Source organism: Haliotis asinina, chromosome 10 (assembly GCF_037392515.1).
Source record: "Haliotis asinina isolate JCU_RB_2024 chromosome 10, JCU_Hal_asi_v2, whole genome shotgun sequence".
NCBI lineage: Eukaryota > Metazoa > Mollusca > Gastropoda > Lepetellida > Haliotidae > Haliotis > Haliotis asinina.
Genome location: NC_090289.1, coordinates 34,736,008 through 34,798,981, shown reverse-complemented (window position 1 = coordinate 34,798,981; position 62,974 = coordinate 34,736,008). Strand labels below are relative to the sequence as shown.

The 62,974-nt window shown below is 39.7% G+C and overlaps 6 protein-coding genes across 8 annotated transcripts in view; 3 read left to right on the top strand and 3 right to left on the bottom strand.

Annotated features, from left to right (window-relative positions):
* Window positions 1-3,401, bottom strand: part of LOC137298014 (UBX domain-containing protein 7-like) — a 13,496-nt gene extending 10,095 nt beyond the window's left edge. The window contains exons 1-2 of the mRNA XM_067830042.1: window positions 3,323-3,401; window positions 398-587 (exon numbers count right to left, since the gene is read on the bottom strand). Coding sequence (XP_067686143.1) covers window positions 398-587; window positions 3,323-3,398 — 266 coding nt within the window. The 5' untranslated portion in view covers window positions 3,399-3,401. The remainder of the gene's footprint in view (window positions 1-397; window positions 588-3,322) is intronic.
* Window positions 3,402-6,662: 3,261 nt separating this feature from the next.
* Window positions 6,663-15,117, top strand: LOC137297996 (1,25-dihydroxyvitamin D(3) 24-hydroxylase, mitochondrial-like). The gene is made up of 9 exons (XM_067830014.1): window positions 6,663-7,201; window positions 7,827-8,020; window positions 8,638-8,841; window positions 10,043-10,197; window positions 10,926-11,092; window positions 11,612-11,690; window positions 12,241-12,406; window positions 12,860-12,903; window positions 13,145-15,117. Exons 1-9 carry the CDS (start codon window positions 6,810-6,812, stop codon window positions 13,256-13,258), a joined length of 1,515 nt encoding a protein of 504 aa, XP_067686115.1. The 5' UTR covers window positions 6,663-6,809; the 3' UTR covers window positions 13,259-15,117.
* Window positions 15,118-22,233: 7,116 nt separating this feature from the next.
* On the top strand, window positions 22,234-25,003 carry LOC137298209 (death-associated protein kinase dapk-1-like). 3 transcript variants are annotated; one of them, XM_067830380.1, is made up of 2 exons: window positions 22,234-22,293; window positions 23,726-25,003. In XM_067830380.1, the coding sequence occupies exon 2, from the start codon at window positions 23,750-23,752 to the stop codon at window positions 24,968-24,970; it is 1,221 nt and encodes a 406-aa protein (XP_067686481.1). In that variant the 5' UTR covers window positions 22,234-22,293; window positions 23,726-23,749; the 3' UTR covers window positions 24,971-25,003. The 3 variants fall into 3 exon arrangements, with proteins under 3 accessions (XP_067686481.1, XP_067686480.1, XP_067686479.1); XM_067830379.1 differs by lacking the exon at window positions 22,234-22,293 and adding an exon at window positions 22,319-23,454 and having other exon boundaries at window positions 23,726-24,997; XM_067830378.1 differs by lacking the exon at window positions 22,234-22,293 and adding an exon at window positions 22,319-23,466 and having other exon boundaries at window positions 23,726-24,997.
* A 7,070-nt stretch (window positions 25,004-32,073) lies between these two features.
* Window positions 32,074-36,085, bottom strand: LOC137298277 (zinc finger protein 345-like). The gene is made up of 2 exons (XM_067830460.1): window positions 36,023-36,085; window positions 32,074-34,628 (listed from the first exon to the last, which is right to left on the bottom strand). Exon 2 carries the CDS (start codon window positions 34,486-34,488, stop codon window positions 32,923-32,925), a length of 1,566 nt encoding a protein of 521 aa, XP_067686561.1. The 5' UTR covers window positions 34,489-34,628; window positions 36,023-36,085; the 3' UTR covers window positions 32,074-32,922.
* Window positions 36,086-39,219: 3,134 nt separating this feature from the next.
* LOC137298217 (transient receptor potential cation channel subfamily A member 1-like) lies at window positions 39,220-51,751 on the bottom strand. The gene is made up of 3 exons (XM_067830388.1): window positions 51,649-51,751; window positions 43,763-43,861; window positions 39,220-42,945 (listed from the first exon to the last, which is right to left on the bottom strand). The coding sequence occupies exons 1-3, from the start codon at window positions 51,655-51,657 to the stop codon at window positions 39,298-39,300; spliced, it is 3,756 nt and encodes a 1,251-aa protein (XP_067686489.1). The 5' UTR covers window positions 51,658-51,751; the 3' UTR covers window positions 39,220-39,297.
* Window positions 51,752-53,658: 1,907 nt separating this feature from the next.
* On the top strand, window positions 53,659-60,537 carry LOC137298998 (hexosaminidase D-like). Its single transcript, XM_067831460.1, has 3 exons — window positions 53,659-53,738; window positions 55,173-56,235; window positions 57,060-60,537. The coding sequence occupies exons 2-3, from the start codon at window positions 55,349-55,351 to the stop codon at window positions 57,619-57,621; spliced, it is 1,449 nt and encodes a 482-aa protein (XP_067687561.1). The 5' UTR covers window positions 53,659-53,738; window positions 55,173-55,348; the 3' UTR covers window positions 57,622-60,537.
* Window positions 60,538-62,974: the final 2,437 nt, after the last annotated feature.

Below are 62,974 nucleotides of genomic sequence, written 5' to 3'. Positions count from 1 at the left end.
CATGAAAGGAATCGAACCAGTTGTCTTTCACATGATGAGAGAACACTTTAACCACTAGGCTACCACACGGCCCCTAGCTATCTGAACAAGTGTAAATATGTCCAATGATTTTTATAAAGTTGATGAAAAGTCTTTGAACACTCCTGAAAATGGCAGTCATGTGATCACAGCAAACTCATGAATTTCAAGGAATCAATTGTAATGTCTGACTTTGACCAGAGATACCTTGGGATATTACGATTACTACAATTATTACACAATTCTGATGCTTCCCTACAATGTTATAGATAGATGTAACACACATGAAAGCAGACATGGGCAAAACAGAAATGTCAGTAGTGCAGCTAATGTAAACAAAGTTTGTCCATGAGTTACCATGGTTACTATCTGAACACACCTGTCGCTGACATCAGCACTAGCCCCTGCGGTAGAACTGTGACTGAGACCATCATCAGGGTAGAGAGGGCAGGGGGCACCCGGGGCAGCAGGGGCCGCTTCACATGACCCATCCATGTGCATGCCTATCGCCATTTCCAGGTTCCCACAACATACTTGCAGCAACTCTTTGGCAGCCTCAGGCGACGACCCTGTGAACACATCAAAACACGTCAAATACCTAACATGAGTGAGTGAGTGAGTGAGTGAGTGAAATATTTTACACTCACACTGGCTGTAGTGTAGCCATATCACTATAAGATCAAGCTGACTATAGTTAAATGTCTGTAAACATAGGACTGTATGACAAACACAAGTCAGCTCTACAGTACGTACATGACGTATGAACCCATAACATTATTTACAGCTCTGTTAACTACAGCTGGGAACTTTATGCCAGTGTTACCTGCCTTTTGCACAGGGGACAAAAATCAGGCTCTCCTCTGCATCACTGTACTGTATGTCACAATCAAATTTTCTTTCCTCCTGCTCAACATGGTCACCTTATCAGTGTATCAGCTATATCTCACATCCCAAACGGTAGATATTGCTTGCGAGATCTCCTTGGCGATATTGTTTTGAGAATTGATTTTGTAGAAGACCCTGACAATGCTATGACATCATGAACTTGACGACATCACAATGCCATATTATCACTGCAAAATACCGAGTACCGTCTTCAGAGATGTGCATTTTGCATTGAAAACTAAAGAAGAGTGATTTTTTGTTATGATAAATAGAATCTCACCCTCCTGTCTTCTGATATCAAATATATCAACATTCAATGATATAAGTAAAAAATATGCTTGGCATGTATTGGTAACCTTATCAACCTGTGATGATATATTTGATATCAGAAGACACTCACATGAGATTCTCTATTTACCTTACTTACAGTCTTAAGTGCAGCAGCATTAAATATGGACACTTGGTCGGTCAGTGCCTATTTTAGCTGTCTATGCGACCAGTCGTGGCACTCAGTTTCAGATCAGGACTGAGAAAGATAACTCAAATACACACATCGTGACTAGATGATGACAGCTTATACTGTAGTTAGTCACAAGATGCTTTTTTTAAATAGCAATAAAACAAAAAAAGAGAACAGCTAAAAGTGTAAATGACCTTATTTCTTCGTTCACAGATGCATTTCTTCTGATTTCTGAATAACAATATATATGCAAACAAGTCAGATGCAATACATGATTAGAATGTTTTATATCTGTATGCATATAGTTTTTGTCACATGTCTAGTAAAATAATTCCCAGTTTTTATAGCAAACTCTCAGTAAGTGGCAACCAGTTACCTGGGTACACTTCAGCTCATCCCAACAGCTTGTACAGGAGATTGAAAAGACAGCTAAAGATTATCAGCGTAATTTTATTTTCTGGCATCTGTTTAGGGTCTGGCATTGTTATCTAACACTCTTGTCATTTTCACAATTTCCCATATGTAGCTGCCTGTTTTCCCTGGTTTCATTCACCAAATGAATCAGTAAGAATATACAGAAGTTGACCATACATTTTACCATTACTGTTTATCATGTCTAAATACCATACAGCTCTTTAGGAGGTTTGAAAATACAAAGATGATTATTTGACTGGAGAACTGGGGAGTACTGCACTTTAACGGGCACACTTTTTCAGATTAATTAGAGCTCCCTAAAGATCAGAAAGGGTGAGGTGTAAAGGGTGCCTAACCTTAAACCCAAAATCTAATCCTAAGGTTCGTAAAGGGTGCCAAACCCTAAACCCAAAATCTAATCCTAAGGATTGTAAAGGGTGCCTAACCCAAACCTTAACCCTATGGATTATAAAGGGAGCCTCACCCTAACCCTAAGGATTGTAAAGGGTGCTGCGCCCGGTAAACTGCATTCTAGCAGAGAACTGGTTAGAACATTGTATCTAGAGTCATATGTGAAAGATATTGGTTGAACAGTTATTATTTTCATTCAGTTTCACTTTCAAGGTAATGGTCATGTTAACAAGAAGTGAAACCATACCCTGTTTCACTACTAAGCATATTCTAACTTTTCATGTCAAGTTACACATATCCCAAAGATTAGACAAAATGCAATGGCCTCAAACCTGAAGTCACAATGCAGTGTATGAAACTCCTAATAAAACCAGGAAGTCAACCAGGCTGATAACTGAAAAATGTTGCTGGCCCTCTGAACATGTAACCAGTCCTGTATTAAAAACAGGAAACTGAGGTAAGGTGTTAAATTACTCTTGTCAAAGAATTACTTATAGTGAGGTAAACTAAAACATATACAAAAGCAAATTCTACAAAGCGAGACAAACAGTCAAAGTCAGAATGGTCAGTACCTTTGGCAAGAATGGTCTCTACATGTTCATCATGCAATTATTGAATTAGCACAGGGGACTTGTAACTCTCCCTGTGAAAAACATGCGCAACCACAAATTTAACAAAAACAACTTGGTCACTGGAAGCATTCTTTAGACCAATCAGGTTTAGTGTTAGATAAAAGGGTAGGGTGAACTGCAGAAGTTACGGTTTGACTGATCATGAACTATACATACAGACGTATATTTTCAAAATATTACCGGTAGTCAAAGACGTGGTAAAATATATGGCCAAATATATACCCATAGAAAATGGATTGGCTATAAAATAAAGTTTTAAGCCCGCCATGTAACTAGCAAGCAGCTTGTAGACGCTATTTCATACAATGCACAACGATAATACCATGATGATGTGTGATGACATCTCGCTAACTGAACAAGCATGATTTCTGTAGTGTACTTAGGAGACTAAACAATCAACGTTACCCAGAAAACTAAATGACAGTTTTGTGGTGTCAAGTGTCATGGTGAAGTATCAGTACGAAAGTTTATTTCAGTTGTGAAACATATATACGCTACACACCTGTCACTGCACAAAACTGTTCTATCTTCGAGTCGTCAACAATGTTTTCCTCCCTGGATTCCGCCATTTTGCTCATTCGGAGCTCTTCGGTGAGCTCCGACAGCCCGAGGCCTGCAATAGAAAGATTGCACACGTGTGTTCTAAATGCATACTTTACACAGAGTTAAATCCCTTAGTATCTTGCACGTGACATCCTGAGCGCAATGACAAGGCTATTAATTAGAGATAATTACAGTACAAAATTGCAATAAATATTATCTCTGTTGTGAATGTCACCTACAAGTGACAAGTACATTCTAATGAAAACATACAATGTTGATGACGAGGATGAAGGAAAGTCATAAATGTATAAAGAAGGAAAAATGGATAAGGATGAGTTCAAAGAATAAATTCTTGCCTCTTGAAGTGCAGAATCATATGTTTGTTGTTTGACGCCACACCCTTGTGATGTCTGTGTTTTTTGTGCGATGATTCAGGTACATGGAGAATAATCGAGTCTGAACCAGACAATCTAGAGATCCCCTTTATGAGTGTAAAACTATTCACATTAAACTGGCTCACTCGTGAGTAGTGATCTATATAGTTGTTATATATAAGATTAAATGCGTCAACCAAATTAGCTGTGTAGTTGCAGTGCCATTTGTAAAGCTGAGGTACCACTGATCAAGCATATCTATCATAACGAGATAGAGACACGGGGTACTCTTGATTGCTGCAGAGGAGTGAAAACGCGACCATCCCAAAATCTCGAGGAAAAAAAAAGGAAGAAAAAAAAGACTTTGAGCGAGTCTGTCTCTGGCGAAAAGCATTGTCTCTTCATTACAATCTACCTAATCAAGTCTTTGAACGTCATTTAGAAGTTAAAATACATAAGAATGAAGATTTTTATGGATATCAACTTCTTTATGAGAGAACACAACGTTTCGGAGTTAATGCTTACTCCTTCATCAGGTGATTGAGAAAGGGATACAGAGGTGTATTTATATGTACAGGTAAAACAATAACAAAGTAACAAGTGGAATGAGTTAACGAAAGCTAGTATAAACAAGCACTGATAGGAAGCCGATAGTTATGATAACAATGATGGAAGCCAATGGTAATGCATTACAGTTGATTGGATATGTTTACATAACACAGATACGGGGTAAGGACGATGTACATGATTGGGGATAAGGATGGGAGCCAATGGTGATCCATTACGCATGATAGGATGATGTACATAACACACGATAGGGGGTGAGCATGTTTACATGGGGGTTGGTGATGTACAAACACAAGTAGGTAAGGATGTACTCGGCCAACGGTAAAGGACCCAGCTGTGAACACCCTAACCCGAGAGGATGCATCTACCAGATCCCTTGCAACTGTGGCGACCTATACATTGGAGAAACGCTGAGACCAATCAACACCAGAATGAAGGAACATCAGACCTCAGTCAGCAAACTCGACCAGAAATCGGCCATCTCTGAACACATTCTCAAGAACCCTGAACACTCAATTCGATGGGAGGACACTAGGATACTATCTACCAACAACAACTGGCGCCAAAGGAAACTGCAAGAGGCCATCGAGATCCGGAGACAGAAACCAGCCATCAACCGCGACCAAGGAGTGTACCTACCAAGTGCCTGGGACTTATTGATAAATTAATCTCATCTATCTGTGTACATTCTATCTATGTAATTCATGTATAGCCAATCTACCCGAGTACATCCTTACTTACTTGTGTTTTACATCACCAACCCCCATGTAAACATGCTCACCCCCTATCGTGTGTTATGTACATCATCCTATCATGCGTAATGGATCACCATTGGCTCCCATCCTTATCCCCAATCATGTACATCGTCCTTACCCCGTATCTGTGTTATGTAAACATATCCAATCAACTGTAATGCATTACCATTGGCTTCCATCATTGTTATCATAACTATCGGCTTCCTATCAGTGCTTGTTTATACTAGCTTTCGTTAACTCATTCCACTTGTTACTTTGTTATTGTTTTACCTGTACATATAAATACACCTCTGTATCCCTTTCTCAATCACCTGATGAAGGAGTAAGCATTAACTCCGAAACGTTGTGTTCTCTCATAAAGAAGTTGATATCCATAAAAATCTTCATTCTTAATCTACCTAATGTCATTATAATTTGTCTCTTGTCGTATGGAGATTGGAATCCCAGATTCGCAATCACTCCGTTTGTAGGTCTGTCAAGCCGTTTTCACATTTATTAAGAAATTAGAGATATCTTCAAAAGTAAATCAAAGACGCTTTGAATGAAAATTGAATTGGAGGCATCTCAAACTGAACTGAAGATATCTCTAATAGATTTGTGGATATGTATAAATTCTTTCAAGATATCTTAAATTGAAATTAAGATATTTTGAATAAAATTCTAATCCATTTAAGTACACGGTGATGGTAGTTACTTTATTGATAACTTATATAAATATTTAGAGATACAGAGAAATATGTTCTGATATGTTAAAACATTTTGACATATCAGTAATTTGGGGGGGGGAGATATCACAAATTAAGTAAAGATATCGTCAATTATGTACCGATCTCTTGCTATTTTTGCAATTTCAAAACAGAATACAGATATCTTACATCAAACGCGAAAATGGTCTGCCATTCTCCTGGGATTTGTGAAAGTGTAAAAAGTCAAATAAATGCACCACGTCGGACTTACATTTTACGTGGTACGCGGTGTTATAAACACTCTTTGACTGGCGTCATTGAAAGAGCGGTGGTGTTGCAGCCTTGTGGTGAAAGCGTTCGGTCATCACGCCGAAATCCCGGGTTCTATTACCCACATGCGTACAATGTGTGAAGCACCTTTCTGGCGTCGCCCGCCATGATATTGCTTGAATACTGCTAAAGCGACATAAAACTGAACTCAACCACCCATTGCATGTATCGTATCCTTGCTATAATGATATGTGCTCACGACGTCAGTCACCGAATTTTCTGGTTCTGACTTTATTATTTACGAAACCGACGATATACTACCTGAATATTGCTTAGCTCGGCGTTAAAAGACATCAAAACAAATGCGAACTGTAACAAATACGAACTGTAACTGTATGTCTTCTTGATAATTTGCATTTGTGGATTTAAACAAACAAACAAACAAAAAAAAAAGAAATAGAAATAGTGCGAAAGAGTATCCTCTGTAATCAAGAGTATCATATTTCCATGTTATTTTATTTCCATCTTATTGTGAAAGTCACTTACATTCGGCTTGTCCTGAAATAACACCAGTGGTTCACGACTGGTTCCGTCCCGAAAAAACCCGAAGCTGTAGATTACGGAAAGATACGAGTATTGACGAATGGAATGTTTACTGCTCGCTTTGTCCCCGTTCAAACGCGAAAGTGTCAAAACTAGCTTTACAGTGAACATATTATCACGTTGGCAATCAAGTCGTTACAGGGTCTACGAAAGGTATTACAGTACCATAGATTTACAACGTCAAGCTTTAAATGGCTCGAAACTTGTTCCGCATCGCTCAATGTGCTGTGGCGAGACCGCTCTATTCCTTTCGAGGCCTATCAACAGCTGAAGTGAAAGAGAAGGGAGTCGAGCCGAAACCATTCAGCGCTATACCGAGGGTGAAGGGATGGCCCGTTATAGGAACTATGGTCCAGTTCGCGAGAAACTATCGCGTTGTGCATGACTTACTCCTTGAACGTCACAAAGAATTGGGGCCAATTTTTCTGGAGGATACAGGTGGATTTAAACAAATTTACATGATAGACCCAGTTGCACTGGAAGAATTCCGTCATCAAGAAGGAAAATATCCCGTAAGGATAGGGTTTCCAGCTTGGGACGAGTATAATAGGGATGCTGATCGGGCGGATGGGCTTTTTACAGCGTAAGTTAGAATCATACTTGACTAACAACTAGTCTCTGAAATGAACATATTGTACTGAAGAAAACGTTCATAGTGAGAAAAAAAATGATATAATGAAATGGAGCCCTGAGACTTTCATCATTGTTCCTGAAGCTATGGAAATCTAGACTTGCCACATTTTCTAGACTTGCGTGGGCTTTCTTGGATATATTTATTTCAGGGTCTGTACGGCAGACGTGAATCATACCTACAGCTACATAATTACGATATATTTATAGTGATGCGGTCCCCACTAGGTCTTTAGATAATCTCGGTGCTCATTCAAATTGTGATAAATTGACCAAAATTGAAAGGTTACTATAGCTGGCAATCATACAGTTTCTAAGATTCCCGGCATTTACGATTAATACGTGCTATTGATTTTGATCAAGGCTTATATAGTTTTATTGTACTTTTTTAATATATGAAATTTGTTAATTGTTAATTTGTTAACACTAGATTGTGTATTCCAGACTCGATTCTTTACAGACCGACGCCATATGGCTAGAGTATTGCTGCGGCGTAAAACTAAATTCACACACTAGGATTAACAGGATTATCATCCCGACTAGTGAGAGGTCACTATAAATATTTCATCTTTATGCAGACAGGGAAAGGAATGGCATCGACTACGGAGCGTGATTGACAAGCCGTTGATGAAGTTGAAGACAGTTGAGAGTTATGGCGACGGGTTCACCGCCGTCGCTGCCGATTTGGTCGACAGATTTGTAACTCTCAGAGGGACCAACGGGGGAGTCGTGGAGAATCTCGACGTCGAGCTCTTCAACTGGGCTTTAGAATGTAAACACGTTTGTCTCTTTGACGCAGACCTATTGATGATTTTTGCTGCTGTCGCATCCCCCTAATTAGCCCATCTTTCGGTTTTCTGGGTATGATATAAACTGCGTTTCCGCTTCTCTGTTGGCGCTGTTATAAGATAGCGCCAGCGCAGTATACCCAGGGAACCAGTATTTGCATATCGCTTACCCAAAGGGTGTTGCTTGTGGTTGCGGTACAACTATATGCTCTACTCACGTGCCTGCCTACATTCTCTTTTTAATTTTACCAATCCTCCATAATTATAAACCTTTAAACACACATACTTTTATCATCGATGGTCAATACCGAAAGAAGAATTCAGAAAAAAAATCACATACATGCAAATGAGGAGGAACGTATGGTGTAGAGTGCATAGTACGTTAGTTAAAGTTACATAGACGTGAAGCAACTGGCGTTTTCTATCTCCTATGATCGCAGGTTCTAATAGTTTCATGGTTTGTCAGCACCAAACCCGGATATGGTAAACCTGCATCATTTCGGGTTTTCCCCCCACATTAAGCAGACACGCTGTAATATAACTGGAATACTGGTCAGTGATGCCTAAAATCCATCTCTCACTGACTTACTCTCTCTTCCAGCTATATCGATGGTCCTGTACGAGAAGCGCATGGGCTGTTTGTCCGACAATCGAAGTGCCAAAATCACGGAGTTTATTCAAGCAACGCACGCAATGACTGACATGACCAACAAGCTTATATTCTTTCCTCCCAAGTTCTCTAAACTCTTCAGGCGTAAAGATTGGAAAACATTTACTGGAAGCATGGACACTTTATTTAGAATAGGTAAGTTCTGGAGCTCGGAAACTCATGGGTGCCATCCATTATTGGGTCCTTTGGTCCGCCTTTATGTTCTTAACAGAAGCAGTATAATTGCAGTATGTATGTAGTTCGTAATGAAATACAACATACATCTTCGTTAATTTATCTTTTACAGTAACGTTAAGTTGTACCCTTCCATTTTATATTTTTTTTTTATGTTTTTTTTTCTATTTCATTTTGTGTGTTTGCTAATGATGTCAATCAATGGATTATTTAGCCCAGTGGCGATCATGTACATACGACCGTCATATACCTGGAAAGCGCTTACAGCCGTGTTAAATTAACATAGACTACAAAACATTATCTGTATGCACCATCCCCTCAGACACCAAGTGACCAATATTGCGCTTTGGGGTAGCCTAGTGTTTCATTAAGGTATTCGTATACTCACTCCCTTGACCATTATGGATGACAGGTAAGGTTCGTGTTCCCACCAATATTAATGCATGAATTCCAGAAACCTGTTGTTTATCATCGAATGCAAATAGAAGAATGGCTTCTTTACACACTGATATATAGTTGGCACTTACTTGGCAGGCTGTGGCAGAACCCAACAAACAAACAAACCAAAAAGCCTTCACTGACAACACGTGTTCGATTGTTACGTCATGCTGTAATTTCACAACACAGTTGTAACACGTGATACCTTTCATTACTCTTCCTCACTTGGGGTCAGTATGAATCGGTACATAAAATCATGGTGAAGTTTCACGAAAGTTTATATGTGGTAATTTTACTTAAGGGGCAGTGGTGTAGCCCGATTGTTACCCGAGTTGTCAAGCTGACAACTCATGTTCAGGTCCGAAATTGTATTGATGGTGGGGTAGTCTAATGGCTAAAGTCGAAGACCAGCGTCGCCAAACATGGCGTAAAACTAAATTCACTCACTCACTCTGAATGGTAACGATTTGCACCGCTGTGGTTTGCCCCGAGCGAGAAATAGCGTAGATGCTACAGTGTCAGTTCGTCACGTGGAAGATGGGGTTCGATTCCCACATGGGTATAATGTGGAAGCCCAATTTCTAGTGTCCCCAGAGGCGTAAAACTAAATTCACTCCCCTGGCTTGTTTCACACATCTGTCCATATGTTGTCACATACCCGACATAATGTTCCAAGCAGCGAAGCCCTGTCCCTTAACTGACTCAAATGACGCCATTGTTCCAGCAAAGGAAAGTATTGACCAGAAGATACAGGAAATAGCGGACAAACCAGAAGGCGAGAGCGCAGGTGTTCTGGAACAGATGCTGGCCAAGGGGGTATTGACTCCGAAGGAAGTATACGCCAACATCACACAGCTCATGTCGGCGGCGGTTGACACCGTAAGCAGTTAGTCAGTAGCCTCGAACAAGTTGTGTTCTGAATAGACGTAAATGTCTTGAAAGCGGACTTCCTTACCCTTCAATAACTTTCTTTATACTATGTGTACAAGCTCATAGGAATATTCCAACCAAACTTGAAAGTCATACAATTAAAAGAATGGTTAAACGATACTCCATACATCTTATCAGATATGTTTTAGGCAATTAACAAAAGTTGCGGAAAGGAATGAATGTAAAACACAATCATAAATAGCGAATCACAGGCATACTGCATAATCTTTTGCAGGAATTCGAAAATTCACTGGAATATCCCTTTAAACAAGTCAAAAACATAATCTGATGTTTCTTTAATTGTAGCAGTTCAATGCAACTGTAAATTAATGCCGAGCACCAGGGAAGGAAGCAACAAGTACCTTTTGGTTTTTAATGTCTTGACGCGGCATGGGGTTCGAACTACCGATCTTCCTCTTCCCGGGAAACGCTCTATCCCGACGGAGACATCAACAATTCATCAATTCACGAGGGGCTTTAGTTCAAGAGACAAAAACCGCCCATGAATATAATATCTTTTGGAAAAGGAGCGAAAAGTAACGTTTTAAAAAAGCTGCGCAAGAAACAAGATAATAGCATGTAGCAGGATTTTTCTTTACCCCCTCCGGTCTATTTATTTTCATCTTTGGAGCCTCTGTGAATATTTAGAATTATGAGGTTGTCAATCATACTTTTAGACGTCACACACAGTGCAGTTCCTCTTGCATGAAGTATCCAGGCAACCAGACATCCAAGGGAGACTACTGGAAGAGGTGGAACGTGTTGTGCCCCCTGGGGTCAAACCAACCGCTATACACTTTCGCGACATGCCGTATCTGAAGGCCGTCATCAAAGAAACATTGCGGTGAGTAAGCGGTTGTAGAATTCTGTTCAACTTTGGGAATTGTAAACGGGACCGGGTAGTCTAGTCTGTCATACAGAGCCTGAAGCAAATATATCCAAGAAAGCCCACACAAGTCTAGAAAATGTGGCAAATCTAGATTTCCCTAGCTACTGAAAATGAAGGAAGTTTCAGGGCTCCATTTCATGATATTACTTTTTTACTGTGAACTTTTTTTTGAGTAAAATATATTCACTTCAGAGACTAGTTGTTAATTTATGGGTAATCAGACCCGCTCACTTGGTTGACAGTCATCGTTCGCCAAGCTGCATACATTCGATACTCATGCTGTTGATCACTAGATTGTCTTGTCCAGACTCGATAATTTACAGACCGCCGCCGTATAGCTTGAATATTGCAGAGTGCGACATTAAACAACAACAACAAAAATACTAATCAAGAATAATGTCCTAGAAAGCTGTTTTTGTGTTTAATTTTAATTTTATGTTGCGGACTGACGAGCCTCTCCATGTTGTGTTTCAGTTTGTATCCTATAGGTAGTGTCGTTTTGAGGAACATGCCCAAGGACGATGTCGTCATGGGGTACCACGTGCCAGCCGGGGTGATTATCCAGACATTATGAAGGGATAAGTTTGTCTGTTGAACGCCTCGATCAGATATGGTTGAACTAAAATGACGGAAGCCTGTAACCACTGAGTCTTTAAAAGATACCATAATATATTCTGAAGAAGTGTGTGGAAAAGTGTGTGCCGTTGTACAAAGCTATCTTAACGTTAAGATGACCGTAACTCCCATACCTTAAGAGACCTAGGCCACAGACTTAGAACCTTGGCGCTAAGGTATTGTGCAGTAATATTTGTGAGATTCTTTTTACAAATACGGCACCAGAACCCTGGTATGAGCGGTGTGGGCGTGTGTCGTTACAGAACATAAGACCCATCTACAACGACCCATACCCCCTGCTACAACTATCCACTTACCCCTGAAGTCTATGTACAGCGACATTTAATGATTTCCTTTCCTCACAGAAAAGCCCAAACGTGTCCTTGCATATCTACTTACCAAAGGGGGCATTATAGTAAATAAGAAACTTATGACAGCGAGCATATATATATTAGCGATATATGTAACTCAGTATTGTTTCTTGTCAGACAATGGTCAGCGTTTCGTCGTATGCCCTTGGACGACAAGAATCTTTGTACGATGACCCCTTGACCTTCAAACCTGAACGCTGGATGAGGGACAATTTGGAGGAGAGACAAAAGCGCAACCCCTACACATTCCTGTCGTTCGGGTTCGGGCCTAGGATGTGTGTTGGTGAGTTCATAACTAGACTGGATTGTAGCATAGGTAGTATGAAAACGACACTGTGGCCATTATCGGTTGTGATATCAGCAGGTCACAACAGGTGCTTACAGTTCAGCCCATTCTTTTGGTCATGGTAATTCTTTCAGTCATTCATTACGCATGAAGATTTGGGTTAGACTAGATCTACAGCAGCCCGTGCTTGTCGTAAGTGGCGACTAACGGGATCGTGTGGTCAGGGTCGCTGTCAAATGTTCATGCTTCTCAAACATGCTGTGCATCAAGATGTTTGTTCTTTATCAGTTTATGTAACTTGTTCTTTATCAGTTTATGTAACTTCGACTCATGTCCAATACTGAGACGTACACGTTCTTTATCTGTTCATGCTTTTAACACATGTCATGTGCTAAGATAGTCAAGTGGTTACCTGCCCAGGCACGATCTTAGGATGTTCGATTTTTCCAGGACGCCGTGTTGCTGAAATGGAAATCCAGACGCTCGTGTCACACGTGAGTTATATTAGGTGTTATTTAAAAATATTCATATTATATTAGCTGTTATTTAACTGAATGTTGATATTGTATTAGTTGTTATTTACTGAATGTTCAACTGACCTTATGGCGTTTTGAAATTAGAAGCGGATCGATGGCTGTAACAGTCTCATTTTCGAGGTTTTTAGGCATACGAAACGAAAATATGATATGTTTGGCATGACCTATTTTTTATGATTTACATTTCTCATTTATCCAGATCATCCGACGGTTTGAACTCAAACTAGATGAAGATAAACCAGTCGAGATCATTACGAAACTATTGCTTCTACCAAAAGACCCAGTGAGGATAAGATTTACAGACAGGAAGTGACGTCATAATGGCAGACGTGCTTGCCCTTTACCTGTTTTGCTGTCACATATTACATGTAGCAGATAGAACATTTTTAAATTTGCATAATTCAGTTGATTTACCTCGTAAGTATTTGTAGATATTTATGTGGAACTGATGTATTTTTATCGGTGCACGCGATATTTTGTTTATTAGTTGTTTATCGCGGCATACAGCAACATTACAGCTATATGGCGGGTTCTGTAAATGATCGAGTCCGGACCAGACATTCCAGTGATCGACATCATGAGTATCGATCTACGCAACTGGGATAGATAACGTGGCATCCAACGCAGCGAGCCAGACCATCCGAACCCGTTAGTCACCTCTTACGACAAGCACTGATTGCCGAAGACATTCTAACCCAGATATTCACGGATATAAACGACAATAAAAAATAACATTTGCACCACTTGCACCACCCACGTTTTGCGTTTGGTATGAGTAGTGTGAAATCAGTAATCTGTTTATGCTTTGCATTAATGCTGAGCCTGGTGCGCCTATCAGAATTAATGCAACCATAGAACAATTACAAAATGTTCGTTGTGAATATTTCTTACCAACCCCCATCTGAAATACTTGCATCACTGAACATGCAGGACTTATGAAGTTCATGCAGATTGTTGCAGATGATGCAGAAGTTTATCACTCGTAGAGTGGCAGGTGTATTGACGGACTTGAAACACAACGTGGATGGAGGGTGTAATCTATTTGTGTTGGAGAGCAAATGTTTGATAAATCTTTCTATATGTACTTTTCTTAGATCAACCTATAACAATATTACTGCATACAAGATACAGATGTATATGAGATATTTTCAACCTGATATTCATTAGGGTTTATGAACCATAGCCAAAAGTACAAGCGAGTACAACTTTTAAAGTGATGTATTATATACATGTAATAACATTTATTCACTAATTCTTAAATACACATGTCCATGTTCCTTCATTGAAACCCATACAATGACAAGTCAGTGAGTTTGGTTTTACGCTGCTTTTAGCAATATTCCAGCAGCAGCATGACTGACGAAACCAGAAATGGGCTTCACACATTGTTCCCTTTTGTAAGGAATCAAACCCGGGTGTGACCCGCAAACACTTTAACCACATGGCTACCCATTGTCCTAGCAATGACAAATGTTTCTTCCAGTTTTCATATCTTTTATTCAGAAGAAATGTATGCATAATTTATCGTGATGCTGTCATAATATGAATAGATATTTTTTTTTACGCCTATCTGCCATTTCCAGCCATTCATCTATCTTCCCTCCGTGCTATAATGGGTAGAGTGTATGACCGGACGACGTAAGGTTCGATCCAAAGGTTTGGTCATACTTAAAAATGTTTAACGATGGTACTTATTGTTACCTTGCCTGATGCACGGCGTTATAGGAATGGAGCAAAAACTGGTCTGAGTAGGGGACTCAGGGGATATTAAATCGCCGTATGATCTCAGTGGACTGGTACTAAATCACAGGCGTAAGTCTGAGCTAGTACAAGCAAACACACGTCCATGCACGTTGTGCAATACTGAAGGCGACTTGAAACACCATTTGTACATCTCATCCACCAATCCGTGTGTTCCTGGATGTACTTATTATTTGCTGAAATGTTTAGCATCGCTTTGTTGTTGTACTGAGGGTAAGTAAATATATTGTGAAGTATCACTTCGTTGTGTTGAGGGCCAGTGATGAAATATTTGATGCATTGTTCTGTTGTTGTGTTGAGGTCCTCGATATCTGAATTTTTCAGCATCGTTTTGTTTATTTGCTTGTTGAATGTCAATGTTCATCATAATATAAATAACCTGTTAGGAATAAACACTAATGGCAACAAAAACATTTGCTTTGTTCAACAATAACAAGAACACCTTACTTTCATGGACGCTTGTGGCTGTACGTGCCTGACTCAGTAACAGACCATGACACAGCACTCAGTTGACCTCAGTTACAGACCATGACACTATACTGTGCAGACCTCAATAACAGACCATGGCACTGTACTCTACAGACCTCAGTTACAGACCATGACACTGTACTCTGCAGACCTTGATAGCAGAACATGGCCCATTACCCATCTGGCATCAATATCTGTACTTGCGAAAGTACGCATCAAGCTCAACAACCGCATGACTCATTACGCATCGAACTCAATAACCGCTGACACATAACGCATAAGAGCCATTAACAGAACGTGACCCATTACCCAACTGGCACCAATATCTGTACAAAAAGTACGCATGAGGGTCAATGACTGCCCATTACACCTTAAGTACTGGGCCTCAGTAACTGACCATGACACAATGCGATCATCATACATTTGACCCACTGCAGATTACGGAGTAGTGCATTCACTCGCCACGACTGTGTGTACTTAATACCGCTGATTGTTCGGTCTACACAAAGTGGATGCCTACGTTGCCCAGGAGCACGCCGAGTTTTGTTTGAATTACGAAATGACTCAGCCACATCCATGAATACACGCTATGTATACAACAGAACGAGAGGCACTCGCCTGGGCGGATCAGGTTTCCATCACCCCACGGGCGAGTCTGTTTTGGTCGTCTGTATGATTCAGCAAATATGAATAATAGACACCACATAGTTAAATCCCAGAATTCGTCAACGTTTTAAATACCCCCCCCCCCCCCCCCACCAAAAAGAAAAAAATGTAGTTGGGAGGACACAGCCTCGCAGGTGGCTATAAGTCGACTGACTCGCCTCAGCTCGTGGTGGCTTGCCTGATGCCTCTTTTGGTCGCGCCTGAAACCCTTGGTCCTGAATCGAATCCCAGTTCGTCTCGATCATTTTGTTTTATTTTTGTCATATCCTTTAATTCTCTGTATCACTAAAGTGGCAAGGGTTGGAGAACAACGTTTTTTTGTTCCGGCTCTCCTACTACATTAAGTTATCACGCCGTGATATACCTGGGATTCAAAATTTAAATCACTCATTCTACAGAAATATGATCTGAAACTGGATTTTGTAAATTTGCCGGGTCACATCGAGGGTGAAATACGGACTACATACTCTGAGACTTGGTCAAGTATGTATCACACTGACTAATATATATGGTCCTAATCAAGATGTACCTGAATTTTATCATGCCTTATTTCACAATATGGAAGAATTTGAAAATGAATCTCTTGTGATATGTGGAGACTGGAACTTAGTTCTTAATCCTTCCATTGACTTAGAAAATTATAAACATATTAATAATCCAAAAGCAAGCAAGGTATGGTTAGATAATATAGAAAAGTATGATTTGATAGACATTTGGAGGGAGAGAAATTATGATGTAAAAAAGTACACATGGTGGAAAAAAACCCGAAACAACAGTCCAGACTTGATTTCTTTTTAGTTTCACAAGATTTAGCAAACATGACAAGTGACTGTTCCATACTTCCAGGATACAAATCTGATCATTCGGCAATTACTATGTTCTTTTCCAGTGTTCTTCATAAGGAACGGGGTGGCGGGTACTGGAAATTAAATACATCATTACTATATAATCAAGACTATGTAAATATGGTCAAGGACATGCTTTTTGAAACAAAATTAGAATACTGTAACTGCACTGTGGATGAACTAGGTCATACTGAGGACTCAAAATTACAACTTAAAATAAGTGACACATTGTTTTTAGAAACATTTTTGATGAAAGTGAGGGGGAAAACAATATCATTCTCTTCCTACCTAAAAAAAAATCAAAACTGAAAAAATGAAAAATTTAGAAAAAAAACAATCTCTGCAATGGAAGAAGAAATCAGAGAAAATTTCCAAACAGTGTGTGAAACTAAACTTGCTGAACTATCCAAATGTAAACTAGAATTTGAAAAATTAAAAGAAGCTGAAATAAGAGGTATACAAATAAGAAATAGAATTCAGTGGTACGAGGAAGGAGAAAAAACAACCAAATATTTCTGTCATCTCGAAAACAGAAATTATACCAGTAAGCTTATGAATAGTGTCATTAATGATAAAGGAGAAGTAATATCAGATGGTAAGGCTATTTTATATGAGCAGAGTAAATTTTATGAAAATTTATACGCATCAGGTGGTACAATAGCAAGTAAATATATTGAGATATTCAATGATATTATTACACCAAAAACTAACAACTGTTGAAGCTGAAACTCTTGAGGGTGACATTACAATAGATGAGATAACACAAGGTGTTAAATCAATGAAAAATAACAAAAGCCCAGGAATAGATTGTTTCCCAATAGAATTCTTTAAATTTTTCTGGAAAGATCTCCATATTTGGGTTTGTAGATATATATCAGAAACATTCAGCCAAAATATGTTAAGTCCAACAATCAAAAGAGGCGTCATCACATGCATTCCAAAAGCTAACAAAAATAGACAGTTGTTAAAAAACTGACGCCCAATTTCCTTACTAAATTCTGTGTATAAAATACTCAGTACATGTATAGCCAATAGAATTAAAAAAACTTAGAATACACTAATTCATGAAACTCAGACTGGGTTTATCCCTGGAAGATGTATTAGTGAGAACATTAGACTGTTATATGATATTATGTTTGAAGCAAAATTACAGGGTAAAAAGGGACTGTTGTTACTTATTGACTTTGAAAAAGCTTTTGACACTGTCTCTAAAGAATTTATAATTCTAACAATAGGAAAATTTGGCTTTGGACCTAGTATGGAAAAATGGATCAAAATATTAATCAATAATCCTACATCTTGTGTTATACAAAATGGTCATCTATCTCAGTTTTTTCACAATGAAAGGGGCTGTAGACAACATATTCCTTATAGTGACAGAAATTTTAGGAATAATGATCCGTAACAACAGCGCAATAAAAGGAATGACGTTGAATAATACTGAACATAAAATTGGACAAAATGCAGATGATACTGAATTATTTCTTGATTGATGTGAAGAAAGTTTAAGCATAGCAATTGGCACCCTATATAATTTCTACAAAATGTCTGGTTTAAGAATAAACGTAGAGAAGACTAAAGCAATATGGATAGGCTCAATGGCAGGTAGTAACATGATGTTATGTCAGGATCTTAAGCTTGATTGGCACAGTGGGGATTTTGATGTACTAGGAATAAAGCTTAATCCTAACTTGAATAACCTTTGGGTAATTAATACAAGAAAAAGACTAGAAATTATTAATAGAACTCTAGGGAATCGGAGAAAAAGAAATTTAATAGGGAAAATAACGGTTATTAAAACTTTAGCACTCTCATCATTAGTGCATATATTCACTTCACTCCCAAATCCTCCAAAGGAATTCATTGATAAATTAAACAATATATTTTATAAATTCATCTGGAATGATAAGCGCGATAAGATAAAGCGAACAACACTTATTAGAAAATATGAAGAAGGGGGACTAAGAATGGTTAATGTAGAGGTATTCATTAACTCATTAAAACTGTCAGTATTAAATAAATATCTCCAAAATAAAAACACTAGCCCTAGTACCTTTCCATTCAGGGGTATATTTCTGCTTGGAGCCAACACTGAAAATTATGTGAAAATAATTAATCCCTATTGGAAAGATGTGTTGGCAGCATGGGGAATATTTTATAGAACACATAAAACTGATTTTACAGATATTAATCAAATCTTATCTGAACCCCTTTGGTTCAACCATCAATTCCAAAATAGTAATTTTATTATAAGACGTTGGTATTGTAAGGGTATTCACTCTATAAGAGACTTGTGTAATGATCAAGGTATTTTGTAATTTAATGAACTTAAGAAAACTTACAAAATCAAAGGCACAGTTCTTGATTACTACCAGGTTCTTTCAAATATACCAAGAAAATGGAAAGATACTATTAGAAATAATCTATTGATTGTTCATAATCACTGTCTCAGCACACCACTGATATGTTTACTTTCAGCACCAAAGAGGTCAAGATATTTCTATGATAAGCTTATAGGTACTGAAAATTTCCCTTCTACATGTGAAAAATGGCAACAACACTTTGACACTGTAATCCCATGGGAATATATTTTTAAAGATTATAGAAGATGCACAAAAGGTACTAAATTGATTGACTTTCAATTTAAATTTATTCATAATATTATATACACAAAAAAAGAATTACTGAAAATGAAATTAGTTGATGATGAACTTTGCTCTTTTTGTAACTTAGTGTCTGAAAATTTGATACATATTTATTGGGAATGTGAATGTGTGAAAACATTCTGGTTGAAACTGAAAGAATATATTGACAATAAAACAACAGAAACATTTACCCTGACCAAATATACAGTCTTAATTGGTGGAAATAATACTGACTTAATGAACCATATACTTCTTGCTGGTAAAAAATACATTCATGTATCAAGTATTAAAAACACCAAGTTATCACTGGACGCATTTCTAAAAATACTGGGTGATATTTTCAAAACTGAAAAGTTTATTGCTACTAAGAATAATAAAATGTTACCATTTGACAGAAAATGGTCACCACTGCTGCCATATATCCAGTATGTATAACTTTTATCCATATGAACTTTTGTCTTATTGTGTACTTGTGCTGTTGCATCATTTATTTGTGTAACTGTCTACTGAGTTGAATGGATAATTAAAAACAAAAACAAAACAAAAAAAAACACAGGCGCTCACAAGCAGGCACACACAAACACACTAGCACGTTCAGTTTTGCATGACTATTAGAAACTACATGTATATCTACAACATCTACAGAAAAATAAACGCACACATAAGTCATTCCATCATGCCTGAATTAAACAATTGTTACCGAAAAGAAAAAAAAAAAAAAAGTATGTAGACTCCGATTGTTGGTTGTACTCGTAATGGCACAGCAGACATATTTTATCCATTTCTCACGCCTCCCACTGTTGTCTGTAGTGCTGAAATTTGAACGTGGTTTGAAAATAAATGTCCTTTGACGGAACGGAAAATAAGCCTTCCAGTTAGGTTTAGTTTACTTTTCAGTTTCCATCGGCAATTTATCTTACAAATTCGTACTTTTATCTGTCCTACGCTTGAAACATTAAACATTGTCCCGATGCATCACAGTGGCACAAGCCGTGAAACTGTGGGTTAGAACTGATCTACAGCTGCCCTGACTTGTCGTAAGAGGCGACTATCTGTGGAGATCTATGGTCAGACTCATAGATCGATGTTAATACTGAGGATTGTCAAATGCAAACTCAATTATTTATAACTGGAATATTGCTGAGTGGGGCGTTAAACTACACTCAATATCTTACATACTTTGCCTTTGTCACTTTCAGTATTGTTGTTCGCCTAAACAAAGTATACTGAAAGAAGCGGCTCATAAATATACAAATATATTTCACGGACCCCATTCCCATCGCAAATGAACCATGCGCAAGGTTATGGATTTAGAGAAGGCTGGAAATGGCCTGTAAACTCTTTGGTGTATTTCTGTATCTGTTCCCGGTTTTGACACTGCATGTACCTGTACTGAGGTTTTCCGACAGCAAGCCCAGGACTTCAATACTGATTTTTACAGGAGAATTTTGACACCATACAGAAGCCCGGATTTATATTCGGGAACAATGGCATTTATTCGGTAATGTTTTCAAAGTGACAATCATATGGAGTAAAAGAGTCACAAGGCAATATGTGAAGGAAATCTTTTTGATATTACTTTCATGAATATTGCAACGACTATGCAGTTAAATGGAGCGCATACAAACTCTTATATAACTCTTGTAAACCTTTAAATATTAAAAATTGGTCATGAGAACTATGAGGTTCCATCGAGTCAATTCATCGCACAGGGGATCATCACAGTCGACACCGCTTGCGCCATCATCTATGGGGTTACTAACAAGTCAGTCAAACAGATCAATTTCACAGAAAGGATCTTCGCCATCAACGCCGCTTGCGGCATCATCGTCTACATTCACGTCACCCTCCTCCAAATCTACACTGTAGCCGAGGCTCCCTAGCAGTCGACTGTTCAGATCCGTTACAGACACCTTTTTATCCATTCGGCATTCGGAGCAATACCAGAAAGTTGGTTCTGTCAGGAGAATTTATTTATTTATTTGTTTGTTTGTTTGTTTGTTTGTTTACGCAGTAAAATTCGTAAACTGCTTCAAGCATTTTCATTTACTGTGGGCACACTACCATTAACAGTATTTTTTGAAAATCTGCGTTTCTTAAATTGTTGTTTCAAAAGTATATATGTTTGAAACTTTCTTGTTTAACATCGCACTTAGCAACGTTTCAGTTAGAAGGTTGAAGTCTGTAAGTTGTCAAGTGTGGACCACACAAGTCAGCGATTGACATGAAAAGGTGCTAAAAAGGAGTAATATTTCAATGTTTTTCAGAGACTCGTGTACCAGATTTAGTAAATAAGAGATTGTTTGTTGTCTGAACTGTTGGCTGTTTCAATTACTGAAATTGATTCCTACATTTTACTTTGGAAAGAGTGAGTGAGTGAGTTTACTCTTACGTCCCGTTTAGTGATATTCCAACAATATCACGGCGGGGGACACTAGAAATGGGCCTCACACATTGTACCCATGTGTAGAATCGAACCCGGGTCTTCGAGCGAATGCTTTAAACACTAGGTTACCCCTCCGACCTTTTATTTGGGAACAACATGTCGTTGTGAATTACTTTTATTTATATATTCAGGAACCTGTGCCTTTACGAGGCGATCAGCGGGATCGTGTGGTCATGCACTGCTGATGCATTTCATCGCATCCCGATGATCGATGACCATAATGTTAGTCAAGGGATTTGTTTGGTCTTGAATCGATCATTTACGCGGCGTTAAACAAACGTTTATTGCAGGCACATTGTGACAGATTAATTCAGAAAACACTAATTCACGCTCGTGTACATGAACACGTATTGCAAAAACCATAAGGTATTTTTAGGAAAGTAGGCTACACATTTTCTTATGCGCATCCTGATTGGTTTGTCGTATATCCAAGCATACCATTGGTTGCTGGTGGTATATTTTAGTGGAGTTACGGCGAACAGTGGCGAATGCAGCGAGGCTTGCTGACCTTCTCTCGGTAAATGTAGACAGAGCAGATTTAACTCTCTCTTATTCTTTATTTCTCAATGTGATCTTGATAGTTTTTATACCATGTAAACAAATCATGTCAACACGTTCAACTGATAATGATTCTTGGAATACCTAACATCGCAACTGATAGCTGACCTGATTATCGCAGATAACTAGGTCGGGTGATATAGGCGGGCAGGATATACCATAGAAGCGTTTGTACGTGTGTACGTCAAGTTGGAACTCCCTTCACAAACCGCACCTTGAATCGTGACTGTATCGTGAATTTGGCATGTAGTGAATTCCTATATACAGGTGATATACAGGTTTCGTACAGTACCAAGCGTTTGAGTCCCGGTTTTCGCACACCCACCTGAATAATAACAACACCAATTGGGGGACCAGTTCAAAACTCCTGTTGTCGAATAAATGTTAATATAATAGTTCTTCATTTTTGCGGACATTTTATCCCACTCATTCTAATTCATGACATGTTTTGAAAAGGTTTTAAGTAAATTATTCGGCCCAATAGTCACAATTTTCCCATCGCCTTCCCTATTTTTTAAAAAAATTATTCATCACCTCACCCGTCTACACACACTAAATGTAGAGCATGAATAACGCGCGATGTTCTGTGAACATTGAGTGCGTTTAGTTTTACGCTGCACCCAGCAATGTTCCAGTTTTTATGGCGGCGGTCTGTAAATAATGGACCAGACAATCCTGTGCTCATCGAACCGATGACATTTGTCAACCAAGTCACCGAGCCTAACCGCCCGATCCCGCCAGGTGCGAATTAACACTGCTTGTTCAAGGAAATAAAACATACGGTAATATCCCCCAACTTTGAAGAAAGCGGACAGTCGGGTAAGCCGCAGAACACTTGATTTTATTTCTAGACGTGTTGTGTTATTACACTACAAGGTGAGATACGTATCAGTATACAGACTGGTCTGTATTGTTCACAGACAGAAGAGATCTAAAACAGAAGTATATTTCTAAAATACTCTCACGGATCTTCCCATTCAGGTCGGTACCAGTTCCAGGAATGCCGCGTAGGTGTTGACAGGAATATGTCACGTTGATCAGGGTGACCCTGCCCCGATTAGATAAAGGCAAGACGTTATTGATGCCTACTTATTCATTTGAGAACACAACGTTTCAGGGGGTGAATAAAAGAGTAAGAATGTAATTCGGAACATCGTGTTCCTCAGATAAAGAGGATGACGTCTTCCTTCATCTGTATCACTTACAAATGCCGTTCAAGGACCCAGTTAGAAATTTCTTATCTGTTGCATCATCAAAAGTAATCTTTATACCATTCTTGTCTCACATGATATATGACAGGTCATTCAAGGTTATTTCCAAACTTCTAGTTATTTAAGGCCAGTCGCAAGTTTTCGAAACAGTCTTAACAAACCTTGGTGTCTACTTTACAGGTTGTTCCATACCAGTGGATCACAATGCCTCGGGATAGAAGTATAAAGGAGTTCCATAATCTGATAAGGACTGGAGACAAGCACCTAGTAGCGAGGCACGTAACAGTAAACTCTATCAAACCCAAGAATTACTACAGGAGTGTCAAAAGCACCTACCGGAACTGCCTTCTCCGTGCTGTGGGCGAAGCTGCTCACAGGGGGCACGTGGATGTGGTGAGATACCTCATTTCCGAGGGTTTTGACAGAAATGAGCATAGCTGTCACGAAGGATTTTCGGAATGCAGTCCTATTCACCTTGCATGCGAAATGGGTCACATCGCCGTTGTCAAAGTCCTTGTAGAGGAATATGGTGTTGATGTTAACAGGGAAGCACACTTTTCCCCGCTACACTGGACAGCAAGGAGTCGTAGGTTTGGAACCGGGGCCCAGCTTCTGGTGAATGTTGCTAGGTATTTGGTGCAGGCGGGTTCCCATGGTGATACAAGGGAAGAGGACGCCATATTCAGGGCTGCAGCAGATAGCAAATGTCCCGAAATCTTGGACTTCCTTGTTGCATATAACCCTGACGCTTACATTAATCCAGAGTATGACTACACACCCCTTCACACAGCTGCACGTGGAGGGTACACGGGCACCGCACGTGCTTTGCTTGAAGCTGGCGCAGACGTCAATGCGCTCAGTTACGACCGGGAAACACCGTTCATAGAAGGTATACTCTCAGGTGAGACAGACATGCTGAAACTCTTGACGTCCTATGGGGCAGACCCTGAGATAGCTGAGAGCTTTGGAAATACCCCTCTTCATCAAGCGATTTGGTACCACCTCTACAACATCGCACATTACTTAATCGTCGACCTCAACGTCACTATACACAAAACCGACAGTTCTGGGCGTACAGCATTTGCAGTTTTGATCAGAAATGACGGCCCTAAAGATGATGCAACCATTGCTCTAGCTGAGCTTCTAGTAGCGTCAGGCCATAATCCCGTCGAGGCTCTGTCCCCATGCATGGACACCGTCCGTGACGTCCCCGACATCCTCTGGACCGATATGATCAATCGGTTCAAGGTCATCGCGACGAATCCACGTACGCTTAAGGACGTATGTGTGAAGAATATCAGACGACGTCTAGGCGCAAAGACTTCGGGTGTGGAATCGTTTGCCGTTCCACAGATTGTACAGGACGCGATCTCACTTCGTGATAAGAACTGGTATGCCTTGTGTAACGCATGTACTGAGGTGTAATATTTTGAGTGTAATATATATTTTTTACATGTATCTTACGTGTTGGATTTTTCAATTCTCCACCCGTGAAGATCCGGGTTTGAATTGATCTTCAGCAACATATGCTTGTCATAAGAGACAACTAACGGTTGTCAGACTCTATTACTTGGTGACATGTTTCATCGTATCCCAGTTTCATAGATCGATGCTCATGGTGCTGATCATTGGATTGTCAGATCCAGACTAAATTATTTTCAGATCTCCACCATGTAGCTTTAATATTGCTGAATGTGGATTAAAAAAAACAAAAACAAATTAGAGTCGGGGGCAGCAGTGTCGACTGTACCTTGAGCTGTAGTCAGGCTTTACAACGATGGTCTGTAAACAGTCAAGTCTACAAATAGCAATCAGAGGTGATGTTTACATAATGCATGTTCCATATGGGATCTGTAACATGATAGTAAACGTGTGCCAGGTGTAGTGAACTATTAACGGTAGGAGTCGGGGCAGCAGTTTCGATTGTACCTTGAGCTGTTTCGGCAGTGTTGCAGTAAGGGTTATGTGACGGTGGTCTGTACGCAATCGATCGAGCTTGGACAGGCGGTTATCGCAAGGTGAGGTCATACGGTCTGAAGAGCTAGTTTCTTCTTCGTCTGATCCATTATGCGAATTTGCTTCATAAACACAAAGTACTGGCTAATCGACATTACCAAACTCTATTTTTGAGTACTGACAGTACTCGGGTTCGTTTGTTTAATATTTTCTAGTTAACTAAAAGCGGCCTGTTAGTAATCGAGTTGACCAATCCAGTGATCAAAGCATTACCATCGATCAACGCAACTGGGATTCTATGACATGCATCAAGTAAGTCGAGACTTTTAATTCGTGAATATTTCTCATTTTCTGACCCTCGCCTATTCACTTTAGTATCACAGTGGGTGAGTAAGTACTCAAGGCAGCATCCGTAAAGTTTCAGTGTATTTTCTTGTAACTATGGTAACAGTGTCCCTGGCATATTAAACGCCCCGTGCAAGTGAAGTCCAGATATGAATCAATCGTGGGTGGGACACTGGCAAGGAGGAGGACAGGGATGTTTTCCTGTCAACACTTCAAGATGTACAGAAATATTCAGCAGGTCCAACGAACCTCTTTCCCAATTGGACCTGTTGGGCATTTGCTTCCCTCCCAAAATCAAGCATGGAAAGCTCATTGGGCATTTACACCCCTTCACAAACCAAGCATGGGTTCTGAGTACCTGTTGGGCGTTTTCCTCACTAACTAACCATGTGTTTTGGGGGACCACCTGGGCATTTGCTTCTTTTCATAAACCAGACATGGGTTCTCTGGACCTATTGGGCCCCTGCAACACCTTTAAACCTACAATTCCCAACAGGCATGGCATTTTGGGACTTGACTGACTTGTGCTTCATAAGAGGGAACAAACATAGGTTTCTAGATCCTTTTCAGCCTGTGCAACCCAGCAAGATGTCAAGCTAGTTGTTTTAGGTTCCCAGTAATCCCCATAATTGGTTCTGCATGGCTATTTGGCAGATTGCAGCCCAAAAGCAAAACAAACTTTCGGGTACTAGGGTCCCACTTGGCATTTGCAAGTGAAATGTAAAGTAAGACTTAAAAGGAGTGAGAGTGCGTTTGTTTTATGTCGCTTTCAGCAAAAATAAAAGCACCAAAAAACTGACAAGAGACACTGGATTTGAGCTTCACCCACTCTACCCAAGTTGGGAATAGGACCTGGACATTCGGCGTGACAAGTGAACGCTTTAACCACTAGATTACCTCACCCACCCTTTTAAAGAAGATACAAACATGGGTTCATGGAGCCCACTTTTGACTTTTACATCCTAAAAGAATAGTAAGTACAGGTTTTAATACACCTACATGGCTTGAATCCTCAAAGAGAAACAAGCATTTGGCCCTTCCATTCCATCAAGGGATCAACAAACACGAAGTTCTGGGTCCTGCTTGACAAATGAAATACACAGGGTATTATGAGTTCTACATCATTTAATATCTAATCATGCAGATACACAAACAGAAAGACCATTTGACAGTACGAAAAGAATACACACTTCAGAGCATCAAACACAGTGACAACAGAAGATTCATGGAATTACTGAGTATGGTTTTCTGCAGGTTTTAGTGATATTTCAACGACATCACTGAATGGGACACTAGAAATGGTCTTCAAATTGCACCCATGTTGATCTTTGGTATGAAGTTCTTATGCCCTAACACGCAATTTTGTTAATGGGAAACAGAGATTGAAATTACTTGTGACTAAGTAGTGGTCTGTGGCTCAAATGTTTTCTGTTACCATGTATTAATAGACCAGCAGCATTTGCCAGTTTCTACAATAACATATCAAGTGTCCCATTTTGGGAAGAACCCACATATCTCTTATCTTACAATTACCAATAAAATTTAAAATGTCAGATATCAGCACTTTGGAAAGTTGAGTAACCTGGCATGAAAAGAATACCTGAATGGTTGTAAGTTGCAAGTTTTGTTTAAAAAAAAAACACAATCATAGACATGGTGCTGATAAACTGGGCATCCAGAGGCTGGCATTTGCAAGGAATGCAACTCTGAACAATGAATAGATAATGCTGACCACATCTAAGACAAAATGTCTCCAGAGATACCTAAATCTCACATTTGGATCACACTGACCATGAAGTAAAAGCTCTACAAAAAGACAATAATTTAAACCAATGCTGTTGATTTTAGTGACATTCACTGACATGATAAATTAATACAACAGTTTATGTTGTAAAACAGGGTTGGTCTGACCAGCTGACACTCAAACAGTTCTTGACAACCTTAATAGCTTATACAATATTCAGTTGTCATAGCAAATAGGCTGACCAAACTTTTCTGGTGTTAAGTTTAATATATACCAATATATAAAAGGAGACATGGTGGGATATTCAATGTTGATTGCACACAATAGTTCTGAGTACCTATTAGGTGTTTGCTTCCCTCCAAAAACCCAAAGAGAGGTTTCAGGGGGATCTCCTGGGCATTTGCATTGCTTCACAAACCAAACATGGATTCTGAGTACCTGTTGGGCGTTTTCTTCCCTTCACCAACCAACCATGTGTTCGGGGGGACCAGCTGGGCATTTGCTTAAAGTTTCTTGTCATAAACCAAACATGGGTTCTGGTAAGCTATTGCGCCTGTGCGACTCCCTTACAAAAACAGCTCTTTTGACCCTTTCAACCTATGATTCCCAACAGGCTGGGTATTTTGGGACTTGACTAACTGACATGGGCATCACAAGAGGAAACAAACATGGTGTTCTGGATCCCTGTCAGCCAGTGCATCCCAGGAAGATGTCAAACTAGTTTTAGGTTCCCAGTAATCCCCTTCATTCCAGATAATACACCACTATAAAGTTCCATGAAATCCTTTTCAAAAGATATACATCCAGAAATTTCATATGGCTACTTTTAGCAATATTGCCACAGTATCACAGTGGATACACCTTCACACACTGTACCCATATGGGGAATCAAACATAGTCTTCTACATGACAAGCAAACACTTTAACAAACTAGGCTATCCCGCCTGCATTCATCTGAAAAGGTTGGAAAAAGTTGGATAAACCTCACATGACTTGCGTTCATCTGAAAAGTAAGTTGGAAGAGACCTAGCCAAGACTGAGTTCCCATGAGAACTGTCCGCATCTTGGATAAGAATCTCCACAAGTTACCTTGCTGGAAGAATGACCATCCACGTCACTCTTGTATATCATTACAATACCATACCATCATCCAAGAAATATACTAGAAAAGGAATCTGCACTTGCAAGTGAAATGCAAGTCAAATGAGAATCATCAACATCTCAGGTTCATCTGAGAACTGGCAATCCATTTGAGAAGTGTACTGCTGTTATCTTTAACAAAATATTTACTTTGACCAGACCAATTTTTCTTCTTCTTGTTTTACCTGATCCACCTGCCATATTTTTTCAAGAAGAAAAAAAATTTAAAAAAATATTCTGCCCCACTCAAAAAATAAAGTTCTAATGTTTCTTTGGCCAAAAATGTAAACTAACAAGAAAAACCTTTTTGGATATTTTTTTTGTCACATATACACTTCATAAATTGCCATAAGGAAAATACTTTGAGTATTTAGAATGAATATTACTTTGACTGGTGATTTTATATGCATTATTTTTCCCTCCAGCCTTTAGGACAAAAATCTGTCAAAGAAAAATAAAATTGGTCTGGTCTTAACCCAATCTAAGTAAACTTAGCCTCAGTAACTTAGTCTCAGTGTTACTCATTACACTCCACTACTGAGTCTAACAGAACCTTATGGGTGGTCGCGTCAGGTAACCTTTGAGATTGACCAATCAAAGCACAGCCTACCATCTTGCTATTGATTGGACAGTCATATGTCGCTCAAAGGTTACCTGACGAGACCTTCTACTAGGTTTTGTTAGACTCAGTGATGGAGTGTAATGAGTAACACTGAGACTAAGTTTACTTAGACTGGGTCTTAACCTTGTTATAAAAAAAAACAGTCAGCTGTATTTTGACACAACAGAAAGACAAGAATTGAAATGCTTAATGCACCTGACATCAAGGACCATCCCTGATAAACTCGAGGATCTCAGTCTCTCTCTCTTCAATATGATAAAGTCCATCATATAGTTGTTGAAACAGATTTTATGCTATATATACTGCTAATATATATGTAACAACTAATAGTAACCATGGTAACAATTGTAAATGGTAAAAACACAGTTGCTGTTGCAATTTCATAATACAACATGATAAATATTAACTGGGTTACAACAAACACACTTTTGGAAACTGTATGAATCTTGTTTTGTTTTGTTCTGATCAAATTCAGGACAATGTGCGAAAGTATTTTGGGGAATGATAAAGATAAACTTTCACTAAGTCTGAGGTACTGTCTGGGATGCATTACAAAACCAATCAAATAAAACTTATCCTGTACAAAGTGCTGTGATGAATCTGTTAAATGTGGGCACCATCCTTGCTGGAAGTGTTCCCAAACTTTGGGATCAGTACTCATCTTAATGTGATCGTGCCAGGTATTGATTACCACCTGCAGCAGTATACAACTGCAGGTGACAATGCCACGCCTAAATCAGTGTCCAGCTACAGGTGATGGTGCCAGACCTGCAGCAGTGTCCAACTTCAGGAGATGGTGCCACACTTACAGCACTGCCCATCTACAAATGACAATGCCCACCTGTAGCAGCGTCCAACTACTAGTGACAATGCCACACCTGCAGCTGTGACCAACTACTGGCGACAATGCCACATCTGCATCCCTGCCCAACTACAGGTAACAATGCAACACCTGAAGCAGTGGCCAAATACAGGTGACAATGCCACACCTGCAGCTGTAATCAACTACAGGTAACAGTGCCACAGCTGCACCACTGTCCCACTACTTGTGACAATGCCACAGCTGCAGGTGTAACCACCTGCAGGTGACAATGCCACAGCTGCACCACCATCCAACTACAGGTGACAATGACACACATGCAGCAGTGTCCAACTACAGGTGACAATGCCACAGTTGCACCACTGTCCAACTACAGGTGACAATGCCACACCTGCACCACTGTCCAAGTACAGGTGACAAAGACAAACCTGCAGCAGCATCCAACTACAGGTGACAATACCACACCTGCAGCAGTGTCCAAGTACTGGTAACAATGACACACCTGCAGCAGCGTCCAACGACAGGTGACAATGCCACATCCACACAGTGACTGATCAGTCTCTGGTAGCACCTAAGTGTCAGCAATGATAGTAAATTAATCACTTCAGTTACCAATAAACAAAGCACAGGTATTAACATAAGTCTCAGCATCTTGTGCATCAACCTGTACGATAACCTCCAATCTCACCAAAGGCAGACCTTACACTCCGAAACTACACTTCAATAAGAGTGCACTTAATAGAATTTTCTGATCAGCCAATCAGCACGAAATCTCTGAAATTCTGGATGTGAGCATGTTATTCAGCAGTAGTTTATGCAGTTTCAGTATAGCAAATATGAACTTTCCACAATCAACATAAAACGAAGGCCAAGTCATTACGTTGTGAATAACTCATACAACTGTCAATTCAAAAAACTACACCAAAATGCAGTACGATCAAAGAACATTTCTGAGGGCTGTTGGTTTTCTTTGCTAAAGTCAAACTCTTTCATGAAGCTGCTAAAGGTATGAAGCCAAATCATTAAAAACATTAACTGACATATGATTGGTTGAAGAATCCATGCTTCATTAAGACAGGGGAGTCAAGTTAATAATAATAATACTGGTTTGTAGTTTTATGCTGCGCTCAGCAGTATTTCAGCTATATGGAAACAGTCTGTTAAAAACTGGTGTCTGGACCAGACAATACAGTGATCAAAATGATTAACATCGATCTATGCAATTAAGATAAGAGGAAACAAATCAATCAGGCCTGCAAGAATCCTTGCCAAATCTTGTTAGTCACCTCTTACAAGAAGCATAGGTTAATGAAGACCAATTTAACCAGATCTTCCAGGGACAGTGTGATCTTCACTCAAGAACAGTGAATGAAGTATTAGGTCTAACGTTGGTGAGATTGAGTACTCTCAAAAGTGTCTTTGGTCAGATGGCTCTCACACTCAAACACCTCACATTCAGTACTTGCGTATATATTTTCATGTACAATTATTTCATTTAACATGGTCGACATAGCAAAGACTATATTTGATAACATTTCGACATTCACATGTATACTTTGATTCTGATCATGGTAAAGATGATATAAATATATATATATATATATATAAAGTGGTAAGGGACAAAAAGTCCTAACCCATCTGCAAACAGTCACAAAAACATCATTCTCCACCCATATTCAGGCTACAGATAACAGCAACTCACATGACAACCTTACATTAACTGTGCCATTTGTTAGCTTAACCAGATTCAAAATGTCCTCCATCAATCCATGGGCTGACAATACAGTGAACCATACAAACTTTTACATTGTTACTTGTAACTTTGAATATTACAAAATCACCATATCTGTCTAGAAAAAAAGACTTAGTTTTTTTTCTGGACTAAAATAAATTCTAACTTATTTTTCCTTCATAAGTAAACATTTCCTCAGAAATTCCAAGAAATGTCAGCATGGTGCTCACATGTTATCAACATTCACAAAGTCTGTGTATAAACTAATTATCTCGTTTCTGAATAAACATTGACCAATACTGGCTAACTTTGATATGTATCTTATCACCACCCTTCTATTGAGATTCATATCGTATGGCAGCTCCAGTGCACAATACTTTGGCAATATATCATAGTGACTAAAATTTTAGTATCGTGATATATGGTATTGCAGATTGCATGCCAAAACCAGCATTAGTCAAGAGACACAGAGAAATCAGATGGTGTATTAGATTTGGCAACAGACAACGCATCATTCGTCAAGTCAAGAGGTAATTGCTTTAACACTGGCAAAACATGGCCCCTAAAACACCCTCAGGTTCTCAAAATTTAGTCCTTGACAGATTTCAGACACAGCTGAATCCATATCTGCATTTCACAATAACACATGGTCCTGTTAATGAAAAACCCAATGCTAGAGCTAACTGTCCACAAAGTGACTGAGTTTATTCAATAATTACCAAGAAATCAGGTAAATATGGTAACTAATAAATGTTTGACCAGAAAGGTAAAGATCCAAAGAATCGTGCTAGTCAGGTTACCGTGGTTACCAACTGATCCTCACTGATTTGATCTTTTTCAATCATGGCACATAAAATGGGAGCTTTTCTTTCAACTGCAATGAAACTACACGTGTGTCACAGCAATCTGTCAGGTGCTTGTGAACCAAGTAGCTTTCCTATAGAGAGGGATATTGGAATAAAATTTAGTCACAAACTGTTTTGTGATATGTAACCATGGAAACAGAACCTGCACAACATTATGCTTGTTGCTGACATGCTTCTTCCTTGACTGATTCAGATTCTGGAATGCTTTCATCCCAATCCCCATCTGCCACTGAGTTCCCTGTCATCCTGGAGGGTGTAGTCTCCCCTTGGTCACATTCAGGATGACTCTTCTGGTGATCCTGAAGCTGCTCTACTGTCTCAAATGTCTTCCTACACTCAAGACAAACGTGAACCCGATTCATAATGTGATCCTTAAAGTGCATGCTCAGATCGTCAACAGTCTTAAAGCTCCTCTGGCACACGTCACAGCAGGTATTCTGCTTGTCGGAATGCATACATGCTATGTGAGACATAAGCTGGGTAGACATGGAGAATGCTTTGTCGCAGTGGCCACAAACAAACGGCCTCTCAGCCTCATGTAGAAGCATGTGCTGATCAAGCCGCTTCTGCCTAGTGTAAACTCTCGCACAAATTCGACACTTCAAAGGTTTGGGTTCGTGAGTCTTCTCGTGTCGTTTCAGATCAAGAGGTCTGAAAAATCTCTTCGGGCATTCATTACACTGATACTGTCTAGTGCTGTGTATTCGCATATGAGCCTTGAGTGAATATTTATCATAAAATAGTTTCTCGCACACCTGACACGGGACGGTCCTTTCCCTCACCATATGAATCTTAACATGCATTTTCAGGTCTCTTAAACTGAAGTACCTCTTATCACACATGTCACATGGGAAGTTTCTTTCGCCTGTGTGTACGGCAATATGTCTCTGTAGCTCCCCTGCCGACATGAACGTTTTGTCACAGTGACTACACAAGAACCTCTTCTCCCCTAGATGACATCTTTTCACATGTTTTTGAAGATTACCCAACAGCAGGAAGGACCGGTCACATATGTCGCATTCATAGGTTTTCTCTTTTGTATGGATGTTGACGTGACGTCGGAGTTCACTTGAGGTTCCAAAGTTTTTGTTGCAGTGTGGGCATGTGTGGTTTCTCTCTCCTGTGTGTCTCCGCACGTGGGTGTTTAAATTAGATGTCTTGTTGAATGTCATGCCACAGATAGTACAAGAATAAGGTTTTTCTCCTGTGTGAATCATTTCGTGCTTCTTAAGATGTGACATCTGGGTAAAAGACTTGCCACAAACTTCACATGTGTGTTTCTTCACAGGATTATGGGTGGAAAGATGTTTTCGGAGATAATGGCGAGATTTGAAAGTCTTATGGCATAAATTACAAGCATGCAGTTGTCCGTCTGTGTGGATATCCATATGTGCTTTTAAGTTGTATGCCTTTTTGAATGCTTTATTACACACTGAACAAATATATGGCCTGTGATCGTCCGATTTGCTCGACAATTCATTTTGAGGTGGTTCTGTGGAAGGTCCAACCTGATCAACACTTGCATCTTTGGCAGCGTCTTGAGCTTCCTCGTCATCATCATCATCATCCAAAAATTCTGTGTTGCAGCCAATCTCAGATGAATCTGCAGATTTTCCACTCTTTTCAGGTAGCTTGGGCTTCAATGAATCTAGACCAACTGGCACTGGGCTATCCACTACTTCTGTCTTGATTGGAATATCACACTCACCCGCTGCCATTTTGATGTGTCCAATTTACAAAATCCGAAATGCCCTAAAAGGAACCAAACTTGTACCTACTAATCCCATAGAGCTAAAGCCAGCATCTGTTGGACAGTCCATTGTGATCCAACTCTGTGATCATCTCCAGCTGGTTGATCCTACAACAAAAGTTAACAAACATAAATTAACTATGTCATTTACACTTATCCTACAATAAGGATCTTGAGAAACATATTTCACTCTCAAACATTTTTCATCCATTTCAGTCTAACAACACCATGTTGTCAAACCTTCAAATTAGCCAATCAGTCGAGGTACCTAAAGTCTCTGTAGGAGTGATTGAGGAAACTTAAACTGACATTCAGGCAAACGTATCTGAATGTCAAAATCAAATATAACAGAATCTGTTTGATAGAAAATGATTATTAACAAATGATCTATTTGACAGTTCTAGTTGGAATAAAATCTTCTGCCTTTTGTTTTGTGTCCCACTGACAGAGTTAATATTGTAATAGATTTGTAGCCCTATGGGCATACACATAGTGTATGAAATTGGCACCATATGAATGGACTCATTATTATTATCATTGCAATTTGATATGGTGGGTATTTTATATTTCCTGTTGTATCGGAGGATCATGGTGTTATGTAGCCAAAATAAGGATGTGGGTATAGTTTCTTGCCACTCACAGCAATAATACAGCATAAGAAAGACGAAATGAGCTTCATACTTTGTACACCTGCAGGGAATAAAACCTGTACCTTTGGCATGACAAACCCAAACCCTCCAACCAAAAGGGTTACTATGGAGATGTTTGTGTTCAGTGGTGGTATTTTGGAGTAAATGTGATATAATTTCAGAATAAAGGTATTAAGACAAACAGGTTTTGGATGCTGAAACTTGGCTGACTTATCCTTTCTTTATTAGGTAATCAAATTCTCCTGAGTTCATCTACTCCTACTGTCCATGGTAATTTTAGCTTCAAATCTTCAAACTGGAGATATGGATCAGATAAAAATGCTTCACATGGTGAATCCAAGCCAAAAGAAGCACAGGGTATGTTCTTGGTGTTTCATGTTCTCTGTAATCATAATCGTAGTTGCATTACTTGCCATTATGATTTGAGCCTTGGCTAGTCGGATTATGCACAGAAATTTGTAACTGTACTCAGGTCAATAATATTATTCATACTGTATCGTCTCTAGTCCCGGGTCAATAAAATATGCTTATTTGTGCAATGCGAATTTATGTGAGTGGACCTGCACATGCAAAGATTTTCTTTTAACTGAGACGTGGACATGGATAAAACTGTTTTTGAAGCATGAACCTAATATATTGTTATAAACCATTTTTGTGAAAATACACTGCATCATGACAAACCGTGACAGCATTTCCATGTCGACACCCCCGGGTCACATTCAACGTCACATTGGGCTGGCTGTCCAGACAAGTGTAGCATAACCCTATCTCATTCGTCCTGAACTAACGAAATGCATGCTCAAGACTTAGTTTCTAATCCATTAATATTGTAGCATATCCTCATATACACACCGTTATCGTTCATGAACTGTAGCAATGTAAAAACAGCGGTTTTCTCAACGAACACACACACTTATCCACCGGAGGGCACTTCCGCTGTAATATCATTCGGCATCCTTCGTCAATATCCGTAAATATACAGGACGAGTTGTCATGAATGCCAATGGATACGCTCACGCTACAAGATAACGGATGGTTTCTCAAAACTTGATAAGTGGTGAATACGCCGTAGAATTTATAAGTGAACATTTTATTGGCGATATGCTTTGATATTACATTTCACGCAGGGTCCGTTTTCATAGCAAACTCTGAACAACACATGCAACAATACTCGATGTGAGGAGAAAACAGTGAAACGCATACTTATATTACTCTGACAATGTTTTGTCTATAATCCCCATTATCAACTAAATGAATGGAATGTTTAAGTTAGTTATTTGTTAATTGACATGTTTCTATGAAACATTAAATTATATGTGACTTTTTAAAGTTAATCCAATAGCTAATTATTTGCGGAATGTATAACTTAAAGTTTACCTAATAAAGCGAAATAAAGATGATTGAACACTTATTTTTAAAAAGTATTTCTTAACATATACGTTCTCGTTATAATGTATCTCATGTAATTTATCTTGTGTTAGTTATGTAGCCAACACATATGCTAATTATTTGGAGACTCAGTAGTATAAACCGTGTAGTTACTATTATAATATTTTGATTTTCAGTTGAAAATATGATCATTTATAGACTTTATGTTTATAAAATGAAGAGCCACTTAGACAACAGTCACAGAATAATTCCACATGGTTATATATTTTGTAAACAGTATTTGATTGAAATCTACTGGAAATAAAACAGATGTTCGCACCAGAAACCTACACAAATACTGAATGGCATCTTAAAATACACCGTCAACAAGATGGATAAGGTTTACTTACGACAGTAATTGTGCACATGTGTAGCTATACTCATAGGAGGATCAAGAGTGGGGGTGCGGGGGTGCGTTTTTCTGAAAAAAAGCTGTATCCGCCCCTGATACATACGGGAGTGTGTGTTTACCATATGTTCCCCTAAACTCTAATAGCCATACACCTACAGCTAATGTGTATAAGTAAGGTTAGGTCATGTAAATACGGGTAGCACAGTGGTTAAAGCGTCCACTGATCACGCCGAAGACCCGGGTTCGATTCCCCACATGCGGAGCTGTTAGGCATTCTCTTCCCACAGAGGTTACTCCTGTCATATCTTTCTACGTAGGAAGATATGACAGGAGTAACCTCTGTGGAAAGAGAATGAGCTGTTAGGTAGCACAGCAGCCAAAGTGTTCGCTCGTAACACTGAAGTCCCGGGTTGGATTCCCCGCAGGGGTACACAGTGTGAAGCCCATTTCTGGTGCCCCTTGTCGTTACATTGATAAAACTTTGCTAAAAGCGGCGTAAAACCCAACCCACTCATGTGAATGCTGTAGGGTCTACATATTTATCAGTGGTAAACAGTGAAAATACTTTTCGAGTGCCTTTGTTGATAACGACACACGTAATACTGTCTTGATACACTGAAATTGAAAGCCGTGCTCTTTTTCGTTTTTGCACGAATCAACATATCACTATGAGTGGTTGAGTTTAGTTTCACACCGTTTGTAGCAATATTCCAGCAACATCACGGCGAGAGACACCAGAAAGGGACCTTCGGCGCGACGATCGAACGCTGTCACCAGTAGGCTACTCCACCGAACCTCGTGGATTCTAACTCTAAGGTGGGAAGTACGTCTTCTCTTGAGACTTTGACTCACATCAAGACGACACGTTGTAAGAAAATGAAATACCACAACCCAGCCGCTGAAAGTAACATACTAATTATGGTCGAGATTTCAAATTCCTGCAGAAATTCAATCACGCTTCAGATGAACCAAGGCACTGATCCCAACCCAACCGTAGAAAGAACACATTAACAATTAAAAAACAATTTTATTTTACTTATAAATATAACCATCTGATCTCAGTCAATGTAAAAGAAACATATCTACAAAATAATAACATGATAGAATAATAACATGATATTGACAAATATAAATATTCATAATGATTGATACCGACTCCTATAAAATATATCACATTTGCTTTGAAAAGATAAATAACAAACAGAAGCTGAGCTTTGATGAGAGTATTGTACATATAGTCAAGTCTGCATAGGGCGTTCGTATATGACAATTCATAACATGTCGACACAGTTATGCAATCTATCCTATTAGCTAGGAATGACTCACAGATATCATGCAATCACAATACACTGCCATAGTAAATAAAATATTCACTTGAACATAGGGGCCCAAAAATACAAAACTTCTAAATATATTTCAAACGTGGTTAGGGGTCATTCATAACTTATGGCTAGGGGTGATGATGATTCTTTACGGGGAAGCACGTACAATGTGAATGCTGCCCCCAACACACACAGTCACGCACAAACACAAGATTGTGTACAAAGTAAGTGACCCCCCTACATGGCATGTCATGTACATAATCTTCGATCCCCACCCGTTCCCCCAATACAATTGGTGACTCCCCCCTACTACAACACAGGCAAACTGCAGCGCACATACTTTTGCGCACGAAATATTATAATGGCCAGTCTTCCAATATGCGACCATTGCTCGCAGATAGAAAGGCTGGCCATTTTTCTCCCTGTTGCAAACCCATGTTTATGCTACGGAATGCCTGTGGATACAATAATACACGGTTTCTACAGGCCACGTCCAGCTACTGCTCTGATGACTACCCATATAAGAACAGTAAAATACGTTTAACAGTCTTAATGGAATTATCTTTATCAAAAGATAAACACAAGAATACGGTTAGTAAAATGCGACTCCAGGTGGAAATCTATTGGTACACAATACAACTGGCCTGGAATAAGATCGTCCACGCCATACCTGTAAAATTCGGAATTGGCCTTATTGACGTGAATATAACAGCCTATTTTCAAATGGTACAAGGCACTAGTGGTCCCGCATGGATAACAACTTTACATGTACTTGTATATATTCCATCCATACTTACAAAGTACTTACATGGTAGTATCTGTGTTTGGTCATAATTCATACAGGCTGAATCACTGTTAAGTTCAACAGTGAGTGGTTTCGTTGTTTGGGCAACTTTTGTGATACGTCGACAATGCAATGACTCATCATAAGAGAATGCAGATTTATGAGGGCAGTTGTATGAATCGAAAATACATGTGATCATTACTTTCAGTATGAAGTGTCACTGCTTTATGAAAACACATAGTTACTGAGACGTCCTTGTGAGTATTTCATGGCGAATCTCGTCCAATGTATGCTGAACCTGCCTCATCTGTTCAGTGACCCTGACCTCCATGGCCTTGACTCTTTCCGTTAACTCTTTCACTGCCTCCGTCTCTGGATCATCTTCTATAAGGGCTGTCGTCTGTGTTGAGTTGTGAACCTCAATGAACCACTTGACATCTCCCGGGCTCTTTTTGTCCGGGACAATGTGACCCCGATGCAGTTTTCCACCTGCGAAAAGTCTGGAAGCAGCTGGAACGGCCTTCTCCAAGTCGATTCCGAGTTGCACCGATTCGATTCGCCATGACAATGTTTGCTTTTGCAATATGGCCGAGTAAGACGTGTTCATCATGGCTATCAGCAGATTCAGCAACACAATGGCAGCAAGGACCATGTACACCAGAAATATAATCTTGGCATAAACTGTATGTCTTCCAGCAAGAGACATGTTTGTCTCAAAAGCTTCATCAAACAGATCGGCCATGCCCAGCATAAGGTTGAAGGTGAGGAACATTGTGTGCAAAGGGTTGGGGTAGCTCGCGATGACTTGGGAGGACGCCTGGAACAGGACATGCAGCGCAAATGAAAACCCCAGGAGGACGAACAGGTAGATGAAGATGAACTTCATGACGTCCCGGATGATCATGTTCTGAATCATCCTCCAGAAGTAGTGGATAGGCCGGAACCCTCTGGTGTACGTTATACTCATAAACCAGCCCATTAGAAGAGCAGGGGCCAGGATGTAGTCCTGGTATGTATATCCGCCCATGTAGAGCCCCATCCAAACAAATACAAGACAGGAATATACAACTGACAAGACTATTGAAGAGTATCTAATTATAAGCGATACAAAGTCACTGGAACCTTTCTGTAGTCTGTATTTCATTGTAAATTCTCCCTGACAAAGGACCTTAATGAATGAGTAGATCATATACAACAGAAGTAAAGCCGGCTCGAGAGGTACAACTGCATAGAAGATGACGGTAGGGACGTCAATGGAGTTATCACTGGTAGTATTTCTCCTTTTCTCCCCTAGAGCAACAGCGGAAATACTGAAGAGTGTCATGTACAGAATGTGAAGGACGATGATAAGGAGGTAGGTGACTGCTGCGACGTTGCTATACACTCTCTCGATTTCCTTCATGGGAGCAATGTCGAGGACTCTTGCTGCTCGTTCAGGAGATTCGGTGGACAGGAGCCACTCCAGACAGGATGGTCTGGGCACAACCTTTCCGCTACCGCGCATGCCGGACAAAGAATCGTTTGTTCTTGGTGTGATGTGCGTTATGTCATACCTGGTTTTCTTCTGTAAACTGAAGCACATCACATGCTCCATCAACACAATGCGTTCCACAACCTGGACACAACCTACCCGACATGCTAGTGATAGAACGTTCAGGTCACTTTTGTTGTAAATGCCGCATGTCAGATAACGAACCGCTTGGCGTTTGTAATGGAAGTACAGATCTCGGCTGTCATCAGGGAAACGGTGGCCATTTTTAATACACCACCATCTCACTGCTTGATCTATAATGACATCTAGCACTTTTAAATACATGTGAACTTTGGTTGGGTTATCAACTATGGCACTGGTGAGACAATGGAGGACAGTATTTCCTTCTTTGCATTGTAAACTCAAGTCTGACTCGAAAAGAATCAGCCGTTTTACTCCTTCGTCAAAGCCAGCCATGGTAGCACGGTGAAGTACTGTTTCCTTTACATCGTTTGGCTCATTGATATCCACATCTCTCTTCATAGTCTCGTAGATATCCAACATGGTGTCGAGCACTTCCGGTTCGCCTGGCCGCACAGATTCGTGCATTGGAGTATTTCCCCTTTCATTCTTATCTTTCAGTCGAACAAAACGGAACTCCCAAAGGACGTCTTGGGAGGCAAATTCTGCAGCAGTGTGCAATGGGTTATTCCCCTTGTCGTCCCTGACATTGAGACTTTCCCATGTGTGCGTCTTGATGATATGCTCCAGAAGCATTTTAACTGTGTCAGGGCGAATGGACTTGGAAGATGCAGCTGTATGGAGAGCTGTTTCGCCTCTTAAATTCTTTACACCTGCCTTTGCCTTTAGTTGAATTAGCACTTCGATAGTTTCATGGTGTCCGTATTTACACGCTAGATGTAGTGCTGTTTGACCTCTGGCATTTTCAGCGTCGATACTGTACTGTGAATGAAACGTTTTAATAACTTGAAACTGATTTGACATTGCTGCATGGTGATGCAATGAATTTCCTTCTTCGTCACATGCTGTTGGGTCAAGGTTTAGACCCAATAACATGTTTATTTTGTCAACAAGCCCGAGACTAGCTGCCTGAAGAATGGGAGATTTCACATCCTTGGTGAAAGTTAATTTGTCCTTATCTTCTTCAGATGGCTTCAGAAAGCCCATGTTTTGGAGGACTTGGATGAGGATCTCTAAGATTCGGCTTGTGTCATTGTCAAATGCGAAATGCCACACGTCTTCTCCGTTGTGGTTCTTGTGGTTGATGTCGGCTCCATGTTTGATCAAGTGAGCTAGGATCTGTCCGTGGCCGTACCTGGCAGAGAGGATAAGAGCTGTGTCTCCACGTTCATCAGTCTCATCAATAGCCGCGCCATTGTTGAGCAGAGTCAGAAGGACGTCTGTGTTTCCTTCCCGCGCTGCGTGATGTATTGGCCTTTCTCTGCCTCTGATCACATGATTCACGTCTGCTCCATGTCTCAACAATATTTTCACGATCTCGTCATGTCCGAGAGCAGACGCCAACACTATGGGCGCAACAAGTCCGAGCTTTCTTGTCTGGTTGACATCGGCAGAACCTTCCTCTGCCAACAGTTTCACCGTTCCAGTGTATCCATATCTAATTGCCCAATATAAGGCTGTAGAACCTTTGTCGTTTTCTAGATTTGGTTTTGCTCCTCTTTTTAATAAAACCCTCACCGTGTCTTCGTGACCCCATCTGGCTGCCCAAAGCAAAGCTGTGTCCTTTTTGGCGTTAATGTGATTGGCATCCATGCCACAGTCGTGGTAGAACTGGACGAAGTCGGTGTAGCCGTAGAAGGCAGCGAGGTGAAGGCATGGGAAGGTCCTTGGGCGTTGCCCTGCAATCTGTACTGGTGTTTCTTGTTTCAGAAGTTGCATTAGCGAGTCCTTGTTATAAATGGACATTTTCTTGACAACTTGTCTTGCTAACTCTATGTCTTTCATCTCGGTGATTTTGTGGAGTATGTTTTTCTTTCCATGAAGATTTGGCATAAACACCTCGTAGTCTTCGCCCATCAACATCGCCGTTAACTTCGGGTCGAAGGTATTCATGAAATACTCAATGATCTCCCTCTTTCCATTTTCAAAAGCAAAATGAAGGATGTTTTCACGGGTTTTCGGCTTCCGAAGAGATGCGCTTGTGATTGTCAAGTCTGCTGGGAGATTAATTATTTTATTTTTGAGTTCTTCAACAGACCCCTCTTCTACTGCAGCAAACAGCTCGTCCCTTAAGTGTGCATTAGCAACAGTGGGTTCTCTGTGTAGATGTGCCTTCTCGTGGACTGAAATATCACTTTGGGAGACCTTCTTTGGCTTGTCTGTCTGCTCAGCTATTGTGGGTAGTTCTATGTCATTCGTCTTCTGTTTTCTTTTCTCCTGAAATATAAAAGCTCAGTGTAAGTGTGTGAGTAGATGATATTTTATACATCCAGCTTAAGCGAAAAGCGTCAGTGAGTGAGTCGAGCTTACAGCATTATTTCAGCAATATCACGACACGGGACACCAGAAACAGGCTTCACACGTTGTACCCATGTCGGGATCGATTAGGATACCCTATCGCCTCTGAAGACAAAGGAAGTCACCTTCCATATTGTTCAGACTGGCGAAGGAGCATGACAAGCGAATGATCCAGTAGGTAGGTGCTTACCCATGTTAATCTTGTTTACTAAGTGAGTGAGTTGAGTTATACGCCACACTCAGTAATATTCTAGCTACATGGCAGCGGTGAGTAAACGATCGAGTCTTGACCAGACGATCTTGTGGTCAACGGCACGAGCATCGACCTGCGTAATTGGGAACCGATGTCATTTGTCAACCAAGTCAGCAAAAGTGACCACCCGATCCCGTTAGTCGCCTCTTGTGACAAGGGTAGGTTGCTGAGGACCAATTATAACCAGGATTTTCAGGGGTAAACATAATCCAACCTCAGCTGGCATCGGCAACAGATATTTCACTGTTTTGAATCCAAATACAGCTTGAATGAGTCAGTTTAATTTTGCGCCGCTTTTAGCTATAGCCCGGATATATCATAGGGGGGCATCAGAAATTAACTTCACACATTGCACTCATGTGTGGGGAATTTAACCTGGGTGTTCGGCGTGACGAGCGAACCCTTTTACCACCAGGCTACCCCACCCCACTCATACATAGCTTAACGTTGTGTTTGGTGGATGTGGAGGAGAGGTTTACTCACATCTCTGTATGCCCGTAGGGTGACGAAGTCTCCATCCTCCGATGCTTCCCCCGGAACAAGAGCCATTGAGGTGGACCGCCGTTGTAGCGGCACTTTAGTCTGAAGCAAAAACAAGAAGAGATGTCTATCAGATTAATAACCTACATATAATTACAACGGAAAAAACAAACAAACAAATCTGCTGTGGGCTATGCGGGGAACTCTTTCGTAGGCGACGACGACGGCGACGGCGACGGCGACGGCGACGGCGACGTTCCACATGTGTGAAACACACGTTTCAAGCCTATTGCTACATATATAGATATAGACAACGGGGTAATACCTGAGTCACCAACGTCGTGGACATTCCTCACGTCGTCTTCTGATGATCGATGACTCGCGTCTACCACGGTTGACTAACAGATTGGGTCAAGTGTGTGAATATTCTAACATCTTGCCGCCACGCCCGCTACTCTTTCTTTCCTTTCCCACGCAGCCGTACGTACCGACCTGATTTAGTTTGTACAGTTGATGAATACAGTTGTATAGATATTGTGGCCCGCTATCGTCCCTGTAGCTGTGGCTCCGCATTGGGCTGCTATTCACAACAAATACCTATTGTGCTCTTGCATATTTCACAATTCGGGGCCTTGAAAGCGACGTTTCTTCATCTGTTTAACAGTCATTCTTGTTTATCGAGTTTTCCATGTTCATTTTTTAATATACATACATACATACACACACACACACATATACATACATACATACATACATACATACATACATACATACATACATACATACATACATACATACATACATACATACATACTTTCGAATTCGATGCGGACGTGACGTCACCTGTCTTCATCTCTGCACACACAAAAATGCACGACGACTTTTACTAAACATGTTGACGTTCTTAGAAATGTTCTAATGTTACCTTTATTCAGACATTCACAAACGATAGAATAACCTGAGTATATTAGAAAGGATGTTTATTGTTACCACTCTTGTGCCGATGTTATCTGTTGTATCACTAGGTCTGTGCGCTGCGATTGAGATGGTGGGGTGTGGAGAATTCTGACAATTAGGGCACTGGACCTTGATTTACGAAGCTTTGTTTGCGCGTAGATAATGGTAAGTGAAATACATTAACATTGACTTACGGCTATCTAAACGATGAGAGACCCACAAACCGCCCTTAGCTCTACGACATGTGTAAGCCATTTCTAAACTATAAAGGTACGACAGGTCGCAACGTTACTAACACATTGTTGATCGGGACCCTGAACTGTATCAGTGAATTCGACCCCCGCTATGACTCATATTTCGCATGTGTACCCATGTGCTCATCATTTTTTTATGTTTTTTTTTTATAGCACCACAAGTGTATTTGGTCTTTTTTAGCTGAAGACTTCTCCAATGAATGAGTGAATTTAGTTTTACTTCGCAATCAGTAATATTCCAGCTCCATGGCGGCGATCTGTAGATAATCGAGTCTGGACCAGACAACCCAGTGATCAACAGCATGATCAACAACCTGTGGGACTGGGAACCAATGACATGCATCAAACAAGTCAGCGAATCTGACCACCCGATGCCTTGAGTCGCCTCTTATGACAAGCATGGCTTACTGACGATCATTTCTAACCTAGTCTTTCATTTGTCTTCTTCAGTGAGAAATGGTGAAATAATGACAATTATTGTTAGTAGTATGGGTAGTGTCTGGACGAAATGACATCTTCGGAGTCACTAAAGAAACCAAAATACACGAACATTGTGGACAAGTAATTTGATATAAAGGTTTTCGTCACTGCGTTACGCTATTGTTCTCGTGGGTGGCCAATGCACGTTTTGCGCAAGTAACACAGAGACAGTTGATGTCATCATGCAAAATTATAGAGACATTATACATAACCCTTAACGTGGTTTAACTTTATATCTCGGGAAACTGTTGATTCCGAAAACAACCTCAACAGAAAATTTAGAATAAAAAAAACTAATACTATTTTAATTATCACATATATGTCTACAGCTAGGAGTACTTGAATGAGTGTTTAAAACCCGACACCACCATTCCTTCTAATACGAGGAACTGGTTTCACACACCACATAACGCGGAGAACAACTTTAACCGGAAGGTCACCCTGCAATACCGAAGATGGATCGTAGAGCTTGATGTTGGGAAATACTATTCCCAACGGTACACATACAAAGATTTCGACTCCTTGTGCTGTTTCAGGCAGTCTTTGAAGCAGTCAATCTGAATGATCGATTTCTATTCTGAGACCCTCACCGTTACTTTAATATTGCATTGTACCCTTATGATCGATGGCTAGGACACCATTCTTCCATAGGGCAAGGAAGTCAGTAGATTACCGTTAGCTATCGAAGACCAGGTGATTATTGACCTAAAATTATAGGTACACTGCTTCGGCGTATGGGAATGTGAGCGGGATGGCGAGCTAAAATACTCTTGAGAGTATTTTGTATATTTTGCCGTTTGTGTGTGTAGATTTATATGTTTATCACTTGCGTGAACAAACAAGGATGACAGTGAATTAGTTCATTAGTTTAGGTTCACTCAGAAATATTCCAGGTATATGACGGCGGGCTGTAAATAATCGAGTCTGGACCAGACAATCCAGTGATCAATCCAGCATGAGCATCTCTCTACACGAGTCTGACCACCCGACCCGTCATTCGGTTTGTTCGTTCAAAGAGGTACAAAAAACATCTCAATTTTCTGATTTTGTGTGGTTTTGAATGGGTGTTGTTTTGTTTAGTTTGTTCACAGCGCACTCCAATATTCCAACAATATCACTACGGCCTGACGACATGGAAACAGGACCATAAAAGTGATGGTGATGTGATCAACGTCGAGGTACCAGGACAAATCTTCATCCAAGTTGCCGTAACCGACCGCCTGATCCACCCGGTCACTAGGGCCAGCATGCGTTGCTTGGGATACATTCTAACCTAAACTCCCAAAAGCTGTTCTTCTATAATGTTTGACTCCGCGATATCTATAATGTATAGGCCCGTATTAAGTTATCCACAACAGGTTCTATTATGACAACAGGGTACGGAGACCATACCAATTGTAAGGCTAACTTAATATACCTGCCCTATTGCTGAGAGAGACGTATGGAGCCTACACCCACGATAATTACAGGGTATACAAATCTTTAACACAGTGCCCTGAATCACTTCTAATCCATGATTACATGCCTAGGGTCATATCCCACGTGATATTCAACATGCCATGTGTCAGTCCTTTGCTCTTTAATCATTGATAATCCTGCATATTATATCGACTCAGTAACAAAGATGGGTTAATCCTATTTTTTACATTTTGTGGCTAGTAAAGAAGTTATACTTAATCAGCTTTAAAGCATTATGTTCATATATACACTTGACATATTTTACAAATTAGTTATGTGATAAAGACCAAAAAATACAGTTTTATATTTTTTCTAACGTCACCGTGCCTTTTTCGTTTAAAATCATGTTGTATATGAAGCTGATGGTGTAGACTATAGTCCAATGTTTAATGTATAACATTACGGGGAAAGGGTGTTTATTATAATCAAGTGGAGATATGTAATACTTATTTACACATATTATCGAGGATGACTTTACTAGTCAACACAACAGAGTCCGTTTCTTACGTGAGTGAATATGGTTCTACCCACCATGCCAAAATAGGCCTCTCTCTGTGTGTGTGTCTCTCTCTCTCTCTCTCTCTCTCTCTCACACACAGAGAGAGAGAGAGAAAGAGAGAGAGAGAGAGAGAGAGAGAGAGAGAAACATTGATATAGTGCTGATATCAGATAAGCACTGCCCTAAAGTGCCTGGAGTTCCACATCTATACTATGAGATTCAGTAGGCTTTGCTAAACAGACGCGTCTTAGTTTAGTTTTGAAGAGGGGAATCGAAACGTGGCAAGCAGGACAAGCGAACGCTTAATCCACTATGCTACATACCCATCATGATTGACGGATGTAGTCCACTGAAAAATATACAGGCGTAACATGCTAATGAATACATTTGCAATAAGCTCCAAAGCCCTATGATGACTTGGTGCATATATATATAGTAGTAATTCTTGAGAGAGTTTACTCAGTCCGAAATGTTCAGTCTCCAATTCTTTCGGGAATTACTGCTTGTGTAAACATATAAATCATGTATGCATGTATTCACAGTTGTCGGGACTGAGCTAAAGAAATAGATAATCAGTTCGGAGAGTGAAAGCTCTGACCATTACATGTGATCGTAGAGACATTACCTGTTTTAAAAGGTCCTCACTCCTTAAGCCCTTAAACACGTGTGGTATATGAAACGATGAAGAAAGTATGTGTTCTCTATATACCTGGTATCGCGCTGCCATCTATGTATTGACCAAGGTATATGTTGAGTGTTTGTCCATCATATCCACCCGTATCCACCCGTGGAACTATAAATATATGACGGTTTTAACAAAGAACAATTTGAATAGCACACTTCCATGGAAAATCCATACTCCTGTGAAAAGAGTCAAAGAGGAAAGGAGGAAGTAGATGAAGAATTTGTGACGTTGTTATCGCGGTTCAGTACAGTCATGGTGGAACAAAGTCACTCGTGATCGTTGAATACCCACTTTATCCCCAACCAACCCGACAGTGTATGCAGGTGCGCTGCTCGCGATCCACAACAGAAATCGAACTGTATTGATTGGTCACACTTTCAGACATTTTATTCGGATAGCGTTTTTTAAAATATTAAAATATATATTTTTTGTTATTTATTTATTTATTTATTTTTTCAAATGTCTGTCTTTGCAGTTAAGAAAGTGCATCGCCTATCAAATAAGCATAGGCTTATCACTTGACATAATGGTAGGAGATATCTGCATGATTTCCTTCTTTACAGATAGTTAGTACCAACTACACATATTGCGGATCATACATTTATAATGTTATTACTAGAAAGTACTAAAGTGTTAAAGAGATACTATATCGTGAGAACATTCTGATTTTCTTTTTAAAGAGTGCCAGAAATTATGGATAGGATAAGTCAGTATTAATTACATAATTATGGTAAAGTCGGAGTGACAGACATGTGAATGTGAAATGTTATTTGTTACACATTATTTATGAATGATATGGAGCTCTTCTTTGAGAAGATACACTGATCATAACTGCAGCATCGGAAACCACAATCCTCCACAATCCTTCAACTACACGACGTCTCGTGTGACGTCATTCGAAACACGTCACAAGTAGGTAAATGTCCTCCCTTATGACGTAACAATACACTAACTTGCAATTTTATTAACAATTAAGGATTGACTGTGTATTTCTTTCGTTGCATTGAAGTATGAAACTTTTGTAAGAATCCGCTACGCGGATTCATACAGTTTGCACATTGGTTTTTAGTTTCATGCTTCAATGCAACGAAAGAAATACACAGTCAATCCTTATAATTAAATTCAGCAACAAATACTATACCCTTTCAACAATATTTTCTTTAAACATAATCACATTCATCGAAACAGATGTCTTTGTTACCACCGATTAACATTTTCGGTGTAAGAATTCGGTAATGGCGTGACATGACTCAGGTGACTTATTTACATAAAATGACACACCTACAAAACCATTAGCCAATCAGCATACAGCACCCCCAAACAGCCGTCAGTCAACCAAGCTCACGTCGGTCGGCGAATCAGAGTGGAACAAACTCAATGTGACAGGTCCCGGTATCGGCAAAGTTTTAAGTTCAAACGTTTGAATTACTACCTGCGAACTGAAAGAGACAGTTTGAAAAGTGAGAATTGGAAATGAAGCCCTATGATATGAAGTTAGTGGAACTGAGATTGTAGTATTTGCGCAAGTAGAAAGAGGGTGTGATGTGACTGGGATTGCGATGCCATGAACTGATGTTCCAACGTGCGCATGCTCCTGTCGAGCAACGTTATTAACGTTCACGGATAATTTTGAGTTGTTTGTTTATGTTAATCACAATGTATCACTTAAATGTTTACCCAAAGTTCATTAAGGTACCCGAGTGCAAGGGAATTCCCTCGCCGTGTACAGGTATTCCCCGACATTCCTCAGGTCCGAAAGTAGTCCGGTTCGGTGGGCGTGGCTTATTTTTTCAGATTCATTGGGAAATGAACTCAAAAGAAATGTTCCCAGTTAGCCAATCAGATTACCAGAATTTTAATGAACACAATAAAATTTAATTATACGAGGGTAAATATAATCAGGGTTCATATTTTTCATACGATACGTTGCCCTAGTGCCAAATCTCACTTTGTCATGGTGACTCGACGTCATGAACAATGCTATGACGTCACGACTCTTCTGTGACGTTGCGTTCTACAAGCGGCGACGGCTGGTAGCCAGCCTATATTTGAAAGTAGATTTGAGGACTTCGGTAAGAACAGAATATTATATTCGTGCCCATAACATACTGTGTTTACGACACTTATGCTTAATTATCGATATATCTCTCGATCTCGCTCGGGAAATACCAAATTTATGCGCTCTTGTCGTAAATCAGGTTGGACATACAAGGTTAAGTTTTGGAACCTGTCAAAGGTCACATACATAAATATTAAGAATCCGATACAACATAAGTTACTACTGCCCCTTGAGTTTCATAATACTGAGATTAACGAACGAGGGCAGTTTGACCAGAATTTGTAAATATTATCATGTTGCTTTTCCTATAAGCTAGGGACTATATAGATAATCTCACTCTAGTGTCTACTGATATCAAATATATCAACACGAGTTGATAAAGCAACAAATATCCGAGGCTTGCAGAGGATATTTTCACCTTTATCGACGAGTGTTGATATAACTGATATCCGTAGACACGAGGGTGAGATTGTGCTTATCATCCAAAATCATTCTTCATTAGTTTTCAATGAAAAATGTACATCTCCGAACACAGCATTGCACTGGCGTTAGATTTTCAGTGCAACGTTGTCATAGCATTGTGACGTCATCAAGTTCACTACGTCATAGCATTATCAGGGCATTGTGCAAAATCTACTGTCAAAGCGATATCTCCTAGGAGATATCGTCTGATCTCACACAAGCGATATCTCCTGTGGAACACAGGTTTGGATGATAAATGAGGTTTCCTATCCAAGTGATATCTTCTTGTATATTGTGTTAAATGGTAATATGGGTAGATGAAGGCAACTACATATGTGTAACATATGCCAATATCTTGCTTAACTCGACATTTTATGGAGTTTTGATTAAAAAAGTGTAGCAGGTTTTTGTTCTTTTCTTTTAGATGCATTCAAATAAAACATATTTTTTTCTTGTAACAAGAAATTATTAAAGAAATTATTAATTTGAGTACTTATTTTATTCTACACGCTTTGGGCAAGTGCTTTATTAAGTACAGAGGCAATATTTGCAACAGCGTACTATACTGTGCACTGTATTACTCGTTATCAACGTATACTAGTCTATAACTGCTTATATTCAGGCATAGCGAAACTACCTATCAACAGAATAAGGTCATGGTGTCAGACTTGTACTATTTAACAAGCAATTCTATGCAGGTGAAACTTCGGGCAGTGGCACTACCTACTGCACGAACCATGTTGATATCACAGTTATACATACGTCATAGTCTATATACATGACTGACAGGTTCCTTATTCAGACAAAATGTCGTAAACCATGCACATGTCATTAATTGCAGAAATTAACATGTTCGACTTGACTATCTTGACATATACGACTTACAAAGCGTATGACTACGACCCACGTCCACAGCAACAAAATGTAACTGGATCGTTTTATTAGTACCAAACTTAAAAACTGTAACTTTATCTATATGTGAACAGAATCCTTAGTGACATTTAAAGGGACTCTAATGTGAAGACACATGCCTACCTTCTTCATGGCTGACGATGAATTATTACATAGGTAGATTTCCGTCTAGGTAAGATAAGACTAGAGAGAACAGTGTTCTATAGCAGAACGAATAACTAGCCATGGATCGCCGAGTCTGAGGCGCCCAACCGGTAGGGTTGTCTGAACAAAACGGGATTTTGTTTCAGTTTGTGGAGATGTAACAAACATATTTGAACGACTGGACGACTGAATACTTTTGTTCGAACTACAGCAACAAAGCGCAATCGTATTATTTGGATTAGATGCAGTAATGCGATTTATTAGAAGGAGGTGCAATTTAGCCCGCCGTAGAATCCCTCGGTAGAGAGCCTCCACCATGTACCTGCATGCAAGGATACGGGTTTATAGACACGGTGTTGTTTACTGTCAACTTGACTCTCAATCCCCTGCCAACCTCTAACATAGCGTGACACACTACTACAAGTCTCTCTGTACAGCCGTCTATTAGCAAATAAGACCCAATTCTTAACCAAATACAAACTGCCCCGCAAATATTTGAATTTTCTGTGTCAAGCAATATATTATATATTTCTCTTTTGTGCATGGGGCAGAATTCTAAAAGACAAATAGCGTATTCTCAAAACATGTCGATTTCTGAAAGTGTTTCTTTTGAAAAACACGTACATCTTTTTCGAGCGTTAGGATGTAAAATGTAACAGAAATATTTATAACACGTGAACGTATGCATCTTGTAACGGATGTCATTCAACAGACTTATAAGATAAGTGGTAGACAGGTAAATTCCTAAAATTCATGAAGTGATTAACATGCTCCTTAGTATTGTCTGTCTTGTTTTGGGATTGTATGGTAGGTTTGTGTTTTACACCGCACTCAGCCATATTCCTGCTATATGACGGTCGTCAGTGAATAACTGAATCTGGACTAGATTATTCCGTGGTTGAAATAATGAGCATCGATCCGCCCATTTAGGATATTATGACATACATCGTCACCGAGATCTTGATATGCGTCCATTTAGGACAAACATTAGTTTGTAGGTGAATATTTGTATATGCAATGTGTATAGTTATGAATGTTATGTGTGTATTTGAGTGAGAGTGGGATTGGTTTTATGCGGTAGATCTACTTAGTGTATCTATCACAGCAAAACTAAGTTTTGGGGGCCGAGGGCATCAAAGTGATATCTGGAATAATAAAACGTGCACATAACTTCCCCTAAATCTTTATGGAGTGCCATGTACAAACTGTACAGATCTCATAAGCTGGATGACAATGCATCGGATATTCTTAGAAGTGTGTGGGGCGGGGCGCCGGGAAGCCTGGTGGTTAAAGCGTTCGCTCGTCACGCCCAAGACTCGGGTTCGATACTCCACACGAGCACAACATTTTGTGTGAAGCCCATTTCTCGTGTCCCCCTTGACTTGCTGAGTCAGCTACGTCCCAGTGACTTTAGTCTGTCTCACAGTCCCTGAACCACATTATTTTCTCTACTGGCAAGCCGTCTCTGGAATGCTGTAACCTCAAAAGAAATAAGATATCCTCTGGTTCTGAATCTCTGGTCTCCCTGAGGCTCCTTTTCAATTATTATGAACCAGTTTGTTACTCTCAAAATTATATATAGTCAGAGAGTATGAATTAGTCTGCAGTGACCTGTATGGTCAACAATACCACTACATCACACCATAAGGGGTTTTAAATGAAGTTCAGTTATAAATATAAACCATACATAAGTATGTTTGAGTACTGAATAAGCGCCAGTAGGGTCGTGAAAAACAAACAATCATTACAAGTACAGAATCAGATTAATTTGCAAGCTTGAAAATATGAAAGTAAATCAAATATGTCATATACACAACTCAACGCAGTGTATACTCAAGACAGAATAATTCTTTCTGTCACTGAACTCTATGTTAATTACAATAGATCGATTACAGCATGAATATTTAAGATGGTAAGTGCAGGTTCGGTCAGATATTCATGAAGAGTACAACAATGTTGAAGGGAGGTAACTCTAAAATGCCAAGGTATGTTGTAAATACAGCAGGCAGAAAGACGACCTATCTTCTTATTCGTCTGTCACGCAAGCACAGTAATCAGCTGGTAATCAGGTAGATGATTTAGCTAAATATTTTATGACGTGCAGTTCATGCGTGTTATTTCGTTCTTCCAAATATTGCTCAATGACTGTCAATTCTACTGCAAACTGAATCCAGATTCAGACGGGGGTTGGTGGTTTGGCTGGTTGACAAAGTCACCCCAAATAACGCAGTTTAGAAAGATGAGAAAGCACCGACCACCGATATTTTTAGCATCTGTTATTGTGAACTATAATGGCATCAGTGCAGTTTACCAATCGCAGCAAAAAACGCAGGCTGTTGGCAGTGGCCTTTCAGTTTCAGTTTCAGAATAGAAGGGCTACGAGCCAGGAGAGATTCCCTAAAATCCGGGCCAGCCCAGGCCGAGACAGATCAACAACTATGTATGTGTATGTGATAGGCTAATACTCCGTCATCATCAACCATGTTCACTATTTATTACGCAACATAGTCACCCAAGTCCGAGAGCCACGTCTGGCCATAATTTCGCTGAAGGTCCCCATCTGGGCGGATTTAGGCATTAATAGCAGGACCCATGTATTTTCGATCAGAACTTTCAAGGTTTCGTCAGGACTCCTTTCCATGAAAGTCCAGGTTGGAACTGATCATCAGTAACCCATGCTTGTTGGGAGTGGGTGGTCAGACTCGCAGGCTTGGTTGACATGTCATTGGTTCCCAGTTGTGAAGGTTGATGCTAATGCAGTTGATCACTTGACTTTCTGGTCTGACTTGATTATTTGCAGTACACTGCCATATATCTGTAATTTTGCTCAGTGTGGCGCAAAACTCACCCATTAGGACTCCATTAAAACAAAATTAGCAAAGTAACTCAATAATGCAAAGGCAGGTAATTGACCCAGAGAATTGTTTCTAAGACTTCTTTAATGATGGATATATGTGAAGCCCATTTCCGGTGTCCTCTACTGTGGTAGTGCGAAAACCAGCATAAAACCATAGTCACTCACGCATACGGTCTTAGTACTAGAAAGAATCATCACCTATCAGGCTTTATGGTTGATTATTTCCTAGTATTTGATTGAACAGCCTCTGTTCCTTGTACTGTGTAACAGTATTTGTTAGAGTTTTATCAAATTTGAACATTTACATCTTTCGTGTTTTCGACCTGTGAAGATCTGGGTTAGAACGGGTCTTCAGCATTTTTTATACTTGTTGTGAAAGCTGACTGACAGAATTGTTTGGTCATCCGCATTGACTTAGTTGACAGACATCATTGTATCCCAATTATGTAGATTGATACTCCTAATGTGGATCACAGGATTGTCTTGTCCAGACTTGATTATATACAGATCGCCAAATTATAGGTGGACTATTGCTGAGGGCTGCATTAAACAACAACTAAACCAAATCTTTTATGTTATCAAGTTGACATGAACATACTTCCTTTTCTAGAGGTTTTATCTGACTTACTGTGTTTTCGTTTTCCAGGATACAATCAGAAGTCTAGAACAGTGACCTGTCAGTGTTTTCCCTGGTCCCTGACAGAATGGAATCAGAGCGACACTAACCTTCCACTGTCCCTCTTCTGACAGATTTATAGAGACTTGAACCTTCAGGAAGTGAAAAAACTTGTTTATGATTTTGATCTGACAAAGGTGGGAAAGATGGCATCTATGACTCAGCGTCTGGTACATCTTGACCTAAAGGGTGCAGCACCGAAGTTATCATATCTGGAAGAAATAATCCCCTTAATCCATCAGTGGGGAGCAACAGGGTTACTCATTGAGTATGAGGATATGTTCCCATACCATGGCGACATATCTGAAGTTGCTTCCACCCAAGCCTACAGTGTTGAAGAGGTTAGAAAACTCCTGAACATGGCAGAGCAATATAATCTCGAGGTGATGCCGTTGGTGCAGACATTTGGTCATCTTGAGTTCTTTCTGAAGCATGAAACATTTGCTAAGATTCGTGAAATTCCAAACTATCCAACAACATTGTGCCCATGTCACCCAGACTCAGTTACCATGGTAACCACAATGGTGGATCAAGTCCTTGAGATGCATCCAAAGACAAAGTGGTTCCATATCGGCTGTGACGAAGTGTACCACCTCGGGAAATGTGACTTGTGCCGAAGGAAAATGGCAGATGAAAATCTCACTGCACAACAGCTATTTTTCTCACATGTGAAAGCAGTGGCTACCTACATAAAGACTCATTATCCTACCATCACCCCAGTTGTGTGGGACGACATGTTTCGATTTGCCCCGGTCAAGGATCTAAAGACGAGTGGTCTGGGTGGTCTTGTGGAGCCAATGATATGGCACTACCTCTCGTCCTTTCTTCTCCCAGAGAACCTGCTGGACAACCTAAGTACAGTGTTCCAGGACATCTGGGTGGCCAGTGCCTTCAAGGGAGCTACAGGAGTGTGTGCCAGTATGACAAATATATCCTTCCATGTGGAAAACCATCTCTCCTGGTTGCGGTTGATCGATGAGAAAGGAAGCAAGTTTAATTCAGTCCGAGGGTTTGCTATCACAGGATGGCAGAGGTGATTCATTCATGGTGTTACATTACAGATGAGTGGTGGGGTATCCTTGTGGTTAAGGTGTTTGCTCATCATGCTGAAGGCTGTGGTTCGATTGCCCACATGGGCATAATATGTGAAACCCATTTCTAGTGTCCCCTGTCATGATGTTGCAGGACTATTGCTAAAAGTGTGCAAAACCATACTCACTCATTACAGATGACCTAACGATTATATAGTCATTATTTATCATGGTATGCAAGTGAGTGAGTGAGTGCTTTTACTTTATAGCAGTGTTTCAGTAATATTGCAGTGACCTGACCTTGTACACATTTTGTTATTGAAGATCTGTGTTCGAATTGGTCTTGAACAGCAACCCAAGCTTGTCCAAAAAGGCGACTAACAGGATTTTGGTGGTCAGACTTGCTGACTTGGTTGACACATGCCAACCTGTCCCACTTGTGTCCATTGGTGCTCATGCTGTCGGTCACTGGATTGTCTGGTGCAGGCTTTATTATTTACAGACTGCTGCCATGCAACTGGAATACTTCAGTTACTGACAAAAGTAATGGGGAAATGTAGTGTAAAAGAGTCTATATTGATTAAATTCTCTTACCCATGTGGTATTTGTGCATTTCAAACATGTTGAAAATAATCATTTCCTGATTGTACTGTGTAAGTTACATAATTATTATTTACTGTAAAGTCAGAGAACATTTTGCTATAAAATTTTAAGTGTTAAGCTTTCTAAAGTGATTTTGCTCTCTTATTGATTGATCGTATTTCAGGCAAGTTATTGTGATTGCAGTTTCCGAAGTATAAACCTTTCCGTATTGGTGATATTGCAGATACGACCACTTTGCAGTCATGTGTGAGCTTCTCCCAGTTGCCATCCCTTCCCTCGCGATGTGTCTGAATGTTGCTAAGCAACGAGTATTCACCCAGGATATGCACATGCACATCTCTAACCAGCTTGGTTTCAAGCCTGGTCTCCCACTCAACCCGTACCAGTGTCATGTCTTCAATGAGTGCCGCTATCCAGGGAGCGCCGTATACGCTGCAATGTTTGAGTGGATCCAGATCCAAGCTAAGAGTGAGCAGTTCCTACAAAGTGACACTCTGTGTTCTTGGATGAACGATTACAATATTGAACGAGGGTTTGTCAACCCCATGCATGTTGAGCCTATTTTGACTGAAGCTACAAACATTCTTGCAAGACTTTGTGAAGTACAAATTAAAGTTCAAAAGTCCATGGAACCAGTCTTTTCAGATGATACAGTCACAGAATGGATTCAGACCTATTTGGAACCCAAGTCGAAAAGATTTTCCGATATTGTTGAAAAAGGACAAAAAGTGTTAGGGCGTGTGAATTTCAAATCGTATGAAGAGAAAATGTCTCAAGACACATAAGGAGGCATCATTGTACAGAGAATATTTAGCTGATGCTCCCAGTCCAAAGATATCACAATAACAAAATGAGAGTTGTGTAAAGGTTGCGATTTGGTAGGGGAGCTTATAAAGATAATTGTGCTTCTTGGAACAGGGCGCTTAATATGGTAAACATGGTAGTTTATCTGTATTGAAGGGACTGGACCCACTGGACAAAGAGATGAGAGTTATTATCATGTTTGTGCTAAAATTTCTTGGTGCAAGTGGGTCTTTGTCACATATTATAGGTGTGGATGTGCAAGTGAGATTAAGGTGGTATCCTGAGGAAAAATAGGGAAGATACCTTAGGGGGAAGGGGACACGGAAAAATGCCTTTTTTCCAAATGTTCAAGCAGTACATATACAGTCAAGTCTCATTAATCCGACCTCCGTTCATTCAACAATCTGCTGTGCATGGGACAATGTCAGATTAACAAGATTTGACTGTTGATGTTATGTTTGGGCTGGTCACTTATAAGATGGACATAAAAGGCGACTATGCTTGTCGTAAGAGGCGACTAACGGGATCGGGTGGTCAGACTCGCTGACTTTGTTGACATATGTCATCATTTCCCAATTGCGCAGATTGATGCTCATGTTGTTGGTCACTGGATTGTCTGGTCCAGACTTGATTATTTACAGACCGCCACCATATAGCTGTAATATTGCTGAGTGTGGCGTAAAACTAAACTCACTCACACTTACTATAAGATGGAGCGACTGATTTGGAGTAATGAGTAATACATGTTACATATAAACGGAAATGAGGACTGGGCTCGTAGTTATATGTATTCTCAGAATTGAGTGTAGCATATAAATTGAGAATGTTTGAATTGTTACTCTTAAGCCTTGAGAGGGTTGTAGGGTAACCAAGAGGTTAAAGCATTCATTTGTCAAGCTGAAGACCCGGGTTTGATTCCCCAAATGGGTACAATGTGTGAAGCCCATTTGTTGTGTCCCCCTGCCATGATATTGTAGGAATACTGCATAAGAGTAGCATTAAAAAAAGTGTTGTACTTCTGAGAGGGTTGTAGGGTAGCCAAGTAGATAAAGCATTCATTTGTCAAGCTGAAGCCCCAGGTTTGATTCACCAAATGGGTACAATGTTTGAAGCCCATTTCTCGTGTCCCCCTGCCATGATATTGTAGGAATATTGCTTAAAGTAGCATTAAAAAAACTCACTCATCAGTGATAGTATAGGGATGAGAAACTTTTTTCCCTGCAAGAACATGAGTTAACCTGTATATTGGGTGTAACGGTGGTTGGTGAACATTAGCAAAACCTCCCCAAACACCAAGGTCAGTGGGGTAGCCTGGTGGTAAAAGCATTCACTCATTACACTAAAGACCTGGGTTCGATACCCCACATGGGCACAATGTGTGAAGCCCATTTCTGGAGACCCCTGCTTTGATAGTGCTGGAATATTGCTAAAAACGGCATCAAAGCATTTCTCACTCGCTAAACACAGATATTAGTAAAAGCACATATACACCCTTGTCTTAAGATCATATCTTACCATGCTAATCCCCCCCCACTTGATTACTTGACCACTGTGTGGTCATTGGAAGGGGAGATAACTCAGCTGGTATGTGGGCTCTCATTGATGGTACCAACACATAGATCAATAAGGGGATTTGGTAGTCTAGCAGTTGATGTGTTTGCTCATCATGTCCAGAACCCAGGTTTGTGTAGTGGCTCCATAGATGCACTGTACTAAACCAATTCTGACATTGCTTCGAGATGTGTACAGAATTAATTTACAGGCTCATTCATGGATCACGTTATTGAATTCTTATTTGCTTATGAGGTATAGGTTATTCTAGCTATGTTCAGATATTGTCTCACAGTGTGAATTTCTTTTGTTCTGTTTCTTCATGTGAGCTTTCTGTCCTCTTTCCCAGCAGTACAGGTGTTCGTTTCTACTCTCGTAATCAGGCCACAACGAAGGATTTTTTAGATGTCCATACTTAATGGAAATATTTTTATAATATGTATTTTATGTTGTAAGTGTTTTTGTGAAGACATCTGTATTCATAACTGCTGATTCATGTGAAAATCTAATGATTAGTATATTTACTTGAGAGAAGTTAAATAGATCTATTTCTTACATGTTGCTGAAGTTACCTGACAGCAGGAAAATAAGAATTTTATATTATCTTAGGATTGGATCATATTTTTCTCCATGTTTCATTGGAACCCACCCAAATTCATGTATTTATACAAATTACATGACACACTCATCCAAAACCTACAGGCATTCAATGAAATCTGCAAGCTCATTTTGTTAAAGTTAAACCGATAAAAACTAAATTAACAATATTGTAGACAGTGTCACTCTTACTGTTTCTACAAAGTCAATTAGGGAAGCCTGTAGCTGTAGCTTGGAGAGAAGTTTGTTATTTATTAACGACTGGTATTGACATTCTTGTATGCAAATACCAAGACATGAAACTATAAGTTATGAAATCATGGTGGATCATGGACAATTCCTGTATAATAAAGCAAAATAATTATGGGAACGATTATAGCTGAAAAAGAGAGATAATTTACTGAAGGCCACTAGAACCTGCAAATATTTGAAACTGACAGTGCCATACAATAACAACTGACACATGGCCTCTGGGCGGGCATTATCTCGAACACAGGATCCATCATTAATAAAGTTGTAGCTACCGCCTTTCATTTGCTCATAGTTTTGGCGTCTCCCAGTGACCTTTATCTCATCAGCCCACTCCACGTATATTGTAGCTGTTGGTTACAATACAGAAATAGGGGACTATTTGCCATACCAATATTCATATCACTTTTGCCAAATGTTTATGCTAGTAAATTACTTCATCTGTATGTGTGCTTTCATGGATACAAACTATGTGCTGTATAGATTAAAATTGTTACCAATATTGACTCATCTCATTTTTCTACTGGAAAGGATTTGCATACATTTAACATAATTTTATCTTTAGTGGTGACAATTGGCAGTGCTATGTGAGGTGCCTTTTTTACGGGAAAAGGGGTGGAGAGGATAAATGCCCATAAAAAAAAAAATCCCAAAGGTCTAGGCCCTGTTTCCCTAAACACTCGTAAGCCTAAGATCTCGTAACTTTTCACGTAGCTTTCGTACCTCTTGTACTATAACACAGGGAGTAAGCATGCTACAAGGGAAGTTATCAGGTCCAAGGCTTATGAGAACAGGGTGAAACAGGGCCCTGAGTCAGATTCCTTACATGGATTGTAAATCTCACTTTCGGTGTTCCTTGTGTGACATTGCTGGAATGTTGCTGAAAGGGGCAAAACATACTCACTCTGTACTATTATGTGGAATTCCCAGCATCACATTTGCAAAGAAAAGGTATATTTCTAAAATGCTATGACATTTCCATGAATCTGAACTGGAAATTTGCTTGTTACATGATAAATAAACGGCAACCCACCAACTGCATTTATGTCTCTAATTCCAGTATGGGTTCCAAGAACGCCCTTTCATGAGTTTTGCTCATTTCAGAGCTTGGTTGTCTGCCAAAGTGGACCAGTACCAGCGAAATTATTCATAGGCAAGAATGGACTGCACTTCATTAGGAAAGACAGGGGTCCAGTGGGTTGGAAATTGTTGAAAGTGTATCTAAGCTCATATCAGAACTAAGTATTTCAATAATATATAACATTTTGATAATTAACCGACCACATCAGGTGTTGTTCGGGATGAAACCTCATGAGAGGCATTCTACTCAGCTGCACCAGGATTGTTAATTTAAATACAAGATACCCTCCGATGTTACTCTGCTGAGTACTATGCACAGTTATCATGAAGTGTTTCATCACCTACAACCCTTTTCAGGCCATGCTGGGGTACATTTTGGCAGCTTTACCTGGATAGCCCACTCACACAAATTATATTTATTCTGAATGACCTGTCTGGCATGCATCAGGCATGGTAACATCAAGTGTATGACCTGGACTGGGATCGAACCAACAGCCTTTCGCTTACCAGACAGACAGTGCGTCCACAACACTTTATTTACGACTTTGAGTGTATGTTGTGGCTTGGGATCAAACCATCAGTCTTCAGCTCTCTTGAGTAAATGCACTATCTACTAGACTGTGAGCATCTGCATACACATTGTACATAATAGTGAGTTTAGTTTTACGCCACACTCAGCAATATTCCAATATTGGTGCATACGTAACAAGGGAGTGTTACATGTAGTCAGTGGCCATATTCATGAAAGGGTTGTAAGAGCAAAAACAGCACATATACATCCAAAATCAGCCTAGCATGACCCCAGTTCTTTGACATAGATCTACTTTCCTTCAAATTGAAGATTTCTCTTGATATTAAGCTTTTTTCAAAGCATGACACCCTCACACAACGATCCTTTGTTTACATATATGTTTCATGATCTAACATAAAAACTGAATGGATATATTCAGAATTAAATATGACAAGATAAAATATGACAAATCAGTCATTGATGTATCAATCAATTAAAAAGAAAAATTACCGTAATTGCATGTATTATTATATCTAAAGCAGCTGCTTTTATGCAGATAAACATGTTTATTCTTTAGTAAAAAAAACTAATGTATCTTAATTAATAAAGTCTGATCTGTCCTATGGTCAACTGAACATGGTTTTTTCATAATCATAGAAAATGATACATTTAATAATCATAGAGATATAGCAATGGTTACCAGTAAGTTGCGTAACTGAGAAATATAGCCAAGAATGCAGAGGTACACAACATATAGACTTTAATCTAGGTTTGGTGGACAATGCACCAATATGTAGTTTTGGCTGAAATGAGCCACTGGAAATTTATACAACTCGTATCTAGTTCATTACTACAAATAAAGCTTCTTCGAGAACTTACTTGGAATGACCAAGAGCACAAATCATGTGCCTAAACCATCTTTGTACATTGGTAGTCGTACCTAACTCCTGTTTCATATTGGTTTAGCCAACCTTAGATCTAACAACCAGTCTCTGAAATGAACATTTTTAGAGAAAAACGTTCATAGGACTAGACTGTCTTATTTTTTCAAGAATAAGAAAAAAATAACTAATTATACCTGCTCAATAAATAATATTCAAAATGCTTTTATTGGCCAAAAATGTAAACTTACACTTCCAAATTGAAAAGAGTAAAATTCTTTGAGTATTTAGAAGGATATTACTTTCTCTTTCCTGCATTTAGGTTTTCTGAGGACAAATGTCTGTAAAAATGATGATAATAATAAAAAAGAAAAAACATAGAAAAAGCTCATACTAAATTTTGTAAATTCATTTTGAAAAGTGGATATAAAGCTGCCAATAAAATTATACTAGCAGAAAGTGGAC

What these genes read in the sequence shown, in the direction of transcription:
- LOC137298998 (XM_067831460.1), top strand. Translation starts at nt 55,349, where the DNA reads ATGGCATCTATGACTCAGCGTCTGGTACATCTTGACCTAAAGGGTGCA. An exon ending in GCTATCACAGGATGGCAGAG is followed by an intron (nt 56,236 to 57,059) that starts GTGATTCATTCA and finishes GTGATATTGCAG; the next exon opens with ATACGACCACTTTGCAGTCA.
- LOC137298209 (XM_067830378.1), top strand. Translation starts at nt 23,416, where the DNA reads ATGCCTACTTATTCATTTGAGAACACAACGTTTCAGGGGGTGAATAAA. An exon ending in TTCAGGGGGTGAATAAAAGA is followed by an intron (nt 23,467 to 23,725) that starts GTAAGAATGTAA and finishes TCTACTTTACAG; the next exon opens with GTTGTTCCATACCAGTGGAT.
- LOC137298217 (XM_067830388.1), bottom strand. An exon ending in CCCTACGGGCATACAGAGAT is followed by an intron (nt 42,946 to 43,762) that starts GTGAGTAAACCT and finishes TTTATATTTCAG; the next exon opens with GAGAAAAGAAAACAGAAGAC.
- LOC137298277 (XM_067830460.1), bottom strand. Translation starts at nt 34,488, where the DNA reads ATGGCAGCGGGTGAGTGTGATATTCCAATCAAGACAGAAGTAGTGGAT.
- LOC137297996 (XM_067830014.1), top strand. Translation starts at nt 6,810, where the DNA reads ATGGCTCGAAACTTGTTCCGCATCGCTCAATGTGCTGTGGCGAGACCG. An exon ending in CTTCAACTGGGCTTTAGAAT is followed by an intron (nt 8,021 to 8,637) that starts GTAAACACGTTT and finishes TCTCTCTTCCAG; the next exon opens with CTATATCGATGGTCCTGTAC. An exon ending in GTCATCAAAGAAACATTGCG is followed by an intron (nt 11,093 to 11,611) that starts GTGAGTAAGCGG and finishes GTTGTGTTTCAG; the next exon opens with TTTGTATCCTATAGGTAGTG.